The 60,948-nt window shown below is 41.3% G+C and overlaps 1 protein-coding gene across 1 annotated transcript; it reads right to left on the reverse strand.

Moving 5' to 3' along the window:
• Positions 1–16,172: 16,172 nt before the first annotated feature.
• Positions 16,173–60,619, reverse strand: LOC102054047 (chondroitin sulfate proteoglycan 4-like). The gene is made up of 10 exons (XM_055699590.1): positions 60,421–60,619; positions 49,843–50,006; positions 44,281–47,850; positions 42,944–43,414; positions 41,971–42,147; positions 36,324–36,522; positions 30,540–30,671; positions 26,270–26,442; positions 22,338–22,521; positions 16,173–21,842 (listed from the first exon to the last, which is right to left on the reverse strand). The coding sequence occupies exons 1-10, from the start codon at positions 60,503–60,505 to the stop codon at positions 19,792–19,794; spliced, it is 7,206 nt and encodes a 2,401-aa protein (XP_055555565.1). The 5' UTR covers positions 60,506–60,619; the 3' UTR covers positions 16,173–19,791.
• Positions 60,620–60,948: the final 329 nt, after the last annotated feature.

A 60,948-nucleotide genomic window follows, 5' to 3' on the forward strand; every position in this document is an offset into this window, starting at 1 on the left:
ATCTGGAGTTGGTCTTTGCTCCCCTGGCACTCTGGCTCCAAGGGTGTGAGCAAGAGCCAAGCAACTGAAACAGAAATAACACCAAGTAGGAAAAAAGTAATTTCCGTGCCATTGGAAATGCATGTCCAGAGAGCAACCATGTGTAGCCTGAAATTGTGTTTGTGAATAAATATTTCAGTTACTGTTCTTAGTCCGAGTTTATTGCTGGCAGTAGCCCTGTGCTGAACAGTAGTGTCATTGAAGCTGAGCTTAGTATTCAAGCTCAGTTGAAAAATGACAGCAATGCATGTTTTCTGCCAATTTTAATACAAGCTTAGCTGTTGAGCGTGGCATTCTCTACACACACTGCATTTTGGGGGTGGAGGGATTGTTTTGCAAAGTAAGTCAGACAAGTGGGATTAGCCAGCAAGGCATCTCTATCAGTAAACACATTTTCTCTTACAGGGACTCCCCAAGGGACAATCCACTTCAATTTATGGGTTTCTGAATTGCTGCAACTCCATTGTTTCACCATGGCCAGGACTACTGGCTTTGAGGGTAGCACAGAATTCAACATGCATTTAGACAATTACAGGGCTATCCAATAAATAAGATCCTGAATAAAGTCAAATGACTGAAAAAGATGGGAGAACTATATAGACTAGGATTGGAAAGAGGCAAATCAAAAGAACTATTATAGACATTGATAAGCTCATGAATACCATTAAGAGATTTGGGATTAGGCTGTTTTCTTTTTCAATATCTGAAGAAAGCACTTTTAAGTTAATGAGTCTTGCACCATAGGAACTTATGTATGCAAAAAAGTTACATATATTTAAGAAGCAAGTAAACAAAATCATGGCAAAGAAAGCCATCACGTGTCACAGCACTCTCCAAACTAGCGGGCTGCAACAAGGCCTTTTACCATCTCATACCAACATACTCCTCATGCCAGTCCCTCTGCTGCCTTCTCCTAGTCTCTCCTCATCCTGGGCATGTGTTCTCTCTCTTCTCTCTGCTTCTGCCTTGTCTCTTCCTTGGCTGCCCAACCCCTTAACAGAACCAGCCACAGCTGCACCTGGTCTACATCAGCCGACCCACCACCCCTGAAGCCAGCCCACAGCTGTATGTTATCGATGTTAATTAACCCAGCTTCATTCCTCTATAATCACGGGCTATTGGATAAAAAACCACTCCATTGATTCTGAAAATCCACAGATTGATGGATATTAGGATCATATGAACAAATATTATGTGTGCATCCTCTCTTCATGTACTTTTTGGGTAGCTAACCAATACAGGCCCCTGTTGTGGAACATCTTAATAAATTGTGCTAACATGGAAGAAATGGCAGTATTTTTTGTGCTGTCAGTGGGAACTATACACCCAAATGTCTTAAAACCATCACCCAAGTAAGAATTTTCAAAAGATGCTGTATCTCTGTCATGTACAACACATTTTTGTATAAATGAGTCTGTCTGCTAAGAAGGAAACAGGTCTAGACTAAGAATGACCTTGTGAATCTTAGAAATAATGTGACTTCAAGGGAATACTTACATTCAAATGGCACACTCTGCTTTGTCAATTTGTGTAATGCTTGAAAATTGATATGTCACTTTGTCTAGATAAAGTGGCTAAGTGCGGATAATGGATTAATCAGATTATTGGGCTGTAATGAAAAGGGTCCCAGGAGAGCACAGATGCACAGAGATGCATGCAAGATTTGGAACTACCCAGAAATAACTGAAAACAATTTTAGTTTTGACATGCAGATCATTATTTGACTTTTTAACGTAGTGATCCACCATATGGTTTACAGTGGAGTTTTTGAGGGATAATCACTATTGTTTGGTTATTTTCTTGAATGTCAGGGAAGGTACCTAACATCTCCCAATATCATTCAGTTTATAAATATTTCAGCCTTCCTGGATTAGCACCTTAGCTTTACTTGTGACAGGTTTTCAGTAATTCAGACACTGTATCCTGCAGATGAAATGACAGAAGTAATTCAAAAGCATTTTCCAATGCTGTTTCCTAGTTTACTGGTTTTAATTTATGATCTGTGGACTATTTCTAAGAGATTCACAAACAGCAACAGAAAAACAAGCCAGTTGTCAGCAGGCTTAAATTCCCTCTAAATGATCTGCGTGTTCATGAGCTGCACTGGAAAAGACCAGAGAGATCTGCAATCTAAAAGCTCGAATACGGTCAGTTTGTGCCATCCCAGATAGAACTTTTCAAACACTCAGTTTTCTCTAAAAGCTGCCCCTGTTTTATAAAAGGGACCAAGGGAGTGATTTAACAATTAGTTAAATACTACTGTAACTGCAGTGAAGCAGGAAAGGGTACACTGTTTTTTTTGTTAAACGTTGCTCAATATAGGCGACTGCATATGGAAATTGATGCTTTCCCAATGTTTTAGCTGTTAACGTGTAAAACAGCACCAACATTCATAACATAACATCTGGATGAGGAACTTCCATGATCTCTCATTTCTTTCTTTCAGTTTAGAACTCATGAGGTTTTTTTTATTCACACTAACTCAAAATATCATAACAAAGAGAAGGAAGAAAATAGGAATCCCACATAATATGAAAGAACATTTTTCATACCTTTGGACAAACCAAATGTACACGGGGCCAAATACTAAGCAGTGTTAAATGTGAGGGCAGGTAGAATAATAATATTAATTTCTAAAAAAAATAAATTATTTATATGCAGAGAAATTTCCATGTTAGTCATATTAGTTACTCACAGTGAATAATTCATCCAACTCTATTACATAATTTTAAATCATGGAAACCTCTATGCCAGGCTGCCCAGATATCTCTTCTTAGACCCTGATGGCTCTAAACTAATGTGATCACCTGCAATACTAGTTCTGAAGATTTAAGCTTTTAAAATTCTGACCTTATTTAAGAACAGAATAGGCCAGACTGAAATCAGGAACTGCATGTATATAAATCAGGCTCTTTCCACAGAGGTGAAATAACCTGAATTCCCAGGGAATTGAACTGTCATATGTTCTTCATTTTTAAATGTGGGTCTTCATTCGCGTCACCAGCACTGCTAGATCATAGTATGGACATACTTGGTCATTCTGTTCGGTTGTGCGCAGCTGAAAGATCAACCTTTCCTTGTTTCTTCAGGGCATCACCCTATCTATTCTCTTCTACCTGAGCAAAATTACCCTGATAAAAGTATTTAATACTCTGTCTGGAAGACTAAGGGGCACCTTGTTAGGTTGCTGAATTTAGTGTAGGCGGCCTCAGCAGCACTTGTGATGTGTGGCAACTGGTAGGATCGGGTTGGGGGCGGGGGGGGGGGGGTTGTGTCAGGAGACCAAGAATTACAACATTACATTTAAAAATAGAGCTAAGCCATTAGATTAGTAGAGTTTCTGTTTGCTGGCAAAGGATTCTTTTCAAACTTACTCAGCTTTTTGTGTCAGATGCTGAGTGTCTCTGGTCATAATCTCAAATTCCTGTTTATTTTCAGTGAGTCAGCTTTCTTCTCCTCCCTCCCCCCCCCCCAAAAAAAAAAAAAAACCAAAAAAAAAACCAAGTAATTTCACAGGACTCAGTTTCCCTGGACATTGTACTTCTCACAAGCAACACGGCATAAGTTGCTTCTTGCCTTCCTCAGTGCTGAGGTCATGAAAACCACTCTGACCACTCGTTTCTCTGCTGTTGCCTTCACACTGAACAACCTTTAGAGAATAACTGACTATTAATGGGTAACTTCACTAATACAAAAAGTGCAAAAGCCATTCTTATTTGTCTTGCAGAAGAATTCAGTGTGATGGAAATCAGGAAGTTAAGCAGTACATGGAAACACAGGCATTTTTCAAAGGCTGGCTGGCATAACTCATTGAAGTAAGCTCTATGTGACTGTGAAGCCGCTGGGATTGTATTTTCTCCTATGCTCCTCTATCAGTCTAAGCATTTTGTATTCTGTATTTTGTGGGTGCGAACAGCCTTTTCTCTCTTTTGACAATGAACAGAGTCCCAGCTTGATTTTGTATGAGGAAACCTCCCCGGGGACTTTCCAAACCCTCAGAAGATGGGGCTATTGTTCACTGGGACATGACAATACCAGCCCAGTGGAATACACAACTGTGAGCCACAGGGCACTGCTGTTCATGTGTTGTAAACTCCTCCAGTGGAGTCTTCCAGTGCACAGGGGAAAAAAAATCTTTTTTCAAAGAGGCTTAAGATTTTGGAGCTTATGTACTTACTTAAACATAGGGTCCAAGAACTCAAACATTGCTAAAAATGTTATGTGAAGTGGTCCTGTCTCATGCTGTACCAGCTGTGTGATGAGGCTTAGCACTGCACTGAAGTACGAGGCATTCAAGTCGTGCTAGGTAGACCATTGCTAATGAGTTAAATAGTGCTGTGGGATGTGCCTAGGCAGTGGCAGTCAATGCTGTTAGACCATTAGAACCATCCTCAACAAAGTTTTGGTCCAAAACAACAAATAGACTCCCAAAATTTCCTAGACATGGTAATTTCCAGTTACAGCCATTACATTTGGGAAGGCAAGTAGGGTTAATAGGCTGTGGGGTCTCCTAAGAGGATTGGCCTCTGTGCCAGAAAAAGATCTCTGTTATGTTTAATTTACTGGCATAGATGTAATCACCAAATTGAGCTCTTACCTCAATGATTTCTGTAACTGTGATTTTATGATTACAATAGCTGGTACCTAAAAATGATACTATGGCCCTTAAATCTGCTCCAGAGGTCGCACAGCACAGCAGGTTAGAACCCATCACTGTAATGCCTTGCTGTCTGCAAGTCTCCTGACTTACTACTGTGTTAAATCCAAAGTTTCCATCTTCCTTTTGAGGTTGACACAGATTATGTGAGACCTTCTCTCTCCACTAGTACCTTCCAGTGGAACACCAGAACTGCTAAGTGCACAGGTGGGACTTGGGAGCCCTAGCACACAGCTTTCTGGGCAGCTAACGCAGGAAAATGGAACTTGCCCTTGGAAAAAAATAGAAGCACTGACAAGCTCTTGTGCTTTTGGAATGAAATTTAAAACTTTTTCCTGGATGGGAAGAGAGAACAAATGCAGTCAACAGCAGCTCAATCGAAAGAAGCCAATAGGATTTTTGTCATTGGTATTTCTGTAAACAGACTGCATACGTGAAAAGAACCACTCATAAAAATTGGTTGGATGGTTGCTTTTTTTTTTTTTTTAAGTATTGCTCTTTAGATAAAGTTGTAGCAAACACTCTTTTAACAACCTGACTTATGTCAGAATATAGCAAAGGGATGCAAGTTTCAGAAAAAGTGAACAGCATGTAGGGCAACCATTCACCTAAATCAACAAGGGCCCTATAACTGTTTTAAAAAATGGAAAAAGACTACTTTACTCCTTGTGCACTTTGAGAGTGCCTTGTTATTTAAGCACTCGGGCAATGAGCTTTCCTCGATTTCCACACTTGTTTTTTCCCCCTGTGTTTCCCTTCCATTCTTTAATCCTACATCACACCACAGAAAAATAAAATGGAAAACTAGAGGTGCCCGTGGAACAAGGGAAAACAGAACACCATGCGTGTAGAGGATGGACAGAATATGCAGCAATGGATTCAGCTGTAATTCAAGTGCAGTTTGTAGCCTTGTCTTTCCAGACTGCCCAGCAAGAGGCCACATTGCCCAACTTGTCGTGTTTAAATGAAAGAGAAACCCATGACTATTGCAATCAGGAAATGTTGACATAACGGAGTTAGTAAGAAAACCTGAATGTTAGTCATTCTCCATGTCAGACACATTGCAGGCAAGGTCACACAAGCTCTATTCACCTCAATACCACTGCTTTTTTGTCTTGACAGGGTCTCTCACAATGAGGAAAAATGCTTTTTTTGTCAGTGCACAAAATGAAAATAGCATTTTCCACAAACACATTGAAAAGAAACATCTTGAGCCTGTAGCACGGTTGTATCCTGTGAACAGAGAATAGGTTCATTGCAAGGAAGGAGGCATTGCAGAGAACTGCCAGAAGGACAGATTCAGGTATGTGTGGGTATCTTCCTCCCCCAGTTGCCATCATTATTACAATTTTAATGCCCATGAAGAGACATTAATCCTGTATTCAAGAATTCTCTCTTAATCTGGACAATGAACTATGTATAAGACTACATCAAGACTACACCACACTTGGAAAATCTCATTACTAGAAGTAGCAGTGGCTGGATACATGGGCTGTTGAACCAGTAAAACTTATTTAAAGGGGGTTACTGTTCTAGGCAAGGGCTCTGTGGCATGAACCAAGGAGGAGAAAGTTAGCTGTGTAATTTGAGCAGGCTGAACAAGGCAAGGAGAGGGATGGAAAAAGACGTAGGCAGGTATGGGACCTCGCACAGCTGTGGTGGTACGGGTGGGTTCTTCCCCCTGTGGTGGGAAAGGAGGGGGTGGGTGCCACTGCTGGCCACGGGACCACCTGCCAGCGGTGTGCTGGGGCGGCTTGTTTGAGAGGCAGAGAGAGCGCGAGCTGCAAAGGCACACAGCTGAGCTCCTGCACACGGACTGCTGCTAACTCCCTTGCAGGGACCTCGGCTTTCACACCAGTTTTTATTCTCACTCTTATGTTCCCCTATGAGCAGCAATTCACTTTCCATGACCTCCCGGTTTCCCAAGACCAGAATATGGCTGAAATCCATTGCTTTATTCAAAACAAAGAACTCCAAAATCCTTTTAAAAACATGAATATATAAATCTTTGTGTCAGTTCAGTGAAGATGAAGGTTATTGCTCAGAGTCAAGAAACTTGGGACAAATAGAAGATAAGGCATAGGTGTTTACTTAGCCATTGGTTTTTGATACCTTCTCTTTTAGATCCTGAATTCAAATTTCAAATTCCAAAGCTAAAGGTCACATTCAAAATATTTTCAAGTTATTAGTAAAATTAAGGCTCTTACATCTGCTATAACCCTGCAAATATATAACTCCTCTGCTTTGAATGTGTACATCAAAAATACAGTTCTTGCTGTCACCATCGTAATCCAAGTATTTCAGGGTGTTGGATCATTTATCTGTCTAATTGAGCTGCAAACAGGTTTCTGCTGGGACGGTATTATCATCTAATGACTCTAAAAAACACAAGCCTACTGAATTACTGAGTCTAATTTAAATTCCACTCAGAGAAAAGGCAGAAAATTTACTACAATTCTGTTCTTGCTCAAAATAATTTTTTTATTGTTAATTTGTGATTTAAAATGTAAAGAAATTTCCCAAACCTGATTTTATTTATTTTGCTGGCATATCATGCTTATTAAGATGATGCATTTTTTTTATCCTGGGAAAGGCTCACATTTTTTTCCTTCTTAGGCTGAAATCTAAAGCTTCCTTCCCCTGTTATTTCCCCTATTGCAATAATTTACATTGTTTTCACCCTAACAGTTTAACTATTACAACTCAAAATAGCAGTGTTGAAAGATAAGTGTTAATTTTTAAAAGGAATCTGCTTGGTTTTATTTGTATTTTGTCTCATTTCATTTGACAAGTGCCTTTATTTCCAGACTGAGAGTCTCAGGACAGGCATACAGCACCCATCATATGGGGCTTAATATTAGCAATATAGCAATATTGAGAACAAGTCATGAGGGAGTCTCACAACACTTTCGTCTGAAAAAAAAAGAAACCACAAAATACAAGCAAAAAACTCAACGGTTCAATGGTCTAAAAAATTAAATTAAGTTCATTCATTATGGAGAGGGCATATGTCCCAAAGATTCTGGCCTCTTTACCAATTACTCTAGTAATTTCCAGTGATATGGACACCTGTTCTCTGGATACACAGTTCTGACTACCATCCTTATTTCACTGAGGGCACTAAACAGCAGCCAGATGGCTGCTTATTATAAGCTTTTTAGGAATTTGAACCCTAAATGAGAAACAAAGTGTGCTTTTCTCAGTTTTGCAAAAGCATGAGCTGTATACATACTGTGAAAATGCAGAGTAAAACAGCTATAATTTTTTCCTCCAGTGTCATAGACACCTCCTTGCATTACTCTTTAAGGTAAGAAAAGTTCATTCAGGAACAAATGCCAGCGTTATTTCCTTTTGAAGAGGAACATTGATTTCTTCTGTTTAGAAATGGGGAAGCACCTAAAGCACCTCCACACTGAGCAGCAGGAAAACTGCTGTGCTCTCAGAGCGTGGCACTGTAAGGACCACACTCACTGGGCACAGGCAACTAGCTGCAGCTGGTTCCTTGACTCTTCCAATAAAATTATTATTTAACAAAAGCCTAAAGAAGTATAAGGCCACTCTTCCTGCTCTGCTCTTTCCCTGCAACCCTTCAACTCCCATCCCAAATCAAAGCCTCACTAGACTATGATTTCTCATCTGTGATGACACAGACTGAGCACACTAGAGCCAACATTTAAAATCTAAGGTATCTTCAGTTAGTGTCCAAAATGTCTAGCAGAATACTTATATAATAGACTAATACAAAACGTTAAAGAGCATACTGTAGCTCTTTTGTTATTTCAGGAGAACCTCAGGCACCAGCTTGTCTGTTGGAGCAAGGTGCAAGACAGGCAAGATCATCCCACTGCCCCAGAAGTCCATGTATTCAGGCAGGCAGTACCTGCCATCCCTGGAGACAGACACTGGAGATTTTTTGGGATGGAGAAAGCAGGGGCCAAGAAGGAAAGACTCCATGTGCTGTGCCCAGGAGGGTGTGCTCAGGCACCAGGATAGGCCAGCCCATTCATTTTTGCTTCCCCAAAGAGATGAGGTGGGTAGGTTCTCTCTGCTTTGCTGATGGCATTAACTTTACTTCATTCTTTCACAGGGCATTTCTGCTTGACTCAATCCTTGAGTTCAGAAATTTTCAGGTGAAGTCTATTTAAGGATATCGATGTCTTTTGGTTACAATACCTAATCCAGAAAGATTTTCAGGCTTAATTTGAAGACTTCCAAATAACCAAAAGCACGGTGATATTCCTGAGTCTGTTTTTGCAATAGTTAAGCTGTGCACTCAGAAATGTTTCCTGTTATTTCTAAATTTATTCACAGTCAACATCAACGTTCACTCTGCTTTTTTTTGTTACTTGTCTTACCTATTAACCTTCCATAGGCCATCACCAAACTAGATCTTGATCACTCTTCTGTAAAGCAAAATAATTGCAGCTTATTAGTCTTCTCAGAAGAGGGAGAGGTTTGATTTCCTCAAACATTTCCCCCTTAACAAAACCACCCTGTTTTAGGTTCTTTTTCTACTTCAACTACTTTTCCAAACATGGACATCAGCACTTGAAAAATCTGCTCCGTTTTACTGCCAGTACTACTTGCAGTGCAGTACTGAGATAATACTTCTTCTGTAAGCCATGGAGCCAAGGATTATCCTCTCTGATCTAAAGCATCAGACTGCAGATCAGGCTGGACTTGTTTTCTGTGTCATCTTGTAGAGGAATTATAGAGGATGGTATGAAAAAAATTATTTGTGAAAAGGTTGTGATGATTGTTAAAATCATAAGGTATGAAATGTTAAGAAAAAAAAGGGGGGGATTGTAAAGGAATGAAGCTGGGTTAATTAACATCGATAACATACAGCTGTGGGCTGGCTTCAGGGGCGGTGGGTCGGCTGATGTAGACCAGGTGCAGCTGTGGCTGGTTCTGTTAAGGGGTTGGGCAGCCAAGGAAGAGACAAGGCAGAAGCAGAGAGAAGAGAGAGAACACATGCCCAGGATGAGGAGAGACTAGGAGAAGGCAGCAGAGGGACTGGCATGAGGAGTATGTTGGTATGAGATGGTAAAAGACCTTGTTGCAGCCCGCTAGTTTGGAGAGTGTTGCGACAATCTGTGGTTGTTGTGCGTTCCTGTTCAGTGTCACTGCTTTCTAGCAGGAGGCAAACTCCAGTTTGACTTAGTCTTTTCTGTCAGGTACAGCTGTGTGTAAACATTGTTGGAGGTTTTTCAGAAGTCCAGTCTCCTGCTACAACTGAATCGCAACAAAGAAAAAAAGAGGATGAAAACAAAAAGAAAAAAAACAATAACCAAGAGTATCATGTGGAATGAGAGAGGAAGAAAAAACTGTTGCAGGGTGGTAACAGTATTTGTCTCTGACAATCACAGAATGTGTTTTGAAACACAATTCCTCATTCTTCAGTTATCTATAAAATATCATTTTACTACGTTGCTTCTGTGTAGCTGTTTTACGTGTTTCAGTCTTTCAATACACGCAACACTGAAAAAATCTTTGAACTCTGAATTGCTCTTCTTCCTTCCTAGCCAGGTTTTCTAAGGGAGCAACCCCTCTGAGACTATGCCTGTCTTTCTCTCAACTCCAATTCCAGTGCAACAGTCAACTTTAGCCAACTTTGAAAAAGGTGCAAAGTTCTCCAAGACACTAAGTTCTTACAAGTTCATCAAAAACTGGCAGCCAGAAAGAGGAAAGAGGCCCCATTTAGTATCTAATGGTGAGTGGAAGACAGACCCAACCCAACATTTTCTCTATTTGAAGAGGCAGCAGCCATCTGGCCACTGTGTAGGCACGTTTTGGCTGGTTTGTCAAGACACATGTAGCTCCAAATTGGCCACAGGATGCACTGAAGTTTTCTGTGTAAGGTGTGTGGTAAGGTGAACCTGAGGAAGGGCAGGACTCTAGCACCTATGAAACAGACATCCAAGGGAAGCTAGACTTCATTCATCTTGCTGCTCCTCATCTTCTAATGATTCCTGTTAAAGAAATGAACGCCTTGTTCATACAAGGACAAGGAAAGGAATACCACTGGTAACTTCTGGGCTCAGTGCCAGATCATCAGTGATTTTGGTTAGGTGTTTTACAACAACAAGCCATGACACTGGGAAATTCCGTGAGACCCCACAAAATTCAATGAAGAGATGACAGCATTATACTAATACACCTTCTGTACATGTCCCAATGCATAGCCATCACCTCACACCATCCTTACCGTACGTAGAAGATGTCAAACATGACATGTAGACTGTAAGAATTATTTGAGCTGATAAAATTTTATACTTCCTATTAAACATCGTTCTCATTTATACTTGATGAAGGGTCTTTCTTTGTGCTTAGCAGATTGTCCCTAACCAATTTGTCGCTTAGACACATGCAGCTGCTTGTATCACTTCCAGATGAATACAGAACCAAGTTTTGAAATGTTCTGACCTGAGAAACCTGATGGCAAATCACAAGTGATTTGGAAGTTGAACATGCACCCTTATATTATTACTCCTACACTCTCAAAAGCAGCATTTAATAGAAGCTACTTTGGCAGCAACTTTGGGCAGTGTCCTGTGAAGGCTGTCTTCTGCATTTTTAAAAACAAGTCAAAACACCTTCTTGTGAAGTGGTTCCAAAACAGCATGGGTTGTAAGAAAGAGTGTGCTTTTATGTTGTACACATCTGAGAAAGCCTCTGCCATAGCAGATTCACATCTGCTGCCAGCTGGGCTCTTTTATTGGATGTTAGAATAACAGCAGAAGCCGGAGCAACAGGGAAACCACTTGTCAAGACAGAGCAGCCATAGATAAAATATAACTCATCAAAACCTGTAAAGTAAGCGTTGCTGCAAAAGCAATGGGAAAGTGTGTCTGTTGGGTAACTGCTCTGTGACAGTAAAATGTCAGAAAATTTGCTTTGCCTGAGACTAGAGAAAGATATGATATGACTTCTGTGGGACAGTTTATCTGAGAACTGAAACAAGAAAATACAAAGTTGTAAAACAATAGGAAAAAAACCTTGTCATTACCATCTAAGGGCAGCTCTCTGGAGAAGGAAATTTATGCAGTGCCTTTGTCCCAGAGGCTTTGAATGCTTAGACAACAACACGCTGGGAATCAGTGGCTTTATGTAAAAAATATTAAAAATAAAAATTTCAAGCTGGTGAGTTAGACACACAAACTCATCCACACAGTACAAAGTAGTATTAGATATCTGAAATACGTTTTCACAGTAGCTAGTGAAATGCACCTGGAGCTGCTGAGCAAGCCAGCAGGAAGGACAATGAAAGGGATGCTGGTTCCCAGCTGCAGGCTGCAGGACAGGGCCAGTCCCCACTCCGCACAGTCTCCCAGCACTCCTTGGTCAGTGACTCAGGTAACAGCTAAACCAGCTCAGCTGTTTTCCCCAGAAAGCCGGAAGGTTCCCCTGTAGATCAACATCTTTTTTCCCCTGCTCTTTGCACACAGCAGTGGAAAGGGCAGAGCAGTTACCTGATTTGCTGTGGTGTTGACCCTAGTTCTCTGGAGAGCACCCCAAATGATGGTTTAGTCTCTCTGTCCTTGTTCATTTGGTATTTTTGCAAAGAGTACCTACCACTCACAGCTGTGGGCTCCCTTCTGGGAGTGGAGGGGGACACCTTTCTCAGAAAGGAAGAGTTTAAACCTGGATTTCCCCGGTATTATATGAATTCCCCCATCGCCATCCCTACCTGCCACCACCCACTTTTTCTCAGAGCATGCGGGGTCTGCAAACACAGTGGCAAGGAAACATGTATTTTAGTTTATTAACGCAGCCAAGGTGTTAGCTAGACCCAGATGATTTATTACCCTGAACTGCCAGCCCGGGGCACCCTACTCCATCACTGAGGAGAGTGTAAATCCAAGGCAAGCCCAAAGAATGCCCAGTCTGACTTCGGTATCTCCTAGTCAAAGCAGGCACTGCCAGGACTCTTAGCTACTGGAAGTGTTGAAGGTTTCACACATGCTGTTGTATGTCATCAACTAAGCAGGAGCGGTGATACCCAGGTCCTTGTTGTGATTTACCTTGGAGTGTAAGAGATCACTAGATAATTCTTCCTTTTTATCAGTGGCTATGGCCAACAAACCAGATTTACATGCGGAGCAACATCCTGGTGCCAAGTGTTTGCTCCCATTACACACCCTGTGATGGATCCCTCTGAGCTAGATTTGGAGGAGCAAATTGGCACAGAGAAGTCACTTCCAGTCTTCAGGCTACAGTTCCACTGTAAAACTGTCTGCATTTCCAACACTGTATTATTTTCAAAGGATGTAGGAGTCCTATGTGCCTGCCCCACAAGCAAGAAAGGCCATGCTGTTCCCTGTGCCTGAGGAACCTTCGAAGGCAGATTGCAGAGACTTTGAGTCAGGCATCTCCTCTCTGAATCACATGCTTGTGTGGAAGCTATTAGTCATTTGTGTCATCCATTCTACCACTGGACAAAAATTTGAGCTCAATGGACTACTTTGTAAATATAAATATATCCTAATAGGAAAACAACTCCCGTTCCTCTGTGGAAACTGTAAACACGAAAATAAAATACCTTCTTGAGATACTTGCTAGATCCACCTTTGGTATTTCTTAAGCATGTGCTGTCAGTGTAACCAGTTGGATGATTTCCCCATACAGCATTAACACAATTCCAGCTACAGCTGCTCTTCGCTTGCTAGATCGTAGTCTCAGTGGGCTCTGCACAACCAACCAGCGCCATCATTTTTGCTGTCTTTCATTTATGATATCAATAGCTAAGAAAGAAAAAAGGTCCATGTCTCACATTATCAGAAAAAGTGTGAAGAAGGTAAGGCAAAATATATTTTGCTCTTTATTTTAAACTATTCTACAGTTAACCATATGTAGCAGGGTTGGTTTATTTATCCCAAAGCAATAAAAGTTGGAGAAGCTGCCAAGCAGCCACACTGTTCCTTGAAATACACTTAACAGGTCCAAGAGCTCTGGAGTTACAAAGACTTTCAGCCATTTGAAGTACTAGAAACTTGCTGTTCCAAAATCTGGGTACTGCAATGGCTTCTCATTGAACTTCCCCATAAACTAAAGAAACACGTGTTGGTGACCTGGGACCAGTGAGCATTAAACCATGTAACAGTCCCATAACAGAGACAATTAAATCTCCTAGGCAGTCAGACTTGTTTGAAGAAAATTACAACATCCACAACTGACAACAACATGAACTGTCTCTGAGGTAATGAGCAAAGCTGCGTTCAGGTATGTACATCCACCCTATATAGATTGTAGCTCTAATGCCCAGGAGGTGATGCGCTGTTTACAGCTGAACTATCATATTTCTCCTGGCAGAGGCTCGGATTTATGTGTATGTTTATATATTATGGTTCTGGGTTTGTGTTTCTTTAAAAGGAAAGTTTTGGTGTGGGTTTTTTTTTTTTTTAAAAAAGGAAGTTAAAACTAAAACAGAATGTGGGTACATCTGGGTTTCTTATCAAAGTACTGCCCTCTGCTCACACCTGCCAGACTGAGAATTTCCCAGCAGGGTGGAAGTGGGGAATTCATCAAACCAGAGCAGAGTTCCACTACTGAACAGCCCCCGAGTGCAATTCCTTCTTCTGCAGCTGTACTCATCAAGATGCACGAGATGACCTCTCCCTGATGGCTGAAGCGCTGCAGAGAGGCCGGGCAGAGCGGAGGCTCTTGCCCTCTGTCTTTGGAACAGCCCGGCATGACATGAAATCAGCTGCCGAATGACCAAGGTCTGCCAGGCACAGTCCATGCTGCGGCTGAGCTGGGTGTTGGGGAAACGAGCACCTGCTTCCCAAGCTGTGGCATCACTGTGGCCAGTGAAATGAAATGGGATTAATGTGTCTTGATGTGTGACTTGTGGGTTCAGATTAGAGTGGTCCAGAACACCGACCAGTGGCAACCAACTGTTACCACCCCACTGGCTCCTGAGCAGCACGCACAGTACTGGGCTTCTGAGGGCAGGTCCCACACCCGAACCAAGGACTGCCAAAGAGACATCTCAGAATCCCAGAAATTAGCAAACAGGAAAGACTAAATGAACCTACGACCTGCAATTGGGGGGAAGGAAAATGGGCAGCTTGTCTCACAGAGGGTTATACTGCAGCATTCCTGGCAGCATATAGGACCTGGGATGGACAATACAGATTGACGAAGTTCTGATGCTTGGTACCATCCTATACCAATGCTCAATCTGCTCAGTCTTCACTTATCCCCAACAAATTTATGAGACTGATGACTGTGATGCCATACAAAGGCTTTGCAGCTAAAGCTTCAGTCTGCGAACAACTTCATGTTTAAGTAGTGTACCAGCATGTACAAAGCATTACAACAAAAATAACCAAGCAGCAAGACTGGAAATGAGGAAACAATCAAGTAAAGCAAGCAGAGGCTCCCTGCAAACAGACGTGAAACTATGCATTTCACCAGTTGCAATGAAAGAACATCTTGTTCTGGGACTACATTTGGGATATGCAGGCTCTGGCAGGAATTACTTACCTTAAAATGAGGGAAGATAAATTAATAGTTTCCATCCAATATGCCAGGACAATTATTTTCAGCTCATTTAAAAATGTCCAGAGAATGTACTTCAACATAACATCACAAGGACTGACTTGAAAAAAATGGCGCAGTAGGACGGAGGGCTGTAGCTCAGGACACATAAGCAGATTCACTACTGAACTTCGCCTTGCAGGTAGTAATAGGCTACTACAGCAAAAGTTGTAGCTGGCACTTACTAGCATTTTAATAAAAGGAAAGACATAAAAGATTTATGACCATTTCTGTCCTACTTTCTTTTCCTCCCAAACCAGTGTTTTCTGAGTTGTAGGAGGGCTTCAGGAAGAGGACCTGACCCCAAGAGTGACTGCTGCTGCTGCTGACACAGATTTCTGCACTCAGGATGCTGAGCCATCACACTGGGGAAGATGCTCCCCCAGCCCATCAGCACTTCTGACATCTCAAGAAAAACGTTCCTTATCTTAAGTTACAGGAACAACTACAAACCAACTACATTCTGATTAACAAAACCTCAAAAATCAGGTCAAACAATGCATTTGGTGTGCGGCTGGAGAGAGTGTATATTTTTGGTCAAGATGAAAATCAAAGACACATCAGTACTAATGTATTAACATTTAAAAAATTAGTATTTTATTTCTAAGCATGTACAGTTAAAAAACAGGAAAAGTTACTGAAATAAACCCAGTCCTGTCTGAGCAAGTGCAGAGCAGTGCATTTATTTTGCTGTTACGTTCATGCAAGTGCCCAACACAGCCAGGCAGATGCATGATGTCTCTCCTATTCCAACCATATGTGTTATGTCAGAGGCACAACACTGGGTACAGCACAGCAATCTCAGCACAAGTCCAATTCAAAAAATAAATGTCAGAAACTTGGAAGAACACTGGTACTGTCAGTGGGAACTTGTGCTTCTGCACCAACTGCAGTACTTTACAGGTCTTTAAGAAAACACAAAAACATAAGTGTGTGGGTTATAAACAAAACCATTTATTGATTCTGTGTATGTTCTCAAGGCACTTTCATGCTGCCATTTAGAAGTCCATTTGGTAAGAAAAGGCATCCTTCATAAACCCCATCTTCCCTAAATAAAACACACAACTTCAAGGTTAAGTGAAACAACCAAAAAATACAAAACAGATCCTGAGTACAAACTATGTATAAACAAAAAGAATGCATAAATAAAAAATGTTTTTCTTGGGCATTTTCTAGATTGATTGTGACTTAGGAAACCCAGGATGAGATTCATCCCAGCAAGTTTCTACCATCTCAAAGGTGGACTTTTAGCTAAGCCACTGACCTCAGCTCATCCAGAGGTGACTCCTCTCACCTATATTAAGTATCTCTGTAGGACCAAGATGAACTGTCCTCTGCCAGAAACTATTCTGTATTGTCCACAGGGAAAGCATACACAAACGCAACCAGATTTATTTTGTTTTGACTGGGGATGCAGGGCAGGTAATCAGGAGATTAAAGCAAAATCCATACATAGTTATCAGTTACAATATTACCTCTGTATTTTATATGAAACCTGGTAATCACTGACACATATACTTACATCCATATAAAGTTCTCATTAAAAACATTCCATAATATGGCAGGCATTTCTTATGTTTGTTATCACTAGGGAGAAAACTGAATGCTGGCACATTTCACTGATGAATTAGGCATCTGGGCTGTTTTTATATATATATATATATTAAAAAAAATACCAAACCTAAAAACCCACAAACCCAAAACACCAAAAAAACCCCCTCAATGCTTTACAAATTCAGCCCAATGCTCAAAATACAATTCCATAATGCCTGACCTACTGGAAATGGACATCTATTGTCAGCCACAAGCATTTTGGAAACAGAGAGCAAGAGTTCAGCCCATTATGCTGAAGCCAAAACAGCCAGCACAAATTCTACCACACTTCTACATTTTTCATGTATGATTTCTTCATCAGACCATGCAAATGCAGAAACTCAGGAAAGCCCATTCAATCGTGGAGTTCTAATTGCATTGCTGTTTTTATGACTCAGTCGCTCCTGTGTCTCATTTTTCACCATTGCCACCACTACAGTAGCCCTGTGTTCCATCACCACTGCACACAGAGCACCACAACTTTGGGCACATCTGTCTTTGCAATACATTTGCAAACACATTTCACTTCCATATTTCTGTTCAGCCTGTCACAGGTCCACAGCATGGATTTTGTCACTGGACTCCAGCAGATTTCAGCACTGCAATATTTTGGTACCAAATTGGAGGCATAATGCTTCACCTCCCAGTAAGTACTGGAGAACGATGCCTCTTTTGCTGTTGAGAGGAAGGTCTCAGTGGTAGGGAATTGCAAGACAGGATCCTTTAAGTGTCAGGAAACTGCTGGAATTATAATTCTTTACTCCTTGGATGAGACCTTGGAGGAAGTGTAAAGGGACCAGGTTCCTGCTACAGGCTAGAAGGCATTGGAGGCAGGCGGTAGCTGACAGCTGGGATCTGGAGGAAGCTGCTGTCTCCTTGGTGTTAGTAGAAGAGGTCTCAGGAAATGGCAAGAGACATAGAGCTGCACCTCCACAAAGGATGCCGGGGTGTCCCTGCAATGGCTGGCTGCACCACCTCTCTGGCTAAGAGTTTCTAAAAACAATGCAGATCTGTACCAGTCCACCTGGGACACCTGAACATCCCAGCCTTTTACACTGACTGCACTGCTTGGAATTCAAACCTGCTCATGATGGCATCAGGGAAAAATGGAAACGACAGAGAAATAAAAACTGTGTATCAGGGTTCAAATACATTTTACTTTGAGCATATAAAGGGTTCAAATCTCTAGTCTCTAGTGATCACCAGCTTGACTAGCTGAAGATGTGACTTGCATATTTTCCACTGACACAGACTGCTCTCCTTGAAGTGTACTCTGAAAAATGCATTGCCTCAAAACGCACCACAATCACAGCTGACCATGGCAGAGGTCACAAAGATGAGAAAGACTTCCTCCACTGCTCCTGCGTTTAGTTCCCAGAACACAGCAGTAAACAGAGACTTAGTGTGGCCCTCCTCACTAGTGAAAATTTCCCATCATTGAAATATATAAATGACAGGAACACAGACAGTCATCATCAATAACAACAAAAAAAAAAATCCAAAACAAAGTAGTGTGAAATGAATAGCACCAAGGATGTTGAGGCCATACATCCATTCTATAAAAGTAAAAAATGCAGTACCTAGGCTCAAACAAAAAACATATTTCAGTGTTAACTGAGTGCAGTGCTGAGACTGCATCCTTACACTGACCATGGTGTTTTTACAGAGAAGCTAACTGGAATCTGTAACAATACAAAAGTACAAAAAAAGATGAGAAGTTCAGTGGTTAGTAAGAGACTGGTTAAGATCACTGCACTTGAAGTTAGTTCATTCTATGAAGTCAATAGCTGTTGTCCTCAGTGGAAGAAAGACTGGACCTTAACCAGAGACTGCTCATCACTATTGAGCTTGGTTTTCCAAAAGTACAAAAATGCATACCCTTTGCAAGGAAATTATTGCACAATTTACCACCAGAGTAAAATTAGAGTAGGTAGTACTTGTCATAGCGTGTAAGGTACATGTGTTCAGTACTCTGGGAGATGAAGGGCAAGTCGTGAAACTTCAGAAGCAGTTTGTCAGTAGCTCCACAACACACAGCAGTATGCAGCAGAATGCTTGATTCTACTGCCATCTCCTTGAACATCCCAAGTCCAGAGAGTTGTGTTTGGTCTGCTGAAGGCAGAATTTAGCCCTTTGTCAGGAGCAGGAAATTTTGAAATACACTTCCAGACATAACCTAAGCCTAAAGATAATTCAGCAGACAGGCTAACTGGCAGAATTACAGTTTTTGCCACGTGGATTAGAGGTCATGGATGTATTTTATCTGCAGACGTTAAAGGCTAGAGTTCAGTATCAAATGAGGAAAAAGATAAACAAAAGAACAAATGTCTTGCACCAACAGTATTTTACCAGAATCATTTTATACTGTCATTGCTGTACTATTGTTGCTGAGCTGAACTGTAGACTTCCAGCTCAGCCACTTGGATGAACACCTGACAAAATAATCACAGCTTTGTTTCTTTAGTACCAGCCTCCAAACAGCCTTCGGGTCAAAATGACATTATTGACACTAGCACCTTGGCAATTACTTTATAGAAACAGTTGAAAGTTCTTCACATAGAAGGGGTGGTTCAGGAAAAAATATAAGACCTTTACAGAAAACTTTGTTCTTCAAAAAAAGTGATTATATTAAAAACATATAATCCATGACAGAACATTCTGTTTTACCCATCATGGGAAATAAAAAGTACTGCATACACAGGGCACACTCAAAATCTATGGGGTCAAATCCTGCATGGAACTAAGTGGGAGTTTTGCTTAAGTACCAAATGGAAATCCTTTTTTATGGCCACCATAATCAGCAAGATTTTTATTATGTCACAATTTATTTGTATTAATCTATCAAACAGTGTATCATTTGACCTATAATAAATAAGTGTAATAAAAAACAAATCATATGGCAACAATGTATACTCTCTTCGCCATATTACATCAATTAGCGTGACCAAAATTCGCCATAACTACACCCAGTATTGATTGTGCTTCAGAGTTGGGTTTGTTTTTCGACAATACTGGATCATCTCAGGATCAAGGTTTAACCAGCCGTTTTGCAGAGACCATTCTGCAGTTGGAGAAACCACTGCAGAAAGCAGCTGTTCGTGTCTTACTGACACGAACGCTGAGGCTGTACTTTGTTCAGCCCCCTTCAGTAGAGGAGTCACTGTAACGCTAGGTACAGTCAAGCTCTGTTCCAGGCATTGATCTGGACTACCGAGAGCTGCATCTGCTTGGCTTTTGACAAGTGGTTTTGTCGTCTTCTTCTGGCACATTAGCAGAATGCACACAGAAGTAACAGCAACAGTGAGTAGCACAGACACCAGGACCAAGGGAATAATGACGTACCAAGGCTTGCTGCTCTCACCTGCCTGCTCTCTGGGACTCCTGGCATTAACCTGGGTTGTGGTCTTAGTCCCCACAGATCCACTTGTTCCCATTGCCAGACTTAGCAATGGACCTTCCCCATGTAGATTTCCCCAGTGATTCTGCCCTGACCCCATGGTTGGTTCTGTCTTCTGTGGTGCTACTGTGAGCTCTTCATTCTGAGAGAAGCCTGGTGCCTCGTCCTTTGAGGTAGTGTGAATCTTTAAAGTGGTTGTGCTCATTAGGAAAGGCACTTCGGTTGTAAAATCTTGCACAAGTAAACGACCGTGTGGCACAATAGAATACCGAAAATGTCCAACAGCAGGCTGCACAGCATCTGCCCTGAGTATAAAAGTGAATGAGTCATTTAACACATCAGTGCCTGTCATATTTGTATCTATGTCTAGAAGCACAACACCACTGTCAATGTCAGCCTGGGTGAATGTCTGAGTGTCTTCGAACACTGCATCACTCACAAACCTTTTCTTTACAATCCTTCCATGAGAAGGGGGCACTAACACTTCAAATCTAGGATTACTATTTGTCAAATTAGCTAGCTCAGAAGCATCCAGGTCACTGCTTCTGAATTTATAAGCTGCTTGATTTGAAATCTGCATGTCAGGTACAACTCGTATTAAAGGCTTCACTGTGATGTTCAGCACTTGCCCTGTTAGATTACCTTCTGCAGTGAAAAGCATAAACTCCAGTACTTCTTTGGACGCAGCGAGATTTGTCAGGTGGTAAGACAGCCTTCCTGAGTACAAATCTGCCTGCTCAAATTTAGTAACCTGTTCATTTCCAATCATCAGGTGCCCATATTTGAGTGGCTGAGTTATTTCATACATGATATTAGTGCTTTTTCCATTTGTGACAGCTGAAAGCTGAACATTAGTAATAGTGACAGATGTCTGGCCCTGCAGAAGTGCAACATCGGTAAGGTTGACCAGGACAAGAGCAACTGGTATGACTTCAAGACTGAATAGTTTGTATAAAGGGCGATGTTTACCATCACTCACGCTGAAATAAAACACCCCAGAAGATGAACTTCCATCCTGTACAAACCAAACTTTACCACTGTCAACATCAGCTTGTGTGAAATCCTTTATAGAGACAGTGAGATTGCTTTTCATTGCTAAATAACCATTATTTGGGTTGCTAACAATGGTGTATTTGAGCTCGGCTGGGGCATTATCTAGGTCTTCAACTTTCAGACTCTCTGACCCCAGCACTGACACATCTCCCTGCAGGACTTTCAAGTGCAGCCCTTTAGTCTTCAGTTCTGGAGCTTGGTCATTCACTGGAACAACAGTGATATTAAACATCTCCTCTAAAACTTCGCTATGGGGCTTTGTTGCAGGCTTGCTCTTCAGGTTTAACCAAACAGCAAAAGTGAAATTGTCATAACGCGACTCAGAATCATCATGTACGTACACGATTCCAAATTTGTTCAGCATGTACTGGGAGAATTTAGGGTTTTCTTCGGTGACATTTCTTTCTCCAACAAAAATCATGCCATGTTGGGGTAAAGATACAACTTGATACCAAACTTCATACATGGAGCGCTGTATCTCAGGTAGCTTAATCAATAGATTTGAAGCATCTAAATTTGTTTTGTTGATTAACACTCTATCTCCTTCCTGGACTATGGCACCTAGCAGAAAGGAAAAGGGAATCTTAGAAATCAACTATAGATGCACTGTTTCAGAAATTAGAAATCAAACACTGATGCTCAGAAAAGTTTTTCCTTCATGGTATCCTAGATTTCCACATGTCATGGCTAAAAATATATTACCACTGTTTTTAAAATAAAGTCATATATGAGACAAGACTTTCTACTAACACATACATTCAAATTAAAGAAATATCAGTATCTTATAGCTTCTGACATTGTTTTCATCTACCGTTACAGCAAAATGAAGAATACTCACTACAGCCGTAGGAAGGGTCAAACACAGGTAGCTCATCTCATTTTTAAAGATGTAGTGATGCAGTTTTCCAAGCTGCTATCTACACTATACACTGTGACAGAAGTATTCTCATCATATGTTACACTGAAGAGAAAGTAGCCTTTGTTTTTTCACATTTGTTCACTGGAATCTTGACAGATCAGAAACAATTTGGAGACCAAACAGTACAGCATCTTTACCTGTATTTGCCAGAAGACGACTGTTCCCACCATGCCGGGTAATTTCATATGAAATGACAATATGGAACACCTGGAGGTCCAGAGCTGACGGTGGAGAGGAGACAGTAAATGTAAAGAAATCTTCTGTAGTCCAATCAGCTGTCTCGGCATGTAAGTGCTCATACATGACCACACCTTCATCCACCTGTTTCAGGTAAAGAAAAGCCACAAGTATAACAAGACAATAATTTTAAACACAGAAGTATGGGGATAGAAGAAAAAAAAATATCTTAAGAACATTGTTCAAGAGAGGCCTTTGTTCCTTAGTCCATGCACAGTATATAGAATCATAGAATCATTCGGGTTGGAAAAGACCTTTAAGATCATCAAGTCAGACCATTAACCTAACACTGCCAAGTCCAACACTAAACCATGGCCCTAAGCACCACATTTACACGTCTTTTAAATACCTCCAGGGATGGTGACTCAGCCACTTCCCTGGGCAGCCTGTTCCAGTGCTTGACCGCCCTTTTGGTAAAGAATTTTTTCCTAATATCCAATCTAAACCTCCCCTGGTGCAACTTGAGGCCATCTGCTCTCATTCTATCACTTTTCATTATAAGGATACCAGTGGGCCTCACTGTCCTGAAAAAGCATATGAAAGCCTGAAGGCTTGACAAGGACTTTGATGCAGGTATTTCATGTTGAATGTCAACAGATACTTGGTAAGAGACTACAGAAATCAGAAAGAGGTGCAATGACCATTGAAATATACTCCCATTTACAACCAAATTGCTGATGGAGTTCCTTAGTGGAAAATTTCTACCACCTCACAGCAAGAAAGGGATTCCTACGAGACAGGAGGGAACCTGGCTTGTCCTATACCTGCCTTTACTGACCTTGCAGGTCATCATACTCAAGAGAATCCTATCAGTCCCACCATGAGAATGTAAACTTCAAAGTACTGCAAAATACTGCAGTAAATCATCAGAAAAACACATGCTTATACAATATACAACCATTTATCTCTTTAGGCTCCAAAGCAAAAGGCAGTTTTCAGACTGAGATTCTCATCAGTTGAAACAGCCAAACTTTTAAGATCAATACATTGATCATAATACATTGAAAATGCAACAGGATTTCTAATAACTGCAAGTCAAGAGGACTTGAATCTCATCCAGTAAATTTGGTGTCTGGTCTGCCTGTCAGTGCCTTCAGTGGCCTGGAGAGAAGACAGCTATATCTATTAAATCCTTGGCAAGGTCCCAGGCAACTACTTACCTGGCTTGCATGTGTTTGTTTTTAATTGCCAGAGAGATCCCTGTCTGAGATGGTGCTAGTTCTAAGTTTACTGTTTGTAACTTACTCTACAGAATATGCAAACACCCTGGAGGAACTCATTAGCACACATTCCTATCACATATACTTGGAAGCGTGAAAAAAAGAAAACAAAAAAGCCCCTGCTTCTATCACAGATGAATCATTTTAGCAGTATAGAATCTGAGCTGAGACTACAGAGTGTTAATCCTGAAATTACTGCAAGAGCCCCTATTGAGATCAACAGGGAAACAGGGCTTTCAGGGTCGGTTTTCTCAGCAGCCTCAAAACCATTGCATCTTATTATATAAAACATTCAGACTGATGTTGTAAAATCCCATATGCACATCTCCAGGTTTATGCCTTCCCTATATTGATTTAATTCTTAACGGCTATTGTAGGACAAAACAAACAAAACTGATATTAAAAGGATATGTTGGTTCAAGATAACTTTCCAAAGCATGCCTCTAGGACCTCAGTTTGGAGTAAGAAAATTTTTGTAACAAGAACAGGCACAATATGCACCCTTATATTCAATGGCATTTAGTATCAATCTTAATAGGGTTATTTCTTTTTTTTCAATTGCAAACCCATGCTAATATCTGGGCTGAGAAGACAATGGAATTGGTGAGGATTTCTTTGTTTACCTCTGTAATTACTTCAACTATAATGAAGAAGCTGTGGCTTGCTGCAAGATGAGAATACTTCTAAAATACTATAGAAAGTACTGGCAGAGAAAAAAATATAATGTCAAAAACTACTGGGTTATTCAAGTGTGTTTAATATGCAACTAATTTTCTTGTATTGGCTGAACAACAATTGTCCATGAAAAAAAAAATTTCTTGGAATGAAAGCAATAGTGATTTCAATTCTTTTTTTTTTTTTTCCTTTTTTTCTTTAGCAACAAAGCAATAAACCACAGGGAATAGGGAAGAGTTCAGAACCATACCAAAACTGCCAACTGCTTTTATAAGCTAGCTGCACAGTACTTTACAGAAGTGAAATTTCAAGTTCCATAACACAGAATGAAATCAATGAAAACCCATAGAACTAAACTAATGCAAAATATTTTCAATTAAAATCAGGTTTACAATCTTCTTAATAACAAACAGAAATTTAATATCTTATTTTCCACTATATGAGGAATATACAGTGTTTACAATATCAACGCCATTTTCTCACTGATACTTAACTTCACATGGCTACAACAGGCTAGACCATGAAAGTTTCTTTAGTATCTCTTTTCTCTCCATTATACCTCATTCTCTACCATAATAAATAGCAAGCTGGTTAGAATACTTTAATTCTACCTGCAGTAAGTCACTTAGCTCTATTGTTTGAAGTGAAAATGGCCAATACAAATGCTTCTGACAGAGAAGAAAGGCATACATGTTATTACAGCTCAAATTCTTACACAATTTACAAAGTTCAAAGGAAAGTTAGCTATACATTAGTAAGAACTGAAGCTATAGAGAATACGCAGCATGTTCTGACATGGCACTGTCTGATAAACGTATGTAAAGATCATATCCGTAGCAAAAAGAGTAACACTTCAAAACCTTAGCTGAAAGATTTTCTGTCTGACATGCTTAACTGTTTCATCTAATGCTCATAAAAATCACATATTTTAGAAACAGAAGGGAACAGTATCATTAAACAGTTCATCTCCTTCATAATGCAAGGCAAAACACAGCAACTATTGCAACAAAACCAATAACATAATAGGATTAGAACACAGTTTTATGATTATATATTCTGTGTTCATCTTGATTTATAAAGTTCAAGTGAAGATTCACCCCACCACAGTCCTTGGTCAGGTTTTTTCAAAATCTGAGGACAACTAATAAAAATGTCAACCTTTTTTCCAGGTTTTATTGGTCAAGTTTTTATTTTTGGTCAATAAACTTTCTCATTCCTTCATACACTAAATCAAACTGCCACTTTTAAAATCTGTAAGCATATATCAAGACCAAATTATCTCTTAACTTTTCCTCCAGCCAAGTCAAAAGATTGAGCTCCTTTTATCTCCCCGGCTTAGATTTTCTGAGAATAACTTAGTGCATGCAGCGCACACAGTTGTGTTCAGATTCTGCATACAGACGTAAGTAATTTCTTTTCAGATGCAAAAGAATGTTTTCCATCAAGTTACATGAGCTGCCATGTTTTAGTCATTCAAGTATGAGACCCTGTATCACAGTTAAGATTCTTTAAACACTTAATATCGCAGCCAGTCAAGTCAATAAAAGTCCTCTTGGGGACACCCATGAGGGCTGCGTACAGCTGAAATGCGTCTGATACTTGGACTTTTCATAGAGCAAAAGGCTACTCCTGCCAAAAACTAATGGCTTCCAACCTTGGACTGCTGGTTAATGGCACCAGAACAGCTCTTCTTGAAAAATACTGTTACAAGCAGAACAGTGGAAATTGCCAAGGCCCTGTAGTATCCAAGTAGAGGGGAACAAAAGCTCCTCTTGCATTCATTACTAGATGCCAGATAATTAGTGACATGCACTGATGGATCACATATGCCTGCTTACTTAACAGATATAAATGGATCCAACGAAGAACAAGCAACTGAGATGCCCTTTGAAATAACAATCTACCCCTGAACTATTTATTATAAAGTAAATGCTTACCATAGACTGCGTAAAACTGAGGATTTCCTGAGTAGTATTATCAGAATTTACTCTGATCAGCCTTCCAAGTTTTGGGGAAGTTACAATCATAAAAGTTATAGTTCTGTTTCCTGCATTGGTCACATCATTGGTTACAGCTTTCAGATCGTGTCGTGAAATAGGTTTCCTGAAACCTAAAAAATGTCAATTGTAATAACATATATTTGCAACAGCAATTTTTCCCAAAAGCTATGTTTTGTACGCACAATCCACCCTCTCATCTAGGTATTCTACTTAGCATTTTAAAAACATTTTACATGATCAGCAGATTTACCTCTTTTTCTGGTTATCTTCCAGTTACAACTCTTCTACAGCTTTTTCAATCAAAAAGCCCATCAGTAGAATGCACATTTGTTTTACAAATTTTAAAAATGCAGCTCTCTTCAGGACACGTAATCCCTAAATACTAGCTTTTGCAAAAACAACCCAAGGTAAGGAATAGAGCATGTATAAAGAGCCCTGCTCCTATATTACATGTCTAGAACTGAATTCAGACTCCAGCTGAAGTCACCATTGTTAATGATTTTGGTAATCCCAGCTGCCCACAGAAGGCAGGGTGACTTGGCAGAAAGAAGCCTTAACACAGCAAAGTTTCTAGTGAACACACAAACTAAAATCAATTATTACCAGAAGCTTGAACCACACTTTATTGATATGAAAGATGATTTTCATTAAATGAAATTAAAAAATAAATACTGGTTTAAACAAACTAGGAGGAGCATCACACAGCAGAAATAACGGCCTGAACTGAAATAATGTATTATTAAGATGGACAGGGACTAAGGGGTAACAAAATCCTTTTAATACATAGCACCACACCACCAGTAATGTCTGGCTTAAATATTGTAAAGATTTATAAAGACCCTTCTGGCATTTAGTCAAACCAAAACTATTTTTGACATAGCTGTGACAAAATCAAACCTAGTAATTTCCTAAAAGAAAAAAGAGTTTTTACTTGGCTTCTTCTTGATGCACTGTTTCATGGTACACACTCAGTAACCTAAATCTCACGATTAATGATACTCTTGGAGGAGCACTAGATTCATATAATCCTATTCCCCATCCCCACTTCTACCTCATGTTTAAAATTTTCCTTCTTTCTTGAGCAACAAGCTTTTACAGGTTGCAATACATAACTTCAGATACTAGCTGTATATATCCCTGAAGTCTGAATTATCAATACATATTCAATAAAGCATAATGTTTACACAGGAATTAACACAAAATAAATGTTCGTGCTATAATATTCAGAAGAAAAGTATGGTAAGGAAACTGAAAAATGGGGATGTTCTGCAAAGCCATTAGTAATGCCAGGATTCGGCCTGTTCACATGTAGTTGTGCCCTGGTTCAAACCCTATCTACTTTGAAACAAAGTTATAATGAAGAGAACTTCTGGCTCTGCCTGCTTTCCCCTGCCTCTCTGTCCATACTGCTCTGAAGAGTGAAGCAGTTCCTCAGGTCTAGTAAAATTCTCCCATACTCTGTCTAATTCAAGAAGTCTCCCTTCTCTTCCTCTCTCTTCCCTTTTTTGTGTGACAAAGAGGGAAGCATGACCTTGTGTTGCGTGTACAGCAGATGTGGTCAGGAACATAGAACTGAAAGCAACAGCTAATCAGACCACGTGTATCTGCAAACTCAGTTATTTCTCAATAATCTCTTACTTATGCAAATCAGGTCTCATTGCTATAACAGAGTAAGATGGAGTAACTGTCAAATATGATCACACTGTAGCAATGGAAGTTACCACTCCAGTTTTTCATAAGTGTACCAGATTACCACACCACCACCATCACAGTGCAGGGACATGGGGGCCACAAAGTCCCTGTCTATTCCTAGTAGACTTGATCTCACAGCACAGGCTGAAATACAGTCTTGGGCCACAGACAGTAAAGTCACTCATGCTTTCCTGTAAAATGGGATCTTTCCCCAAACATAACCTCCTCCTTCACCCACTTTTGTCCTGAGACATCAGAACCTTTTCCAGCACTCACAGTTGTTCTGCTCTGGCCCAGCACCTCAACAGGGAGAAGAAGAAGGTTATTTGCCAGCCACAGACTAGGTGAAGGAAAGGGAAGGGAAGCGCGCACACTGTCTGCTTGCTCCCACAGGCAGGAACAGAGCTGTTGCAAAACCAACCCCACCCAAACACAGGAGAAAGAGGCAGAGATAGGGGAGGAAGACACACAAGGATGGGTGCTGTAAAGTGTGTCCAAGCTTATCCATACAAGTAAAACGCAACAGCATAAGGCCATCAGTGGTATGTAATAATTATGGTGTTAATTTTTACTGTCTACATTTAAGATTTGGAAAGTGCTTTGGCATGAGTATTCTGCCTATCACTGTTAAACAGTTATGAATCATCTCATCTATGGACTGCTTAGACAGCTCTGCCTCCAAAAACCTAGAAGGCAGGCTGCCTCTTCTTCTCAAAGAGCTACTCGGGTCATTCATTCTTTGAGTAACTGCTTCCCTGAAGACAGCAAATTTCCACATGGTAGGTATCTAGCATGTGTAAGAAAAAACTCATATATCTTGTAGTCAATTTACTTAGCACATTGAATAAAACAAGCTTCTGTTGAACAAAAAAAGTCCATAAATTGTATAAACAAATCTGGTATATCCAACACAGAAGAAAACAGCAGTATATGCTCTTATAAAATTGCAGAACAATATGCTTAAGAGAACAGTTTACACCCAGTCATGAAGAAATACCAAATTCTTCAAGATACATTCAATTTTTACTTCTCTAAAGAGAAGATTGTTCAAGTTGTCTCAAAATTAACTTTTCCTCCAGTGCTATAAAATATAACAGGACACTGGCTATTGTTTTTATGTGTATTAACCATTTGGCACCATCATTGTTGTAATAGTAATTTCATGATAAGCAAGTACGGCTGAAACCCATACAGCTCCAGAACATCTTTTAAAAGCATCATAAAGAGAATGGGTGAAAAAGCTGGTATTCTAACACCAAAAAGGAATTTTGCCAACCCAAAGTAAGCAAGAATTCAATAAAAACTCTAGGCTTAGATGAATACAGATTGCAGTGCTGAAAGAAATACTGTATTTTGCAAACTAGAGAACAGATTGACAGTCTGGAGACTTTGCCCTCCATGGAAGTACCAGGCACACTCTTCTTACAATTATCTCTGTCTTAAGATAGAACTCCTGTAAACCCCTGTGCCTGAGGCAACCTTACACACCAAAATCCCAGATTAATAAACTCTGTAAGTGGATTTATGTGAATCCCATTTATATTGACTGAAGTAGAAGATCATGCCACTGCAATCTCATTTTTTGTTGCCTGTGTTTAAGTGGCTTTTGTTGCAAGCCTTTGTTTATGCTGCTTATATTCAGGAAGTTTAAGAAGCTAAAGTCTTCTCCTTCTGTATCAAATTAATAAATTAAGGTACAATGTAATACCTATAAAGCTTTACCAATTCTCATTCTCTCTCTGGCTGTACAGATCATGTTTAGACCAAAAAGAAGGTAGCACAAACAGAAGTGTGATGCAAGACATGGCTGAGAGAAGACTAATCTTAATTTCATCTTTAATCCTATAATTAATGTTAGATTACTAACTCAATGAGGAATTACTCTTGCCAATGCAAAGCAGTAAACGGCTCTGGTGAGACTCTTAACACATCAGCTCCTACAGGACTGGGATTTCATTAAGAAGATACTCAGCTGCTGATCCAACTAGTTTGAAACACACAAATACAAACCAAAGCTTTCAGTTCTTCTGATTCATCAGTGAGTCTGTCCTGCTCTCTGTAACTCAGCTCAAACAATAAGAAAGCAAACTAGCAATCTGGCAAACTTACGTGTGCTATTCAGAATCCCATGGACACAAGCTTCACTTTTGCTTTTACCAGGCAAAATCACAACCAGCTAAGACACCTCTAAATACATTAATATAGAGTTTTAAACAAATCTGAATGGGGAATGTTCAGAGTCTAGGCAGACACTGTTATCGTCACACTGCGCTTATTTATTTCACTGCCAATTTCCATGACTCCAAGCATATGCATATATCAAAAAATTAAAGACTACAAAACAATAAAGCCATATGTTGTTTGAGAAAACATAACTGTTCTTTTGAAAATCAAGACAGAGAGATGTTCCTAGGTACAGTTTTCTTTACTTTAGCCAACTAGCTATCTGACAAATAACTATATATTATGTAATTCTTCCAAGTAGACAAAGTCACAATAACCTTTAAAAACAGACCTGGAAAGACTCCAAGGCCTTTGTTCACTTCAAGGCTAATGACAAGCATCTGAGCTGTGATGCTGAAAGTCTGTCGAGGTGCAGAGTTCAAACCGTCTGTTACCTGGAAGTTGAAGCTTCCAGACATCGCTCCTGTAGAAAATAAAAATGTAAATTTATTCTTGTCTTATTCCATTTGTCATCCAAAACACACAAACATACAATGGACCCCTTTTTCTCCTGGCTACAGTGAAATATATCCAAAGACATCCTGAAGCAATTTTTGGTCAGTACCTCTTACCTTAATTAGAATTAAATAAAGTAATAATGCAGAGAACACCTTCCCAAGGAAAAACTACTGGCTGTTGTTCACACTCAAGGCCAGACATCCCTTAGATGTAAATCAGCAGAGTGCACATTCTTTCTTCACTGACCCTGGTAGAGCCGAAAACCAAGTTAAACTTGGGGAGACAACAACACCCAGATTTCCTATTCCTTTTCCACCTTAGGAGTGACCCTAAGGAGCACTTAAGCAGTCATATTTTGGCAAAGAAGGAATCTGGTGAGAAAAACAAGTAGAATGTTCTTTCATTTTCATTTACGTTTGAAAGATTGAATCAACTCTCAGGTTGTTTCCTTCACCTCTTCACTCTGCTTCAGCTTTGCTGAACAGCGTTATGTTGTCACAGCTTAAACTATTTCAGAGGTTATGTGTACTTGCACATTTTTTTCTTTAATCTTAGGATCTGCGTGTACTTTGGCATGAGCGATAGCAAAATACCTCCACAAGTCTGAGTGGATTGCTGTAAAAATCCACCTCTCGGTACTGACTTACTGCTTTAAGTAGAGGCTCCCCAGCTTAATTAGGTAAAAAGAGAGAATGAGAAATGGAAACATTAACTGTTGCAAACAGTTATCACTGCTCTTCTACTTGCTTTGCCCAATTTAGCAATGAGAATTGCTACATGAATATATATCCTGAAAGTGAGAGGGATTCCATGTACTTTCATATAAAGACCAGCACTCCTTGCCTCATTAGAAATTAACATATCAGAGGAATCGAACGTGGGTTGAGATTAAAGTTAAATCCCCTAGGCAACGCTCTTATATCCAGCCTGGCACCGAGGCAGCTCTAGAAGATCAGGTCATATTGTTTTTATTTTAAAAGCTTCTATTCTCTGATGGAAGATGCACAAGTAGTTGCACATGTAAAAAGGCATTGAGGAGTCTACTATTTACCTCAGGTTGGGGAAAAAAAAAAAAAAAAAAAGGCTTACTTAGCCTTACTTCGGTTTTTTGGCTAATGCAGGGCAACTGCCCAACTGATACAGACATTTTGTCATTGGCAGAGTCAGGAACAGGATTAAATCCTGAAGTGCTGCTTGGGTGGAGCACATATTATTTTGTCACAAATAAATTCTAAAGGCATACCTGATCAGAGGTGATAAAAAGGACCCAGAAAGAGGATTGCAAACACTGCACTGAAAAGACCCTGAGGCTTCAGAACCAACAAGAGTTCAATTCAGTACCCCTCGAAGGAAAACACTGGCAGGATTTAAGGGCAAGCCTCATACTGTGAAAGTGGGATGGGAGCACCCTGGAGTGAAGCAAGGGTGGAAAAGAGAAGGAATTCTCACACGGAAGGAGGAGTACAGAAAAGGGAATGTATATCCTGTTTCTGCATTTATGCTGGTGACAGTACAGTTGGGGACTACAGAGGAAACAAACACAAAATTTAAGGGGAAAACAGGAGAACAAAGACAGAAATTTGTAACTCACAGCACAGAATAAGCAGCACAATGTAAGACTGAACAAAGATGAAGAGAAATGAGGTCTAATGTTAGAGGCATAAAAGCCAAGTACTGTAGTACTTTCTTTGGCGATACAAAGGACCCCAAGGATGGGGAGTCACTGCTATGTACAGATGTAAAAGATCTGTGGTGCCACAAGGAGCAGCCAGGATATGGAAGGGCTGCCTCCGCCAAGAAGATGCTGCCTTGGGAAAGGGCTAGAGTGAGTAGGAAGGGTAGACACCAAGCTGTGGAGAACATGAAGTGGGGTTACTTCCCAGGAGGAGCCGAAGAAGCTAGCACACACTAGAAAACTCAAGATGATGGTCAGAACAGCTGAAGATAAAAAGGGGTAAAAAGCTGGATGAAAGCAATCAGATAAGGAAAGGCCCCAGGACAAGGCTGGAAGCAAAAAATGGAAGTAACAACTACATTCTAGCAACAGTCCAAGATGAAGGAGGAAAGAAAACCACAGACTGAGAAAGGAAAAGAAGCAACATGTCCAAACTACTTCCTAAACACCAGAGGCCATGAGTCTGAGCAGATGGCTGAGCCAGAGCAGCTGCAAGAGCTGACACATGACCTGAGCAATTCTACTTTTCAGATTTACTATACAACCCACACTCCCACTCACTGGAAAATGAAAATTGCTATTCTTTTTACTTGTATTAAGATTCACTTCCTAAGACTACAGATGTGCATGTGCCCTTTCTGGAACCCAAGACTGGATTAATTTCATTACATTGAGACTACCACCGTCCTACCACCATAAGGGGTTTTAGTCAAAGTCTCTCTCGGAACAATTTAAATGGCTTGGCTCACTTTTGCCATGCTCTTGACCTTTTATTTCCTGACTAAATTATTTGAGCAGGATACTTGCAGCTCACCAGCAGCTGCTTGTAAAGCAATCTCAGCAACGCATATGCACTCTGCAAGACAGTGCATTGGAAGACAGAGCACTTTAACCTGCACCAAGCCTCATAAAGACACAGCACAGATCTGGAATGACTGCTGCACCCAAGGGAGCACTAGAAATAATTCCAGCCTGCCTCGGGGCTGGCAAGAAAGTGCTGTGGAGGCAGCAAGGTAAAAAGTAGGATTGCAAACCTGGACTTCAGGAGACCTAACTTTGGCCTCTTCAAGGACCTGCTTAGAGAAATCCTATGGGTTAGGGCCCTAGAAGGTAGGGGGGTCCAAAGCAGCTGTGTAATATTCAAGCATCACTTCCTCCAAGCCCAAGATCAGTGCATCTCTATGAATAAGAAATCATGCAAAGGGGCGGGAGGCCTGCATGGATGAGCAAGGAGTTCTGGCAAAGAAGGAAGTTTATGGGATGTGGAAAAATGGACAGGCCATTTGGGAGGAATACAGGGATGTGGACAGAACATACAGGGAGGTGACAAGGAAGGATAAGGTCCATTTGGAATTAAATCTGGTGAGGGAGGTCAAGGACAACAAGAAGGGTTTCTTCAAGTACCTCAGCAGGAAAAGCATGACTGGGGAAAATGTTGGCCTGCTGCTCAATGAGGTGGGAGCGCCGGTGATGAAGGACACAGAGAAGGTGGAGTTACTGAATGCCTTCTTTGCTTCAGTCTCCACTGCCAAGGCCAGCCCTCAGGAATCCCAGACCCTGGAGGCAAGAGAGGAAATCTGGGAAAAGGAAGACATTCCCTTAGTCAAGAAGGATCATGTTAGAGATCACTTAAGAAAATTTAACACCCACAAATCCATGGGCCCCGATGGGATTCACTCTGGAGTGCTGAGGGAGCTGGCAGATGTTATTGCTAAGCCACTCTCCATCATCTTTGAAAGGTCATGGAGGAAGGAGACATGTCTGAGGACTAGAGGAAAAATGTCACTCCAGTCTTCAAAAAGGGCAAGGAGGACCTGGGAAACTACAGGCTGGCCAGCCTCACCTCCATCCCTGGAAAGGTGATGGAACAGGTCATCCTGGAGGTCATATCAAAGCATGTGGAGGAAAAGAAGGTCATCAGGAACAGCCAGCATGGATTCACCAAGGGGAAATCATGCCTGACCAACCTGATAGCCATCTATGATGGAATGACTGGCTGGGTGGATGAGGGGAGAGCAGCGAATGAAAGAAAGAGACCTCAGCAAGGCTTTTGGCACTGTCTCCCATAACACCCTCACAGGTAAGCTCAGGAAGTGTGGGCTGGATGGGTGGACAGTGAGGTGGATGGAGAACTGGCTGGATGGCAGAGCTCATAGAGTTGTGATCAGCAGCACAGAGTCCAGCTGGAGGCCTGTAGCTCATGGTGTTCCCCAGGGGTCAGTGCTGGGTCCAGTCCTGGTCAACTTACTCATCAGTGACCTGGGTGAAGGGACTGAGTGTCCCCTCAGCAGATTTGCTGATGATACAGAGCTGGGAGCAGGGGCTGATACCCCAGCAGGCTGCGCTGCCATTCAGCGAGACCTGGACAGGCTGGAGAGTTGGGTGGGGAGGAACCTGATGAAGTTCAGCAGAGGCAAGTGTAGGGTCCTGCACCTGGGCAGGAACAACCCCACACACCAGCAGAGGCTGGGGCTGACCTGCTGGAAGGCAGCTCTGTGGAGAAGGGCCTGGGAGTGCTGGAGCACAGCAAGGTGCCCATGAGCCAGCAGTGTGTCCTGTGGCCAAGGCGGCCAGTGGGATCCTGGGGGGCATTAGGGGAACGTGGCCAGCAGGTCGAGGGAGGTGATCCTCCCCTCTGCTCTGCCCTGGTGAAGCGCATCTGGCGTGCTGTGTCCAGTGCTGGGCTCCGTGCTTCATGGGAGACAGGAAACTACTGCAGAGGGTCCCGTGAAGGGCTGTGAAGATGGTGAGGGGGCTGGAGCATCTCCCTTCTGAGGACAGGCTGAGGGACCTGGGCCTGCTTAGCCTGGAGAAGACTGAGAGGGGATCTTATCAATGTCTACAAGTATCTTAAGGACAAGTGTCAACAGACAGGGGCCAGGCTCTTTTCAGTAGTTCCCAGAGACAGGACAAGGGACAACAGGCACAACCTGAAACACACGACGTTCCTTTTGAACATGAGGAAGAATTTTTTTTACTTTAAGGGTGACACAGCACTTGAACACGTTTCCCAGAAGGTCTCTGGAGACACTCAAAACCTGCCTGGACATGGCTCTTTGCAACCTGCTCTAGCAGGGGGGTTAGACTAGATGACCTCCACAGGCCACTTCCAACCCTGACCATTCTGTGGTTCTGGGATTCTGTACTTCTTCCATCTCCTTCTCCAAAAGGGGTTTGTTCCTTCTTTACCACCTACTTTCCTCTTTCAGTTGAGGTAACACAGTAACAGACCTGGAGCAAGAGGAAAGAAGCCATCGCCCTGTAAAAGCCCCAACTCTTGCTCTGGCTGGAACGCCACCGGGATGTTCATTCCTGTGGCTTCCCCGCTCTGCCACTCAAGGGTGCATGAAGCTGCCCTGATTTCTTTTTTGTTCCCTACACATTCTCTCTGCAGCAGCAGCACAAATAACCCGACCTCTAACTCTGACTGCTGGCAGAAAAAAGTCAGTGTTTAAAAGCCAAATTCCTACACAGCCTGAAAGACAGGTTGACATCACCCAGATGAACCATAACTTCATTTCCCTGAGCTGCGCAGGAATAGAACTACATTGTGGTAGGTATCTGAGACACTGTTGGTCCATGAATTGCTCTGCACTGTAGCAAGAAGAAAGGTTTCAGGAGTTTCTCAATGACAATAGTAAAAAAAAAAAAAAAGGGTTTCACATCTCTGAAAGCCACAGCAACATTCCCCTACCGCAAACCTGCTTTCAGAAAGAAGACTGTGACTAACTGAACCACTAATACACCAAGGTTTCTTGGTGAGCAAGCATTTAAGCAGTCATTAGGCCCTTTCCTGTTTAGTTTGTGAGATCATGCATCACATAACTGGTACTCTGAGATTTTTGTGACATTACAAAGAGATCTTCAAAGGATTACAAACACAAATATACTGAACAGGAGAAATATTTTGGTAACAGAGGTGGTATTTTTGAAACCACATACCATTGTGCACAAATACCAGCTGCCCTTCAATTATATGAGCCTGGGTAAAACTAAGGATGCTCTTGTTTGGAGAAGATTTCAGAGCCAAGTGCCCATTGCTAGGTGGAGTGATGGAATATATCAGTTCTGATGGTGAGGAGTCCTTGTCTTCTGCACAGAGGTCATCAATAGTTATTTCCGTGACTGAACCCACCCAGACCTAGAAAAGCAAAGATAATAAAAAAATAGTAATAAAGAAAATGCATACAAAAGAAAACAGGGGTGAAAAAAAACTCAAAGAAAAAGAAAGAAGAAAGATTTGTGCTGTGCAACACTAGCAGCTATGACAGGTTTCATTACTGTCCATCCAAATCTCTGATCACGTACTGGAATAGTTAATGTTGGAAAATGGTTTTCAAAAACAAGGCCATGAAATAATACAAGCAAACACACCCTACAACAGTTTGAATTTTAGATAGCCGAACAAGTGCTCTATTTGTCAGGCACTATCCAAACTCTTACAAACACAACCAGATTGTATTATGATAACTGAGTCAAGGAGCTCCTTTCCAACACATACACATGAATATTAGTGTCATGTACTTCACAGCAGGCAAGGCATTCAACATGTTCTACTTTCACCAGCAGAAAAGAAAAAAGAAAAACAGCCTAGGTACAGCGCAATCTCCAATACAAATGAAATGTTTCTTGTAGCTGCATTGTTTCCTTCTAACAACACGCACTAAAGGCCCTTTCTTAGTGCTCCGAACAACCCACAGAGGTACTCAGTCCAGTGGGAGATGGAAGGAATCAACACCTCCAACAGTTGCGTACCACTTTGCAAGGTCATGCTTCCAGATAAAATAGTTAACTAGTTTTTAGAAAGACAGTATAAAAGTCAATACTTAATTCCAGTCAATCTTAATTATTTCATTAATTTTTTTAGCTTAAGATATGCACAAGCTGCAAGATCCTTCTTTCAAGCACAAAGGACTGCTGTCTGAAACTCATCCATGACTTTCTGGATAATTTCTTGTTTGGAAATTATAAGCAACAGCCCATTTTACTCTCCATCTTTGCTATACTTATTTGGAATTACAAACAAAAGTATAAGACTAACAAAGAACAATACATATTTATCTCAACAAGAAATGAGCATTCAATACATCAATACCAATTCTTTCCATGCAGAGTTTGTATTAAAGCGTACTATCTTAAGAATCTGAGCCTTTAAAAACCTCAGTTTGAGCTTCAAAAAACTGCATTGTCCCTTCCTGTCTTGCTATGGTCTTAGTACACTTAACCAGTATCTGGTAGTAACATCACACCAAATGGCTGAAGAGGAAACACGATCCCTGACAAAGGGTATTTTACCTCTGCCAGAACCAAAAAACAGCAACCACAGATGTTTCCCTACATATCAATTTTGCTTTTTAATAAAAACCATGGAAGAAAACCTATTAAAGCCACTGAGATTTTTGCCATGATACTTCAACAAAGGAAAGATTTAGACTACATTGTGTCCCAAAATAGGTGCCATGAAATAAGAGATACTAAAATGAAATTATATGTGTTTTCTAATTAGAAAAAAAAAAGCTTGAAAAAAAGTTGTGTTCCATTTTATAATAGAAAATATCTTGTAACCAGGAAGTAGCTATTTCCTGCCTTGAAATACATATTTCTCTGTAATGTAATTACTACTACTGATGTTTGATAAAAGATGCCACCTATAAACAAAAAGGATAATAACTAATAGTAAAGGCTGCCTTATTGAGCAGCACCAAATAACCACATCAGTGTCACTGTTTTTGTATGGAGACCCTTTAACTCAGTAGCACTTGATTCAAATCATTCTACAAAAAAAGTTCACATACAGAATATGCAAAAACATAAGAAAGGATTTTGCAAACATGTGTTTACAAATGATTCATTGAGTTTCAATTTTTTTCCTCTTACTAAAGGAAGAGCTGAGCTTTTTTTTCTGTAAGGCCAGTGTTTATTTCTATTGTTCCAGCACACTAACACACAATGCTTTTTAAAGTACTGCACATGACCTGCAACATGATCCTTGAGGAATGAAAGGAGATCCAAGAGCTGAAGAAGGGCTGTAGGGAAGCTGACACCCAGAATACTGCAAATACTGCGCAAGTGTCTTATTTTCCATGTCTGGGATCAAGTCCTCCTTGAAGGGCATCATGAAAACTGTATCTGAACTTCCAGAACATAGCATTACACTAATTCTGCATGTGCCTAACACATTCCACAGGCATAGTCCCAAAAAAGGTTCATGACCCTCCCCAGTAAGAACTAATTCATTCTGCTCTACTTACAGCATCCAGCTTATCATACCTCCTTGCATGCTACATATCCTACCAGAAACTTTATATTCATGGGCATTTTAATACTCTGGTGAGTGATTTAAAGAAATCAAACAAAATAAATACAACAAAACAACAGTGTTTGAATTTGTTTTTTAAGTAAGTCTAATTCTAGGAAAACACAGCCCTCTTGTGGCAACAGGAGGATACGGTCATTTCACAGCATCATGACCCATAAACGTATTTAAACATATACATAAACACAGCAAATAATGCCAGGGTAATGATCTTCTTAAGAATATCCTATTTCCCTTCTCCATTCCCACTCCATTAAAAAAAAATAAAAATGGAACCTGCGGAAATTTTAGGAAATTGTACCTAGAATGCTGTGCAGTTTCTAAATAAAAATACCCCTCATGCATTTACTGTTCTAATGGAAAGACTTTAAATTAAATGCAGGGATTACCAGCATACACTACAGAAGTTCTCAGGATAGTACAACTTTCTGTATCTCATAAGTTATGTTAATGTGAATACTTCAGCATGTCACAAAATCACAAGGCAGGAGGACACCCAACAAATCCCTAAAAACATCATTTACTTTCACTCCCTAGAGAAAAGTCAGTAATAATTCCTAACATTTTTGGTTGTTTGTCCTTCTGAAACTCCCTGTGGTGTTCATAACCTTCACAACAACAGACAAGGTTGTTTGAAGAAGGGATGTTATGGATGCCTCAGAAGTGAGGAAGCTAGAGTTGAAGGACCCATTCAGCATGTGTGCAGATGCCCAACAGTTTCTTGCATTTGGCCAGAAGCCCTGTGACAAAGGCCAAGATTAACTTTCATACATCCACATCAACATCACTGGCCACATAAGGCAGCTTTTCACATAAGATATTTCTCAACAGCAGATGCCATATACTAACCTATTTTTTGATTGTTCAGCAGTTCTTTCTAATCCTTTAGATTGAGATCTGCAAAATTTCTGAGGTGCTAAACTTCAGTCAAATCATCCTACTGGACCTCAGTTTTCAGAGTACTGGTCCCTTGTTTTATACTTATGTACGTTTTGAACATTTCCAACTTCTCAAAAGACATGAAAGAGCTACTGTCTTCCTAAAAGCAACACACAACAACTCAACATTCACCACTACAATGTCCTTAAGGAGCACAGACTGCTTGGCTAGAATATGGAGCCAGCGAGTATCACCCTAAACAGGAATGCCTGCCTCATCTCAATATTTAGCAGGACTAAGAAAACCCATTTTACCCCACCTACTTGGGATGTGCAAGTTCGCTTGGAAGAAGGATCACCTCAGTGTGTCCCTGCCAGGATGTATCTTCCAGCTTCATTTTAGTCTGTACATGAATCCGACATATGTCTACTTATTAGTACCCACTCATGACAAAAACTAAGGTTATTTCTCAGCAATAGCTTACACATGACCAGCAAAACCACAGGCCCAAAGGCAGCATACTGGTTCTGGGTAGCATGCAAAATGCCTCCCCAGAAGAGAGGACCAAGGTTAGCTCTGTCTAGGTTAAGCTCTGTTATCATTGTTCTTGGGAAGCCCAGGCTTACAGATACTTTTAGAAAAATCCATATGCTGCAGTGCAGTGCACTGCAGTTGTGTTAACAGACTGCAGTTCAATGCCACTAATGCACTAGAAGAGAGACACAGAAAAATCCAACTGGACATACGCCCCTCTTGTCTGTGACTGGACAAACATTACAGTGTGCTGTGCTGACGTCTGTAGAATACCGCTGTAATTACTTTAACCAGGGAAGGTTTTACTCTTGTGAATTTGAAATGCTTGTGAAGTATGTGCTTCTGCCAGCAGTCTCTGCACAAGCCAGGGTGTCTTTTGTTGCAGGCATCTGCAGACTGTCACAGACTATCTGCTGTCACTGCAAAGCCACGCGATACTACTACTATCACTGTTTTAAAATTAATGTCCTTTCTCATGTGAAGAGGCTAAATACACAACAAAAGGTTATGATTATCTTTACAGCAATCTATTCTTCCTCTGCAACACACAACTATGTAAAATTACATGCATGTTTTGGGTGCCACCAATTTGTAAACTGGACCATACGGCACTAGGGATGGTGTAGTATCAAAATACCCTGCTTAGCTTCTTTCAAACCCCTTCCTAAATATCTTCTCTGTCTTGATGCCTCTCAGCTGGTTTACAGTGATCACAGGTTCATCAGCTGACCCATATCCATTTCATTCTGCTTTTCAGTCACCTAATTTATTTTTACTCATCAGATCTCATACTGGAAGCCTTTACACACAGGGGCTTTTTGGTTTACATGGGTACAGTGTTCACAATAAATTGGTTCTGGTTACTATGATTATAACACAAACAAATAACAAGCCTATAAATAAATAAGCAAATAAATAAACAAACAAATCTGAAACAGCACTGAAACTGAAGTGATAGTAGTGACTTTTTTCAAAAATCAAAAGATTAAGAAGCCAGCTATGTCTGTTAAGAGCAAAAGGTAGCATCCATTAATGATTTTAAAATTTTCTTCAGAAATTTGGTGGCAGAGGGGGAGTTAAGACACAATTAGCATGTTCTTTTTTTAGCTCCTAGTATCACACGGTAATAGTTTCAGTGTCTGTACTAATACTTTGATGACCTCTAACACTCTAAGTTTTCACAGACTGCATCGTATTACTCTTATCAGAAACTTCTAAAGAAGGGAACATTCCTGGTTTGTATCAGAAATACCCAACGCATAGTGAATTCCCTAATGAAGTGCTAGTGAAAATGCTGCTCACTCCTCTTGCTCCATCCCACTGGGGATCCAGAGAGAAGCACGCAGCAGAATGCCCCTCCACCGGTCTGACCCTTTGGTACACTTAAAGGCAAGAGGCACAGGGTCTGAAGCCTGTCCAAAGACAACAGTGAGATGTTTGCACTCTCATTATCACTACTCCTGGTACTTTTCTAAGCTACACCATTCGTTAAGAGCCCTCAAGATGCCCTAGCAAACAACACTAACACACAACGATCCAGGTGCAAGCCATCCCACCCCACAAGACCTGTCAGTCCAAGAGACTTCACGTATCTTTAAGATTAAAATAAAGCTCAGTCAGCCTTCTAGATGAACTTTACATCACAACAGCAGAAAGTGTTCTTCATGATGACTAGAATCTCCCTAAATATACATTACCCTACCCCTTCCCTTCATTAACACTAATTTACTTAAACCCCAGGACCACCATTTGTTACATTGACTGCCCCACCAGAATCAAACCTAATGCTCTGTTAATGAAGGTACATTAACTGGTATCAGGTTAGAAATAATTTCAACATCACATGATTGACAAACATACCCGAAGAATTCTGTTAACTTTTATAACAGGAGCTTCATCATTTACGGCAGTAACTGTTACAAATACAGTTCGGGGCAAGCTTTGTTTCCACAATTCCGTGTTATTTACCATCACAGTAAAATTGTCCATCAGTTCCTCGCTGCCATCATGAACATAGTAAATTAATTCTTGCCCCACCTGAAAAATGTAACAACCGGAAAAATTAAAGAGGCTAAAAGAAAATGCCACAATGAAAGAAGAAAAATATTCAAGTCTTGTCATGCCTCTCTGTATTTATTGCCTCAACTTTTTATGACTTCTAAGACTTTATTCATGCTCATATCTGATCTGTACCTCTATATTTGTTGTTCTGTTCACAACAGCAAAATTTACAGCTCATCTGCCCATTCCTCTAGCCAGAATATCTTAATTTTGCCATTCTCAGCATTCCCCCTTCATCCTGAAGCACAATGTTTCCTGGAATCTATAAACTGAATACAGTTTTAGTAGATGGTGACTTACAGTTTTGTTGTTAGAGCTAAAAGACTGAAAAGTAGTTTATCATGCATATACTGCTTCTCTGTGAGCAAAGACATGACTGAAGAAAAATATTTTTTTTCCATTTTCCTCCTTGTTCAATCTACACATTATTTCCTCTGGTCTTTTCGAAATGTACTCACAGTCTGTCTGTTTTAGGTTTCCAGAACACCAACAACTCTGCCTAAGTGTGAGTGACCCCATCAGTCTACTGTGATTATAGCACACTAGTCTGTGTGAACACTGGTACACAAGGAAGTGATGTGGTTCACCACAACAAGGCACCCTCCCTCCCCACCCTAAATGACAAGGTAGCAACTGCACAAAGATCTTCAGTACAAGGCCAGAATAAAGCTCAGACTCATGCATCCCACCACTTCCTACCAAACCACCTCATAGCTTTTAGCAATACAAAGAATTAATCACGACTACAGCAAAGCAGATCTAAATGCATTACCTGTTTTCTGGTAAATGTGGTTAACTTTATTCCAGGAACATGAGAGTTTTCAATATACCCATGTTTTGGCTGCTCAATTAAAATAAATTCACAGCTGAGTCCTGCAAAGTGTCTACTAGAAATTTTAAGGTAGTCTTCCACCAGGGCTTTTGAGCCCCCTTCAAGTACCGTGAAGTTCTGTACTTCTAGTGGAATCATTCTGGGGATGATGTCTACAGAGATCTCAATTCCACTCACTGTTTGGACACTATTGGTCACATCCAGAGAAAAACGGTCATCGAGTTGGTCAGAAACTGTCTGCACATACTGAACCTTTCCCTCATCAACATCTTGCTGTGTGAAGCTCAAAACCGGCCTTTGGTCAGCACTGAGATAATTTTCTTCTGAGGAAAACTTCCGAATGTATCCATGTGCTGGAAGCTGTCTTACTGTGAACACAATCTCAGATGAAGAACTGTTTTCATGAACAACCTTAAATTTAAAAACATACCCCAAAATTATTTAAACAGACATGGGAGAAATTCTATAACTCTCTTCTGAATTTTTCACTTTTAACCCTGAGCTTGTCTACCTAATTAATTGGCATTCTTATCTGGGTTACATAGTTCCTAATACAGGCTCCTTTAAGTAGACATGTGTTAAATAAACATGGCATGGCAGTGTTTTGTAACCCCAATTAAGTTTTTTAAATTTTGAATAGGAACAAACGGCAGAGTTAACTAGTGGCTAAGAACTGCAGACCCCTGCCTGCAAGAAGGATTTGGCCAGCACAGTGGTGTGCTGCCAGAGCCCTCTCGCGGCAGTTACTGCAAGGCTACACACAAACCATGGAGGGGGAAGCATTACCCAAAGAGAAACGACCACAGGTTTGTGAGTCTATGTTTTTAAACTTTTGCATGCAATCCCCAGACAGTGTTAACTGGGCTAGTTCCAAACTGAATGAAACAAAACCCTTTTTTCCTTGGCATTTCCCACTAGCTCAAGTAAGAACAATACACGAAGTACCAACAATTGTCACAACTAAAATAAATATACAAGTGCAGCGTGCCCAAATCTTAACTTTTTCAAGCACCAATATGTAACAGAGTCAAAGACTATGGGCAGCTTTTTCCTTTAATATAACCAGTTTTCCTTCTTAGAAATGGAACCTTGCTAGTGTCAGCCTCCAGAATTACGCATCCAGAATGCAGTCATGTTACTGCAAACCAAAAGGAGATAAAGAAGTCAGAGACTAAATACACTGCAACAGCTGAGAAAGTGGTGAAGAAAACTCGCTACGAGACTAGAGAAATGCACACTATTGGTCTATGCACTTTATTAACACACAGTTAACTTACCTGCAGTTTTCCTTTACTGATTTTCACTGGTTTTCCTTCTTCAACCAAAAGATTGTTTTTGTTCACAATCCTTGGTGGCGACTGGTGACTTTCCAGATATATGCGAACATGCACTCCAGCATCCAGATGGACATCTCTAGCATGGATTGTAAAGTTAAATGTGTCAATACGGTTGCTGCTGCCATCATGCCTGTAAGTCACATACCCCTTTATCAGATCAAGCTGAGTAAAAGAATCCACCAATAGATTATTTACATATATTCTTCCATATTTTGGGAAAGAGACAATCTCATATGTAAGCTCATGATCATTTCTTATGTCTTCATTTGTAACAGCACTTAGGTTAGCTGTTGTTACAGTTTCCTCTTTCCCTTTCTGAACCAGCAAGCCTGTATTATTTGCCAGCCTAACATAAGGATCAGTGGCGCTAACTTCCAGAAGTGAAGAGGTATAGTGCTTGCCGTCTGTCACAAAGAGCACAAAACGCCCAAAATCTGCACCACGGTGTATGAACAGGACTTGCTTCTGCTCCAGGTCCACTTGTTTGAATTGGTAGAGTCTGTGCAAAGTATCATTTGTTAACACCAAGTCCCCATTGGAGATGCCACGTCTAGTATATAGCAACTGTCCATCATCAAAATCAGAATCAGGATCATGATAGCAAAGATCTGCCAAAGTTAATAATCGCTGCCCATTTCTTACTACATTAAATATCTTATCAATTACACGTACTGGTTTCTCATCATTCTTCAGGTGGACAGAAATGTTGAATTTAATTTCTACTGAGAAAGGTTCTACTTCTGGATCAAAGTTTGCCCACTGTCCTGACTCTTCACTGGAAGCTCTTAAAAGAAATTCATCAAACGCTGTCTCAGAGTCATCGTGCACATACATAAGGCGGTTATCCGTTATATCTTTGCTAGTGAAAGTGGTGACATTGTCATTACTTTCAAATGAGCCTAAAAATTTACTGAGCTTTAATTTCCCATGCTTAGGAAACTGTGTAACTTTATATTGGAAAGTTCTATTATCCGGTGTTTGCACAAACAATTTTGTGCTTGTTATTAACTCTCCTTCACCTTCAGCAACAGTCAGGCCACTGTTGGTCAAAATAATGTTTCTGAAATCTGATTTGATATAGACGTCAAAGTCATATAAATTTGATTCCAGGTACTTTGTAGAAATGAGGAATCTAAATGAATCACAGTTGTCTTCATGGTATTTGCTGATCAATTCATATGCTACTTTTTCATCAGTAATATCTTTCTGGCTAAAGACTGAATCTTTTTTCAAAGGCTGGTCATTAAGCAGTATCTGTCCATTCTTTGGTAGGGACTGCAATTTAAAATTAAGCTCATCTTCAGGTATTTCTAGATCCACAATCACAGCAAAAAGATTATCTGAATTCAAGGTGGTTTTTTTTGATTTTTCAACTTCCAGAGGAGCATGTTTCAATAAACTGTACCTTAACCATTTCACTTTGATTGGGAACGTGTGCTCTTCACTGATTCTGTTCCCTATGTTGACTTTGAATTTAAATTGATCAGTTACGTTTTCCATCTGAATTTCTTTAAAAGTGCTACAGTATCTCACACGGCTGCGCTGAACAGAGCGTTGAGAAAAAGAGTTGACTTGTTTCCATTCCCCGCTGGAATGCTGTCTTTGGACTTCCCCAAACTGTGGTGGCTCTGTGATGTCATACCGTATCTCCAGCTCCTGGAGGTTGGCATTTGTTTCAACTGCGAGATGCCTAGGTGTGATCAGAGCTGTAACACCCTGGAGTAGCTTTACCCCTGAGTTGTTGACAACTCTGTAATCCAAAGGAACTGCCATGACACGTAACACAACAGTGTTGCTCACCTTCTCCCCATCACTCACCCTCAGAACAATCCTTGAGTTCTTGACACCTGTGTGGACAAAGAAAACATTGCCTTCTCTTAAATTCTCGTTAGAAAAAGTAGTAATAGGTTTTCCAGGATGCTTTGAATTTTCTAAAAATCCTGCATCTGCATTCAGATTTCCAAGCACTGAAAGACTAAGATCCATAGGATCTGTATCCCTATCTAGAACTTTTATCAGATCACTAGTCAAACGTTTTTTGGAGTTCTCTAAGAGAAGCAGCAAGTTTCCCTCAGGAAGTGTGATCTCAGGTGCATCATTTACTGGAGTGACAGTAATGCTGAACACATGATGCTCATTTCCTTGCAAATATGGAGGCACAATCTTCTCACTAGTGGTAGAAATGGAGAAATTAAAATAATCGTAAGTGTCCTCAGAGCCATCATGGACATAAAGAATCTTCCCTTGCCACAAATCATTCATAGTAAACATATTTACCTCCTGCGCTGGTTCAACATCTAGCTTTAAGTCTCCATGAGAGGGTCGTTCCTTTATTTCAAATAGAATTTGTGATTGATGAATCCCTAATTTCTGAAAGTCTAAGTTGACTTTTATATGTTTAGATTCAAGTGAAGCTTGTCCACCCTCTAGCACAATCAAGTTACTTAGAACTAAAAGGGGACTTTTGTCTTCCTTGCCCAGAGAGACAGAGCTTTCAGGGGAAATGGCAAATGTTGGGGCGGCTTTCACAGTAGGGTTCTTTACAGCCATGTCTGAAGAAAGATTTTTATTAAAGGTACTTTCTGTTTCACATCCAGCTGAAATGTCCTTTGTTACCAGAACATTCTTCAGTGATTTCTTTTCTGAATTGGTTTTCAGGTCTCTTAAGCAACCTTTGAAGGATCCTCCTCTGGCATACTTTCCAGACACTGAGATTAGCTCTAACTTAATCAACTCTAATCGTGTGCTGTCATCTACACCACCTACAAAAAGAGACCCCTTCAGAAGCGGCAGCTTACTGTGGGGAGGCAATGATTTTTTCACAGTTTCTTCATCCAATGTCAGCTGCAAATACTCTGCAGTAAATTTCAGTTTGATGTAGTGCCAATGACTATCATTGACTGACCTACGAGAGGAAAGCTGGGTTCTACTTTTATGTTTTCCAACACAGGCTTTAATTAATCCGTCTTCAATTTCCATTGCAATGAAATCTCCCGCTTGCCCAGGATGGTAAAGCAGCAAGCCACGTGCAGCTGAGGTTTGCAATGTAAACTCCAAGATTCCCTCGTCGTCAACATTCCATGATGGGAAAGAAACATAGGATCTGGAACTGAAGAAACTAATGGGTTCATCTTCATCTGCGAAGAATTCATCACTGCATCCCACTGAAACTTCATGGAGATTTTTAAAGCCAGGAGAAGGTCTCAGAGGCATCAGAATGTCCAGCTGATTGAACAACATGTCATCAATACACCCTCGGAAACCGGGTAGTGCTCCAACAAGGTAGGGAACTTCAAGTTTACTAGTACCACCTATGTAGAATCCATAATCTATATTTAATTCATAGAGAATTCCAGGCATTTTTGCACTCGTTCTATCATGTTTATCAGTTACTAATGTGACATTATCATGTTCATGATGTAGTTCAACCAGGTGCCAAGCTAAATCATTCAGCTGAGATCTTTGCTGAGAATGCAGTACTCGTTCCCCCATGCCAAAGTTAATTCTCAACTGCAAGAGAAGAGAATTTTACCTATCAAAATCCAAAGTGGTATTTTTCACAATCATATATTAAAATATAGTTAATACATTACTTTTCATATTAAGCACACAATTTACAAATTATAATTGAAAAAATAAAATCCCACTAAAATTTTGTGTAGGCTTACTTGGCATCACAAGTATGACTTGAATAATTACAAAAGGGCGAATGGGCTCCTCAGCAGTCCAACTAGGACTCCTGAGAACCCAAGTGACAATGATCTTTCAAGAACTTACCCTGCAGAAAAACTATTATTTGGATCCAAACATTTTCTATGATGCTAACTAACACTATCACATCAGAAATTCTGCCTTTCCTGAACATCATGCATTGAACACAATGATCCAATTTGATCTTAACACAACGATCTTGATTTCAGTGGAAATGAGGAAGACGCAGGAAACTACAGGCTGGTCAGTCTCATCTCAGAATCCTTAGATCCTCCTGAAAACTATGCTAAGGCACATGGAAAATAAGGAGGTCACTGGTGACATCCAGCATGGCTTCACTAAGGGCAAGTCAAGCCTGACAAATTCAATGGCCTTCTATGATGGGATTACAGCGCTGGTGGATGAGGGAAGAGCAACTGACAACATACTTGGACTTGTACAAAGCTTTTAACAGTGTCCTGCACAACATCCTTGTCTCTGAACTGGAGAGACGTGGATTTCCTAGGTGCACCACTCAGTGGATAAGGGTGGTGAATAATGTGGATGGTCGTACTCAAAGGGTTGTGGTCAACGGTTTGATGTCCAAGGGGAGATCAATGAGGAGTGGCATTGCTCAGGGATCAGTGCTGGGACCAGCACTGCTTAACACCTTTGTCAGCAACATGGCCAGTGGGACTGAGTGCACCCTCAGCAAGTTTGCTGACAACACCAAGCTGTGTGGTGCCATCGACACGCTGGAAGGAAGGGATGCCATCCACAGGGGCCTTGGCAGGCTGGAGAGGTGGGCCCATGTGAACCTCATGAAGTTCAAGAAGGCCAAGTGCAAGGTCCTGCACCTGAGACAGGGCAACCCCAAGAAAAATCACAGGCTGGGTGGAGAATGGATTGAGACCTGTCCTGAGGAGAAGGGCTTGGAGGTGCTGGTGGACAAAAACCTCAACATGACCCAGCAACATGCGCTCACAGCCCAGAAAGCCAACCATGTCCTGGTCTGCATCAAAAGAAGTGGGGCCAGCAGGTCAAGGGAGCTGATTGTCCCCTCTATGCTGCCCTCTTGAGACCCTGCCTGGAGTACCATGTTCAGCTCTGGGGTCCTTCAGACAGTAATAAGGACATGGACCAGTTGAAGCAAGTCCAGAGGAAGGCCACAAAAACGATCAGAGGGCTGGGCACCTCTCCTATAAAGACAGGCTGAGACAGCTGGGGGTGTTCAGCCTGGAGAAGAGAAGGCTCCAGGGAGACCTTATAGCGGCCTTCCAGTACCCAACAGGGGCCTACAAGAAAGCTGGAGAGGGACTTTGTACAAGGGCATGGAGTGACAGGACAAGGGGGAATGGCTTTAAATTGAAAGAGGGCAGATTTACATTAGATATAAGGAAGAAATTGTTTACTGTGAGGGTGGTGAGACACTGGCACAGGTTGCCCAGAGCAGCTGTGGATGCCCCATCCCTGGCAGTGTTCAAGGCCAGGCTGGATGGGGCTTGGAGCAACCTGGTCTAGTGGAAGGTGTCCCTGCCCATGGCCGGGAGGTTGGAACTAGATGATCTTTAAGGTCCCTTCCAACCCAAACCACTCTATGATTCTATGATCTAGAGATCTCAAAGGCTCTTAAAGGCCACTTTTAATAACTATGAGAGTAAGAAATAAATACAATATTTTGAAATTATCAATTATGTGATTTTTCAAATTTTTTAAAACAAACTTTGAGAATTGTTATAGATAACAGCTTAAAGAAAAATACTAAACAATACAGGCTACACATATGTTTTTAGCTATAGTCATAAACCACACCTGAACATTTCCTGCACGTAGCTCCATTAAACAATAATCCTTCTTCCCAGCTGCAAGAAAAAGCAGTCCATGTGCCTTGCTTGTTCGAAACCGCAACTGTAAGGATGTCTGAGAGGATGCTTCTGTCATGCTCAACTCCACAAAGCTATCACCATAAAATGATACTGAAAGAAAGGAAAATAAACAGGAGATTTAGTCACACAAAAAAAATCTCTTTTTCTTATCTACAGCCAAATAAATAAAAAACCCTTACATTAACTCTCCATATACTTAATTATGTATGAATGAAAATAGATCTCAGATACCAAATTCACCAGTCCAAGCAACTGGATAAAAGCACAATGGCCATGCTCGTATGGACAAGCCATGAATATAGCCCAGTATCCTACCTCCAACAGTGATGACAGAGAATCAGAAGAACAATGCAATCATATTTAATACTTCCCTTCAAAAATTCTTCCAATTATTTGTTTCAGGTGTTTTCCTGAGCTTGTCATAGTTGGTGTATTTTGCAGCTGCCAAAGGATTTACCTCTGAAGTACTCCTCTAGTTTCTCTTTGGAAAGAAACATCTTCATCTACAACATGCTTTTACATCTCCATCACAGACATCCTCTGTCATCTCTAATGAGAAGACCCACAGGTCTCCTGCCATCTGTGATTTTTTTCCTATATTCATCCATCTCTTTTCCAGGCTGAAGTGCCCTCTTGTTTCCTGTATGCAACCTCCAACTAACCCTGCTGCCCTGTTGGCCAGTCACTCAGTTTGGTACACACCTCCTTCACTCCCTTCTCCCCTCTGCCTTGAAGTTTCTGCCTTGAAGAACAGTAAGACTAGCAAACTTTCTCATTTGACTACTCACTGCCTTTAATATCCCCATTATTACTACACTGAACAGCCCAGATCCCAAGACCAAATCTTCAAAAACTCCTACCAGAAAAAAAAAAATCATTTACCCCCTTCTCCTATCTTTTAATCCATTACTTAATATACAATGACCTGCACTCCTATCCAATGGCTGCTCAAAAGCCTTTGATGACGAATTTTACCAAAAGCCTTTTTGGGAATCTAAATCATAGCCACCTTACCCACCCCCATCAAGAAAACACCAAGAGGTTTGTACAGCAGAACTTATCTTTAAATAAATCTATAAATTTGAATGGTATGGATGTCAGGTTTACAGTCCCCTGCTCATTCTCGTTTTACACCGGCATAAAATTTGCTGCCCTCCAGGATTCCATGCACCCAGGAATTTTACAGCATGACATTAGTTATTACCCTTAGCAAGTAAGCAATTTCATCCCTGAGGTTTTTTTAGGTCAACCCCTCTCATTCCCCCCAGAAAAAAGGAATTTCAGTTTGGGAATCTTCCCAATTAGCAGTGAACACCATTTCATTTAGCTTCTCTGCAGCAGTCATGCCCTTTCTGAGTGCTGCTTTTATACTGATAACTTAATCAACTGGCTGCACAGACCCTCTGCAGGGTTTTTGTTCTTGATGTATTTAAGAAGGATTTAGTAAAAGCTTTGATTCCTTCAGCTAGCTGATCTTTGACCTGGTTTTTTTTTTTTTCCAGCCCTGTCTATTTCCACATTACATCTGCCAGGGTTTCTGATCTTTCAGTTTTTCTGGACACAACTCTTTAAGGATGCCACCAGTTAAGTATTTATTTTGCAGATTTTAGCTTCATTCTGAGACAACTTTCTTATTTCAACACAGTTTTTAAAATTAAGCATAACCGCAGAGGACTTCCGAGGTTTAATTGTTCCAGTGTCTACATCAGCTGTCCCTCTGCTGAATCTAACACACTCTGATGACTCTTACAAAGTGTGGTTTTAACTCAGACTCTTAAACTGGATTCTGCACATTACAGAGTACCAAATCAAAGGTCTCATTAACTAGCTGTTTCATGAAACAATCATTAATAGTATCTAAAAATTTGATGTAGTATACATAAAAATTCTTTCCCAGGAATAAGATTTCAGCAAACCCCACAGCCAAAAGCTATCTAATAGTGTGTTATATAAAGTCCCCAGAGAAACATAGGGAAGACTTTAGATTACTGAAGTACACATATTTCTTGCAAAGGAAGGGTCACCACTGCACATAGAAAAACTAGTTCCAAGTTGAACAAAAAGGAGTTCTTCCCCACCAATTTACTTCTAGCATAAAATAAGTTTCATCAAGTAGCTCTAAAATACCTTACAGTTCTTCCATTAAAATCTATACAGTAAGAGAACCAATGCCACTTGTTGTATATAGAAATTTTATTACTGTGGGGTTAATAAAGTCCTGCCTTTTAAAGCAAGTATTGGAATAACAGAACTAGAGACAAACGCCCAGTCTCAGTGAGGATGGATTTTTACTAATAGGCCAGAACACAGGTTAAATGTTTTTAATTTTTATGTTACAGTAAATTCATATTATGGCAGTGGATAGGACTGTTACTGTTCTATCTACCATACAGATGGACTACAGGAGATTGTCCCTACCCTATAGAGCTTTGGACCCAATAACACAGGTAAGGGAGAGGAGTCTCCTGACCTCCATCTCAGCAAATGAGGCACAGAGATGCCAGGAAGCATAACCTAACTGTCTGAAATAACCTGTCTTCATCAAAAGATTACTTCATTTCCTTCAGTCACTGTAGTAACATCAGAACTTCAGTATGTTATAGGTACAAGAAGGTTTCACCTCAAGAAGACAGACCCTTCTCCTCACCCTACTGAGACTTCAAGAAACAGTTACATTCATTTTGCTACATTACATCCTAGCACCCCTACGGAACTGACAAGTAAGAGACTTCATTATAACTTTGAAACTTGAAAACCACTTTTAAAGATACCATATTTTCATTAGACTCAAATATGTGGGGAAAAAACACTGGATTTTTGGGGAAGCAACTGAGCAGAAAGATAAATTTATCCATGGATTGTTAAGAGCAACTTAGAATAACTAGAAACACAGTTGCAGAGTCAATATTTTGCAGTGTGCCACTGGGAAACAGTTTGGTGTTTATACTATACATGAATTTCCTGAAAAAGAAAAAAGAAACTTGACTTAAAGCTTCTGCCTTCCACACAACACTTCAGCGTCAGAATCCATCACTGAAGGTGCAGCAGGAAGATCAACATCAGCCTAGGCACTGACCCAGCACTAAATAAGATCTTGTGCCAAGACCACCTACAGTGCTTTGGTGTGATTTCTGCTTCAGTACCCAGCAAACCAAGCAGCATGTTATTATAGTATAGGAATCAAGTTCCTCTAGAACAGACTCTTTGAGAATTATTTCTGACTGAAACTGTATTATGAAGTGACCTCAAAATGAATCTGGTGCCACAGCTTTTGAAAAGGGGACATTTTACCATGGACCATCTGATGTTAATTACACCATTATGGAACGTATGTGGAGCTCAACCAACAGTACCCGTCTTGAAGCTCCCTTGCTACTGGAACAGGTGAATTCAGCCTATCATACAGGGAACGGTTCCTTTGGAGTGCCTGGGCAGATAACCTATTCCATAACAGCTCCGTGTCTCAAAGGGAAAAGATGGGTAGAAGCAGCTGAGAAGAGTCAGCTATAACATCCTTTCATGGACATGGATACATACACACAAAGGCTCAAAGAAATAGAGGCATAAGCACTTGGGATGCTGATTTAAAGATCCATTCAACCTGAGTTACTGGTTAATTTGTGATCCTCATCTGTCTTAGCCCTTAGAGCCAACCCTCAACTCTGACTAGAAATACCACGCTGCGGTTATAAATCCCTTCCATTATTTCCATCATAACAGACAGCATTTCTATGGGAAGTGTAAGTTCTGAAAGATTTGTTTCAAGTAATTTTACTGAAGATTGCTAATCAGATCTGTCCACAACATCCCTCTTAGAAGTAACTACAATAAACCAGGCCAGGCACAGCAAAAGCCTTCATAATCACAGAGCAAAAAGTTCTTCACTTGTCATCTAGTGGTGGCATTAGGCTTCCATTTTATCCTTTTGTTCAGCTTTCATTCGCTAGCATTAAAAAGCTCATCAAATTCAACCAACACACTCAAAATAATTTTTCTACTGACTTCTGTACTCACCAAAGTGCAAAGCGATAAAAACCTTGTCTCTTCTCTGTTGCCAAAACTAACAACCCCAGAAATCTACCTACAAGAAACCAACCTCAGACTCACCACAGTTATCATGAGCTACGCACATTCATCCGAAAACAAAACACTAAACAGCTAACTGAAATAATTATTTTTTTTCCTTTTTCACATTTTTTCTGTCAGTATTTCTCACTTCAGACTCGATTATGAATCTTCTCAGCAATGCACAGGGATCATAAGTAAGAACAGTGACCCCAGGATCACAATTCCATACTCATTTCATAACTGGAAGCAGTTCAATGCAGACTTCAAGTCTGCTCAACTTCTTTTGGTCTCCACTGTGGACAGGAAACAGCCAAAGGTCCCCATATATCAATCCTTCCCTTATTTGGATCCTTTCTACACCTTTTTTTCCAAAGGAAGTAATATGGAAAGGCTTTCCCTACTGTACCTGAATCAGTAACCCAGAAAGATTTTCATACTTACGTAATCCATACAGGTTTTTACATTCAAGCCAGGTGAAAAAAAGAAAGAGAGAGATTTTAGCAGGTCACTTCCCTGCCCCTAATATCCACCCTTTTATATGAAAAAATGGAAATATTAATCTGATCTTCAAACAAAAAAGAAAAATTACATAGTTCCCATGTAAGAGAGTATTTGGACAATGGTTTCATCTTCAAAATGTTCAGAATGTACCGGTGTCTGGGCCCTTTAAAGATAATGCTTTGGCCAGAAGCCTATAGCGTAAGGAAAAACAACGCAGATAACACTTAAAAGTGTATTTGGACATCCTGAATCCTTCTGATGTAGACAAAAGCATTTTTTTACTATTAATACATAAAATATTGGCCTTCTGGTTTCAATACTACAATAAATGTCATAATTAGGCCACAAATTTACTGCTGCTCAGACAAACTGTTCCCATGTAGTGTGCTAATTTGCTGCGAAAACAATAATATATGACTTGTTTTACAGGACAGGGAGGGTAGAGGCAGGGGAGTCATGCAATCTATTACACTACTTAGTCATTAAAGGTAAAATCACAAAAGTAAAGGATTACGTCTAACATAGCCCATGTATGCAGGTCAGGATCCTCTTCAAACTCCAGAACTGCCATGCCAGGAGAGGTTTTTTTGCTTTTTTGCTGTTCAATGGAAAGACGATGACTGTAGTCATGTAGTGGCTTCACTAATAATCCGTACCAGTGAGGTCTACAGGCTGGCTGTATAAAAATGAATTAAAAAGAAGGGGGGGCGGGGATCACATTCACCAGTTTTGAACCTGTTATCTCACCATCTACTGCTGTCCTACGGTGTATTGGCATCTAAGAGCCCCAAACACCAAGAAGGGCCTGATCAGCTAAAGGTTGAAGCACACCCCTCCCAAGGTACTCCATTCATACAATGTCCCTTCAAGAAAATAAAGGTACTTATCTTTCTATGTGAAAAATGCAAAGTCAAATTAAAGGTTAATTCATCCATCTTAACAGCATACTCAAAGTGCAACAAGTGCATAAACCATCAGGTGTGACTGGTGAGGTCCTGGCTGCATCACCTCTAGTGTATCTAGAAGCAACATCTGTTTCAGGTATCTGAATTAATAAGCTTCCCATAGTTCAGCTGAGATATGCACCCTAAAGATGTTGTCCCCTGCAGCTCTTTCGCAAAAGTATAACAGGAACAGAAATCAGCTGGCACAGGTAGCTCAGATTAATATTAATCTGCCAAACAGTGGTTTTCTGTCTGTTGAAAAATTCAGGTATTTTTTTGACTCTGCTATTTTAGATGTTCAAGTAGAAGCCCTGGCTAAAAGTGCAGTCCGCTTCTCCTTGTGGTTAGTGAAAAAGGTGTGACATCTCCTTTAGGAGAGCAGAGCTTTTTCACACTAATATTAGACTGTAGGCACATTCTCTGAGAGCTCACTTCAAGGCTGTAGAGAAACCGAAGTAGTATAACTTTGTCTTTCCTCTCAACCTTTGTCCCTCCCTTCTCAAAACAGCACAGCAGTTTTTCATACTGATACATTTCTTTTATGCTACCACCACTTTTAGGGTGCTCCAGTGAGAGGTGGAAGGGTTGTGCAATCTAGAGGTGAAGGCAGGTTTCCATATAGTAAAAATACCTTCAGGCTATATGAAAGTACAGCTTGAAGCCTCATTAAGAGTCCTCATGCACTAAATGCTAGGCAAACAATGAGAGATACCCTGAATCCTAAATAGCACCTGTTGTAACTAAGATAAAATAAGCAGGTTCCAATGGATGAAGATGCAGGTCCTAACTGTTCCCCTTAACCACAGGAAAAACAAGTACACAACCTCCAACATAAATATAATAGGAAGGGTCTCCCTTGGTATAGAATTTGAGTGATGGAAACAAGTGTTCAGAGCCTGTTAATACCAAATATAAATAAGCTGTTGTGATATTAATAACTTTGATAAGCCTTGTTTACTCTGATTGTACAGCACAACTGGAGACAGACTAAAAAGAGAGAGAACCTTAGTGAAAGAGTACCAAATTCCAGGTACCAAATGTAACAAGCTTTTATCAGTACTCCGCCAGAAAAAAAGAATACATTTACAATTACCGCATGGACTCACATTCTGCACTACAAACACGCTTAGAGCTGTCCCACAGAAACAGACCATTTCTCTAGCTCCTTCCAGCTAACAGAGCTTTGCACCCAGATCCAAGACTTCAATCACTGCACCACCAAAAGAGCTGTCAGTCCTCTGCAAAGTGAATTCCCTAGTTACACAAATACTGACTCTGCTCCTACAAAAGTTTGTAGTTTTAGCATGTTTCAGTTCTGTACTGAGGAACTTTGCTGGAACCATTTATCAGAACAAATGAGCTGAAGTGATTCACATGCTGCAAGCGTTTGTTCCAACAGTTTGTGATTTGCACATTTATTTCCCTATCCAGTTGTATTTCCTTCTTTCACCTTGAATCTGCCAGTAATGTTTCAAATCATTGTAATTATAGCAGAATCCTAAATTTAGAGTAAATAGAAATATTTTGGAGAAACAGATACTGGGTTCTAGCACTTGAATACAATTACTTTAAGAGGGAATAATTTATACTAAAGCTTCTAAAAAAAAGCCTTATCCAAGTGGTATGAAAAAGATGCTATGAAGATAGGATAAAAAGAATTCATCATATGAAGCTGTCCTAACGGAAAAATAATTCTTTCAGGCAAAATACCTTACATGGGAACATTTTGTTGGAACTTTGGAAAGGTCTGTGTATACTTCATAGCACATCTGTGATAAAAATCACTGTCTTTTAAAATATAATGCAAATAGTAAAATAAATTGCCATGGGTTTCATGGAGTCATCTGGAACTGCATATTCTAGAAATCAAGATGATCAGTTCTGGCAATTCAAAGCTCAAACTAGCAGTCAGAAAATAAAATTTCACAGCAATTACTTTCCTAAAAGTAATTTCATATTTGCTTTTTTGTTTCTGAACAGCAGTGAAGAATCACATTGCTAGCTCATTTTTCCCAAGTTTCTCATTGAAACCTCACCTCCTGTTAGAAAATCTTACAGTCTGGGTGACTGTCCGTTAAGACTAGTTAGTACTTCAAAGTCCATTAAGTCTAGAACTTCATGAGCATGACGAAATGAAGACTACCCTCACACAGTGGATCTCAATGCCTCTCACTGTTGTAGGGGGAGGAAAAAGTGAACGTCCTTTCAGTCTGACTCAGCAGCAATTAATATTGTCACCTGGGGGAAATAAACCTACAGAAAATATATCCTCATAAACAAAAATGCACTCACAGCTTCTTAATTTTCTCTTACAGCTAGATGGAATCGTATTTTGAATGTTCCTTTTTTAACTCAGTACTTACTGCATCACAGATATGATCAGATTCAATTGGTGAGGCTGAAAAGCACTACCGGTTACCACAAACTACCTTAGGTAATACGGTTTGCTTACAGATCTTACACTCTCCAAAACACAGTGCTGATACCTCACAAAACAGGACTTTGATTAATGAAGCTTTGCTACAAGGACAAAAGGTGGAAATAATGTAGCGAAATGACAGACAGAAAATAAAGAACCAAAATAACCTACTTCATGACGAAAAAACTACTTTCATCTTCGTTCTCTATCTAAAGCCAGTAGCAGATGATGTTAACAGCACATAAGGGGCACAGGAAAAGATGGAAGTCGAAAAGGGAGCTGCCAGACTCACTAGCCCCTTAAGGGTAATGTAACCATTATTCAAAGTGAATTCTCAGGGCTGATTCACACTTTCTCAGTGTAGGACCTACAGTGAGATTTTGTGGATAAATCAAACACTATGAGTTTGTATGCCTCTTACACTCACCTAAAATGTACACAGTAAGGAACATCCTTGTGTTGCATCTACAAACACTTCACATACCAGTCAAGATGATGTTTAAAGGTCCCTTCCACCCAAAACTGTCTATGATTTTGTGATTTCCAGATAAAAGATAAGTCTTGTAGTCAAGTGAACAGAGCTGACATGAAGTTCTGGTTCTACCATAGAATCACACTCAGGAAAACCACTTAACAACTAATTTCAATTCATTGCCTATAAGAAGCTGTTAGTTTGGGGGGGGGGGGGGGGGGGGGGGGGGGGGAGGCGGGTGTCCCCTTCCAGCCTTCAACTGATTTGCTATTTCACTCAAGACTTTTTGGGAGCACGGCCTCTCTGTCTCTGGGTACAGCCATAGTTATAGCAGGAGCTGGAGTAAGATGGGAGAGCTGGAATTAACAAGCTCACCTGGTAGACACCAGCTCAGCCTGAGCATTCTGCATGGACGCGCCTAGGTTAGAACACGCAAGAGCAGGTTGCACTGCAGATACCCCTACCTTGCAGTTTGCAAATGTACCCACTGGCTCTGGCTTTGCCTTGCACTGCATGCCATGCTGGGGATGAAGGATGCTACTGCAATGGCGAGGCATAAAGTAGTATGTCAGCTTCACAATTTCAAAATCAACAACAAAACCCTTTGTCATAACATTTAAGACAATGCTACTATTACCAGAAAAATTCCAGTGACAATCAGATCTCCCTGTCGTCATTGACAGCCCTGACACATCTCTATAAGCAATAAAAAAATCCACCTGTACACAGACTTTTTTGTTCACAAAACCAGTGAGAACATCACTTAGAGCACCACACATTGAAATTATCTCACAAAAAGACAAGAGAAGCAGACCTCACTTGTAATATCTAAAATTAATTCTGCAAGAAAAACTACCAATTCAGCCTTCATTAACCTCTGAAGAACTGAAAATTATTTTTTAAAGTTACAATGAAATATTAGGAGTTAATTTCTAACTAGTCTTCTCATCTAGTGAAAACAGCCACCATACAATCATAGAAACTGACAAGACACTTGACATCTCTAATGAAAGGGAGTTACAGCAACTGGTTCATGTCACATGGGATTGCAAAGAGTAAGAAAAAGAATTTCTGCTGGTCCGTTATTTTAAAAAGGTGTTTAAATAATAAACTTGATTACCAGTATTTGATGCTGTAATTATAATTTACCTGAAGATACATCACAAGAAGAAGCAAAAGACATTTCCAGCTGAAGCTTTGGCTGTCCTAATGGTTGTGGTGACCACCCAAGACCTACACCTTAGCGTGCATCACCCCCAGTGAGAGCTGCAGGCCCCTGGTATGTCTGGATAGCCAGATATAAGACTGCTAAATTTGGATGCCAAAAAACATATCTGCAGTTGCTGGCTGACACCTAACATCAGGGTGGCTAGCTCACACCCACACCAAAGCAAGGGAAGGAATCAGGGAATATTCTTGCACGTGCCTTAGCACTTTCCTTGTGACATACCACAGTTACGACTGTGAAAAGAAAAAAAAGGGTTTTCACCCACGTTGCTTGGGTTTTGTTTGTTTATTATAAAGTGTAGCTACGTCAAGCCCCAGCATCTCCACGGCAGGCGGGGAAACGGGCATCCACACAGGCTCAAACGCAACTGGCAGGCTCGGCCACCACTTCGCAGGGAGGGGACACCCACGCCGCCACCGGGACGCCTGCTGTCCCAGCCCCTTGCCGGGCCGCTTCCAGCGGCCCCCGCCGAGAGCGGCGAGGCTCAGCCCCCCGCGCAGCCCGCCCCCGTCCGGCTCCGCGGCTCCCGCCACACGGCCGGGGGCTGCGGCCGCTGCTGGGCCTCACCCGCCGGGGCCGCCGGCCCCAGGACCGGGCCCACGGTGCTGCCCGCCGGGCCTCCCTCCGCCGGGCCGGGGCAGCGGGGCACCCCCCGGGCGGGCCGCTCCCGTTCGCGGCGCCACCGGTGCACAGCCCGCGGCGGGAGGCCCTGCCCGGTCCGGCCCCGGGGCGCCTCCCCGCACCGCGCCGGGGGCTGCCGGTCCGCCAGTTCCTGGCCACCCCTCCCCCCGCCCGGCGCAGGTGCCTTCCGGTGCCCGGCCCGCCGGTCAGCGGCGCCCCCCGCCATGGCGGCGCCCCGCGGGCAGCCCTACCTGTGAGGGCCGGCCGGCTGGCGGCCAGCAGCAGCGCCGGCAGCAGCAAGGCGGCGGGGACGCCGGCCCCCCGCCCACCCGCCATGCCGCTGCGGCGGCGGGGCCGGAGCCACGGCCCGACCGGGCACGCACCGCCGGCCCTGAGGAGCGGCGGGAGAGCGTCACCGCCCGGCCCGCTGGCGGCCCGGCGCTCCCTGCCCGCCGCCCGGAGACGGCCTCTTCCCTCCCCGTCACAGCGCAGCTGCTCCCGCGGCCCGCCCCCCGCGCCAGGAGCACCGGCCCGGGACGCGGGACGGGGCTGGGCGCCTTCCCCAGGCACAGGGGCCGCTGCGGGAGCCGCCGCCCAGCCCTGCCCGGCGGGTTCCCGCGGCAGCGCGCAAGGCGCGGGGGCCCGCGGGGCGCCACCTCGCACAGCGGCGGGCACGTCCGCCATGAGCCGTGCGGGGCGGCCGGGCCAGGCCGCTCGGGGTTTGGTTGCTCACATTTTGCAGACCTCTGAGGAGGGAGGGTCTCGGGCGCCCCTCGGCC

Source organism: Falco cherrug, chromosome Z (genome assembly GCF_023634085.1).
Source record: "Falco cherrug isolate bFalChe1 chromosome Z, bFalChe1.pri, whole genome shotgun sequence".
NCBI classification, from domain to species: Eukaryota; Metazoa; Chordata; class Aves; order Falconiformes; family Falconidae; genus Falco; species Falco cherrug.

Coding starts and splice junctions, on each gene's coding strand:
- LOC102054047 (XM_055699590.1), bottom strand. CDS start 60,505: ATGGCGGGTGGGCGGGGGGCCGGCGTCCCCGCCGCCTTGCTGCTGCCG. Junction 50,007..60,420: donor CAGCCGGCCGGCCCTCACAG/GTAGGGCTGCCC, acceptor CCTTTCTTTCAG/TATCATTTTATGGTGATAGC. Junction 30,672..36,323: donor GCTGGTATTTGTGCACAATG/GTATGTGGTTTC, acceptor TATTTTCTACAG/GAGCGATGTCTGGAAGCTTC.